Source organism: Salvelinus namaycush, chromosome 29, assembly GCF_016432855.1.
Source record: "Salvelinus namaycush isolate Seneca chromosome 29, SaNama_1.0, whole genome shotgun sequence".
Lineage (NCBI taxonomy): Eukaryota > Metazoa > Chordata > Actinopteri > Salmoniformes > Salmonidae > Salvelinus > Salvelinus namaycush.
The window spans coordinates 31,432,345-31,504,433 of NC_052335.1; the positions used below are offsets into that span (position 1 = coordinate 31,432,345).

The window sequence follows — 72,089 nt, forward strand, 5'->3', positions numbered from 1 at the left end:
ACAGGTAATCCTCATAGTGGCCTGATGGATTGTCATTGAAGACAGTTTGATATGGCAATCATAACCCCACATAAGCATCAGGTTGAAGTTAGGGGAGCAGGCAATGTATTCCTATGGGGAGAGATATCAATGTAAACTTTTAGAAGAAAACACCATGTTTTCACTGTTAAGGGTTAATTCCCTTGCACAGATCGGGAGGACCCTTGGAACGTTCTTGTGGTTGAATTGTGTTTCTAGCTTCAACGGTTCTGCCGCTGTCACCCAAAAACCCATAAAATGTAGGTCAGGCTTCATTTTGGGCCTACTTTTTTGCACGGTCGCTTCGGTCAGACCGAGCGAGCTACGGTTAAGTGTGGCGTCTCGTTGAACTCGGCACGGCCTAGAGACTATGGTGATGCTATCTTTTTCCCTTTCTGTGATGATTTCAGCCTGCCCATTTGTAGATTTCAGCCCTATTTGATGGTAATGTTCATACTTCCCCTTTAGGATATGAAGGAGACCATTCAATCTTTTTCATGTTGATATCTGTAGAGGTACAGGTGACCCTGAACACGTGGCAAAAATAATTTTGAAAATTGCCTGCACAGAAGCAGAGTTAGAGCATAACCTGTAAACCCATGTTATCCTTAGGGAGAAACTCGGATGTGTCAAACTACATGAACCGGCGAGCGCAGCTAGAATAACTCTGCGGCTTATCCACCCCAACCTCCCCCTGATGAGCCCATTGAAAACGGAGTGTCTCTGTGTGACCCAGGGTCCGTAATATGTCAAATGGACGTGGCTGTTTCTCGGCCTGAGAACCTTCTAGAGCCACATAACTCACGGTGCACTACCGGCTTAAGCTCTAGAACAGGTTTATAAAGTTTCAGAGCTCTAGGTCTAACGGTTCTTTGATGGTTCGAACGCCAGAAACTATTGCAGGCTCTGTGTGTCTGTAAGCCCCACACTGTGTCACTCAATGTTGGCTGTGTATGTGTTTGAGTACTATTCTTGGGTAGCGCAATGACTTTTGCTTCCCTCCAGGTCTGAGGGCACACACTTTCTTGTAGGCTTGAAGATATGGCAAATAGGAGTGGCAATATCGTCCACTATTATCCTCAGTATTTTTCCATCCAAGTTATTACACCCAGGTGGCTTTTCATTCTTGATAGACAACAATAGTTTTTTCACCTCTTTCACACTCACTTTTCAGAAATCAAAATTACAACGCTTGTCTTTCATAATTTGGTCAGTTATACTGTACTTGGATGTGTAGTGTCAGCATTTGTTGCTGGCATGTCATGCCTAAGTTTGCTAATCTTGCCAATAAAAAAAGAATTAAAGTAGTTAGCAATATCCATTGGTTTTGTGATGAATGAGCCATCTGATTCAATGAAAAATGGAGCTGAGTTTGCCTTTTTGCCCAAAATGTAATTTAATGTGCTCCAAAGCTTTTTACTATCATTATTTTATATAATTTATCTTTGTTTCATAGTATAGTTTCTTATTTTTATTCAGTTTAGTCACATGATTTCTCAATTTCCAGTGCGTTTGCCAATTGGTCATGCAGCAAGACTTATTTGCCATTCCATTTCTATTTGTATTTGTATTTATTATGGATCCCCATTAGCTGCAGCTATTCTTCCTGGGGTCCAGCAAAATTAAGTCAGTTTATACTTTTGCCTCTCAACCATAACATTTTTAAATTCCTCATCAATCCACGGCATTTAACAGTTTTTACAGTAATTTTCTTAATAGTGGCATGCTTATTAGTAACTGGAATAAACAATTTTATAAATGTGTCAAGTGCAGCATCTGGTTGTTCCTCATTACACATCGCAGACCAGCAAATATTCTTTAGCTCGTCGACATAAGAATCGCTACAAAACTTATTGTATGACCTCTTATACACTATATTAGGCCCAGCCTTTGGAACCTTGGTTTTCCTAGATACATATGGCTATTATATTGTGATCACTACATCTGATGGATTTGGATACTGCTTTAAAGCAGATTTCTGCAGCATTAGTAAAGATGTGATCAATACATGTTGATGATTTAATTCCTGTGCTGTTTGTAAATACCCTGGTAGGTTGACTGATAACCTGAACCAGGTTGCAGGCACTGGTTAGAGTTTGAAGCTTTTTCTTGAGTGGGCAGCTTGTGGAAAACCAGTCAATATTAAGGTCATCCAGAAAATATACGTCTCTGTTGATATCACATACATGATCAAGCATTTCACACGTTATCCAGATACGGACTGTTAGCACTTGGTGGTCTATAGCATCTTCCCACCAGAATGGGCTTTAGGTGAGGCAGGTGCACCCTTAGCCATATTACTTCAACAGTATTTAGCATGAGATCCTCTCTAAGCTTTACAGGAATGTTTCTCTGTATATAGGCCGCAACACCGCCACCATTGGCATTTCTGTATTTTCTGTTGATGTTATAGCCATGTATTGCTACCACTGTGTCATCAAGGGTATTATCTAAGTGAGTTTCAGAGACAGTCAGAATATGAATGTCATCTGTTACTTGCAGTTACTATTGATTTCATGAACCTTGTTTCTAAGGCTACATATGTTAATGTGGGCTATTTTTAGCACTTTTCTGGGATGCTTGATTGTTTTTATTGCTTTACTGGGAAGCTTATCAGAAGTAGACATGACAATGTTATTTATGTTTGAGCTGATAGTGCAGGATGAGCTGCACACAGTGGACTTCCTACTAGGGCACACCGTTGTAACAGTATAACTCTGGTTAATAGTGTCATGTCCTGACCATAGTTCTTATGTGTTTTGCTTGTTTAGTGTTGGTCAGGACGTGAGCTGGGTGGGAATTCTATGTTGTGTGTCTAGTTTGTCTGTTTCTGTGTCCAGCCTAATATGGTTCTCAATCAGAGACAGCTGTCAATCGTTGTCCCTGATTGAGAATCATATATAGGTGGCGTGTTTTGTGTTGGGGATTGTGGGTGGTTGTTTCCTGTCTCTGTGTTTGTGTTCTGCACCAGATAGGTCTGTATCGGTTTGCCACTTTTGTTATTTGGTATTTGTTTAGTGTTCACAGTAGTTTTGTTAATTAAACATGTTGAGCACTGGCTACGCTGCGTGTTGGTCCGATCCCTGTTTCACCCCCTCTTCTAGTGAAGAGAGGGAAGGCCGCCGTTACAAATAGACACATGATTACTGTATACAATAGCTGTAGGATCGATAGAGGTATTCCGGGAAGTTAGTCGGACATAAGTTAGGTTACTTACATTGTGACTGCCAACGCCCCTGGGATAATGGAAATTTGCTGCAGCATTTTTACAATTCAGCGATGAAATGGTAGGGATTATCTGAGCTGGGCTTGGGTCATTGATAAGTCATTGTCTCAAGCCAGCCGTGAAAGAGTCCAGGAGCCAAGATGATTTGGATGGACTCCGTCATTCCTGTCGAGCATCTTCTGTTTCCAGAAGGTGTCAAAGTTATCTATAAAAGTTATTCCAACAGAGCTACAGTAGTCTTTTAGCTAGGTGTGTAATGCCAGTAGCCTGCTGAATCTTTCACACCCACGGACCAATGATGGTACCAGATCTGAAATAATTGGCTACTTTTTTGGAATCTTTCAGAGCCATTGACAAAAACTCAATTTAGTCCATTTTAAATTCAGGCAGTAACACAACACATTTTTGAAATAGTCAAGGGGTGTGAATAATTTCTGAAGGCACTGTATAGATATGAGGCTATAATAAACGATGGAACAATATTGGGACTGTTAAAGGGATTGTTTCAAGAGATTTTAACAATGTCGTCAGCCTAAATTCAATTAGATCAAGCGTTAACCGGGGAGTGGATGTTTTGGCGGTGTCGGAGTTGGAACTGCGTTGGAGTCTTCAAATCAGTGAGCAACTGCTCTTGTGATCATTGTCACTAAGCCATACCCACCCACTCGCATTAGGAGTTTAGACAAGAAAGTGTAGGCTATCAAGAAATAATCACACTCAAAAATCTTTCAACAAAATAATAAGGATTTCTATCAGCCTAATGGAGATGCATATTACATCTCACATTCCAGTGTTCCAACTTGTAAACAAGGCTGCATGGGATTTATGTTAATGCGACTCCATGTTTTATATCACTATCATGCACACGCACCCTCACACACAAGGATGGCTCTGTTGCGGAGACTGATACATGTTTGATAGTGTCTTGATGCTGTATTTTTTGTCCTTCATGTTATAATACTTTAATGTTACCCCTTCCTTGTGTTTTTTGTAATAAAAAAGAAAAGAAAAAAACCATGAATCTGTGTTTCAGCCCACCAGCACCCTCCACTTTTTTTAGTATAAAGCTGAGAGATGGGTCTGGCAAAATGTGACCACTCTCAAATGTATAGACGGAGCTTTCGATGGAAGGACTGATAGTCCAAGAGATTGTAAACATTTTATTTTCAAATTATGTTCAAAACAAAGACTCACCTTACAAAAACACTGAACAATGGAGTTTTACAAACTTGGTATGGCTCAGTTGGTAGAGCATGGCACCTGCAACGCCAGCGTTGTGGGTTTGCATTCCCATGGGGGGGACTAGTATGAAAAAGTAAGGACATTTTTGGACTCACTACTGTTAAGTTGTTCTGGATAAGAGTGTCTACTAAAATGTAACTTATTTTTGGATTATGATAGGGTAAGACTGGTGTAGTAAGCTAATAAGGCTTTATTTTTTAGTAAGGTCAATGGGTATAATACTGTATATTTATTTGAAATTACCATTGTGTAAGGTCAGATGCTGGGAGACGAGAAGCAAGTACAGGGAGTGAAGTTTAATAAACAACAGACATTAAACAGAACAGGAACAGTGTCTGGGCAGGGGAAAAATAATGACATCAATGCTGACACAGGGAAAAAACTGAGGAGCAGACAGATATATAGGGGCAATCAACAAACTAATGGAGTCCAGATGAGTCCAATATTGTGCAGATGCACGTAATGATGGTGACTGGTGTGCGTAATGATGGGCCGCCTGGCACACTCGAGCACCAGAGAGGGGGAGCGAGAGCAGGCGTTACACATTGAACAGATTGTGCTTGAAATGTAGTTACTGCAACAACACATATTGGAAGGAGGGGTTGATTTCTGCTGCTATGGAGTTGGTAGTCAAAAATATATTACATACAGCTTTGCGTTAAAGGGATACAACACCTCAATATCTACTTTGTCAGACAATTTGATACCTTGGACGTGTCCTTAAGTCCATGTTTATCATTCCATGTTTTCGTAAAGAGCTCTGCTGTAGTGATTCCCAGAAGGAATGTAAATTTTTTATCTGGGATTTGTACATCCATTTTGGGACTTTTAAAATAATTGATTATCTCCTCTATATAAACCCTTCTAGGGTATTGGTATTTTATGTATAAATGACAGTGACAGTGTTGTTTAACACAGTAAACTCAATTTCTATGTTTCTTGATCCAACAAACATGTTTTTGCAACGTACTGTACTTTTAAGGTGTGTTTCAAAAGTTATTCATGTAATGTAATGTGCTGGATGGACAATGTCATGATTTTCTACTATTATCTAATTTTATGAGCAGTGCAATTATGTTGGCTTTCACATTGCCATGCTCTATGCAGAAATACATCTGTTATAAAATGTACAGTTGAAGTCGGAAGTTTACATACACCTTAGCCAAATACATTTAAACTCAGTGTTTCACAATTCCTGACATTTAATCCAAGTAAAGAATCCCTGTATTAGGTCAGTTAGGATCACCAGTTTATTTTACAAATGTGAAATGTCAGAATAAAAGTAGAGAGAATGATTTATTTCAGCTTTTATTTTTATCATCACATTACCAGTGGGTCAGAAGTTTACATACACTCAATTAGTATTTGGTAGCATTTCCTTTAAATTGATCAACTTGGGTCAAACGTTTTGGGTAGCCTTCCACAAGCTTCCCACAATACGTTGGGTAAATTTTGGCCCCTTCCCCCTGACAGAGCTGGTGTAACTGAGTCAGGTTTGTAGGCCTCCTTGCTCGCACACGCTTTTTCAGTTCTGCCCACAAATTTTCTATAGGATTGAGGTCAGGGCTTTGTGATGGCCACTCCAATACGTTGACTTTGTTGACTTTGTTAAGCCATTTTGCCACAACTTTGGAAGTATGCTTGGGGTTATTGTCCATTTGGAAGACCCATTTGCGACCAAGCTTTAACTTCCTGACTGATGTCTTGAGATGTGGCTTCAATATATGCACATAATTTTCCTACCTCATGATCCCATCTATTTTGTGAAGTGCACCAGTCCCTCCTGCAGCAAAGCACCCCCACAACATGATGCTGCCACCCCGTGCTTCACGGTTGGGATGGTGTTCTTCGGCTTGCAAGCCTCCCCCTTTTTCCTCCAAACATAACGATGGTCATTATGGCCAAACAGTTCTATTTTTGTTTCATCAGACCAGAGGACATTTCTCCAAAAAGTACGATCTTTGTCCCCATGTGCAGTTGCAAACCGTACTCTGGCTTTTTTATGGCGGTTTTGGAGCAGTGGCTTCTTCCTTGCTGAGCGGCCTTTCAGGTTATGTCGATATAGGACTCGTTTTACTGTGGATATAGATACGTTTGTACCTGTTTCCTCCAGCATCTTCACAAGGTCCTTTGCTGTTGTTCTGGGATTGATTTGCAGTTTTCGCACCAAAGTACCTTCATCTCTAGGAGACAGAACACGTCTTTCCTGAGCGGAATGACGGCTGCGTGGTCCCATGGTGTTTATACTTGCGTACTATTGTTTGTTACTATTGTTTGTACAGATGAACATGGTACCTTCAGGCGTTTGGAAATTGCTCCCAAGGATGAACCAGACTTGTGGAGGTCTACAATTATTTTTCTGAGGTGTTGGCTGATTTCTTTTGATTTTCCCATGATGTCAAGCAAAGAGGCACTGAGTTTGAATGTGGGCCTTGAAATAGATTCACAGGTACACCTCCAATTGACTCAAATGATGTCAATTAGCCTATCAGAAGCTTCTAAAGCCATGACATCATTTTCGGGAATTTTCCAAGCTGTTTAAAGGCACAGTCAACTTAGTGTATGTAAACTTCTGACCCACTGGAATTGTGATACAGTGAATTATAAGTGAAATAATCTGTCTGTAAACCAATTGTTGGGAAAATTACTTGTCATGCACAAAGTGCAAACCGACTTACCAAAACTATAGTTTGTTTAATTTGTAGTTGTTGAAAAAATAGTTTTAATGACTCCAACCTAAGTGTATGTAAACTTCTGACTTCAACTGTAGATATTCCATAAAAAATCTTCCGTTTCCAGCTACAATAGTCATTTACAACATTAACAATGTGTACCCTGTATTTCTGATCAATTTGATGTTATATTAATGGACAAAAAAGTAGCTTTTCTTTCAAAAACAAGGACATTTCTAAGTGACCCCAAACTTTTGAACTGTAGTGTACATAAGCTTAACTTTGATTTGAATATTTCTTAAACTAGACCATTAACAAATTGTTTGTTTTAAAGCAATGTTTCTCTGTTGAAAGTTTGAGACTTTAAGAGTATAGAACGTGTTATTGTTTTGACAGTTGAGAAGTTCAGTGAATGAATTTGCAACAAAGTTGCATCTCACTTAAGTCCCATGCTCATAGAATGGCACCCTCTAAGTTTCAGAAAAGATTGCCTATTTTTTGCTATTGAAGTAACTTAGGAGGATCTGTCACACACCCGACTGTACTTAAGGTGCAGGAGATGAAGAGCAATACCGTAATGGAATAAAGTCTCCGCACACTCAGAATCAATGCACAAATTTAATTTAATTAGCTTTCGGTCTCAAGACCTTCAACAGAGCATACACAAACACACAGTGACCACATATAGCTAATGTGTGTCAATGCAATCAAACATGATGAGCAACATCTGCGTTTAAACACATACTTGAAAGCCTAAAATATACAAAATACCACAAAGTGAGGTTTATAATGTTTTACCCAATGCTTAAAAATAATTAATGCTGTATGGTATAATTAAGGAATAAGGCCAGAGGGGGTGTGGTATATGGCCAATATACCACGGCTAAGGGCTGTTCTTAAACACGACGCAACGCAGAGTGCCTGGATATATTGGCCATATACCACAAACCCCAGAGGTGCCTTATTGCTATTATAAACTGGTTACCAACGTAATTAGAGCAGTTCAAATAAATGTTTTGTCATACTCGTCAGCCAATCAGCATTCAGGGCTCGAACCACCCAGTTTATAATAGACTTTATTGATACACTTCACTCTTTACATCTTGAATAGGATAGACAAGGGAAGTAGAACACAACAAAGTATTGCATTTCCATGTTGGTACATCAGTAGTCATTTACACAAAATAATAATACAACATATTTTTATCAAGTTGTACATGTTAACTTGACTGCTATAAATACATGCTGAAACACTTATTGGGCTAAGTGTCAATTTTTTCCCTCCCAAGCGAGCATATGTGTTTAACAGATGGCAGTGTTTAATATACTCAGGGTTTAGTCTGTGGGTATCTCACTGGTGGAAGGTCGTTCTCAAGCCTTCCACTAACTTTCACGAAAGCCTCATCAGAAGCCTGCTGCAGAAGACCAGTGATGGCGAGATTGAGCTGGTTCACCACAGACATGCTTATCTCCATGACTCCACGTTGTCAATGATCATCTGGATGGCCTGCTCAAGAATGGAGGCAATGGCGCTGGTCAGCTGTTTGAGGAGCAGCACAGGCAGGGTGGTTATCTCCTCATAGCCAGGCAGCTTCAACTGAGTCTCCTTCAGGAACTCAATGGCAGCATCCAGGAAGACCTGGATGGTTTTATTATACTGGGCAACAGTGTCCCTGAAGAAGATTGACAGCTGGAGAACATGGTGGCAGACAGCATTGAAGGCTTCGTCAATGTGTTCGCCTGAAGTTAGGATGAGCGTGTAGATCTCGAACCTGTCTACGAAGTTCTCCAGGGTGGATGTGATGGCAGGGAGTCTCTCCTTCAGGCCCAGGAGCATGTCGTGGAGGGCCTCCTTGTTGTTGGCAACCTGTAGTTTTAGATTATCGGCATCATTGGTAGTAACTCTGATGACCAAGATGTCAACATCATCCTCTGGGGCAGACTGTTGGATATAGGAAAAACATAAGAGTAAATAACAATTTCAAAATACTTTAACAATAGGGTGACATGTATCTGACGTGTAAATAGGCGCACAATAAATATTTTAAAATATGAAAGACACTCACAGCATAACGGCTGTAGAGTCTAGCGCTCAGCTCAGATGGTTTCCTGCCCTGGAATTCAAGACCCAATAACCCAGTGGATGGAGTAGAGATGGAAGCACTGACGCCATCTCTGCGGGCAGCGTAGCGGAAGTTCGCATCAGTGAAGGTTGGGCTGATGATGTCCACATTCAGGGTGTGGCGGGAGACACTAAGTAGTTGAAGAAAAACATGACAAGCATAATCAGTTGCCATCTTCATTTATACTTGTGTGGTTAAGGTAGTTCTAAAAGTAACGCTCAGCCTTTGTTTTATCTCAGACATAGAGATAAGGAAGTTAAGATACTTTTTACAATATTTACCTTCCCTCATCTTGGCGTTTCTTCCTGGTATTCACAAATCAAATTAAACCAACTGTGTTAACTGATATTGAAATATCTTCAAATCTACATAATGTCTGTTATTTTGATTAACACTGTGAGACTAAATAATGTCCCAATGGGTATTATACATTGAGAAGGGGTCTGTTAAAAAGAAACTATTACCTCATAGAGTGTGTAATCACATTCAGAATGTCCATGGTCAGGTCAGCATGGGTCAGGATCATCTTGCCAGTCAAGCCCAGGGCTTCATTCTCAACATTTGCTTTGATGGAAGCTGTTGAAAGTAGTTAGAGTTACAAATCATTTGAATAACAATTTACAGTAAAAGATCGGTGACAATATGATTAGTTTTTCATCTATTACTTAAAAATAATGCAAATTTCAAATAAATTTACCATCCACGTCATAATCCATGAGAACAATGGCAGAGGTAGCAGATGACTTGAGTGTGGCTTTGAAGACAGGGGAATCACCCTCCAACTCAGCTGCCATATCTGTGGTGTACACAGGAGTGGCAATCTTGGCGGTGGTAGAGATTTTCTGCTTGGTACCTGTCAGCTCGACAGCAGTCTTCTCAAAGAAGGAAATGTCACCCATGTTGCTTGGCTGAGACATGTCAATCTCAACATCAGCAGTCAGTGATGTCAATGGTGCAAAGTCAATGGTAGCCTGGGCTACATGCTTTCCCTTGGTGTTGAAGGTAATCACATTGGCCTTGTTGTTGGTCACAAATTTCAGCACTGCATACACACGGCTCACGGATGCCTCAACAGCCAGGTTCTCGTCCACATCCATCTCCAGGACAATTGTGTCACCGTTGCTGAGTTTAGCATTGGCAGTGACCTTTGAGGTGGAGCGTAGGCCATCATCATTCAGGTAGATGTTAGCTTCATTGTCCAGAGCTCCCAAAACAGCATTGTATTCCAGGATTTTGGCATCAATGTTGCCCTTGATGGATGACTCCACGGAGATGTACTCAAGGGTTCCCTCTAGCTTCAGGCTGTGGTCAGCCTCTACCTTGCCAATTGTTTTGATAAGGGGAAGGTTGAAATCACCTTTCAGCTTCAATGTAGAGGCAGCATTTGGCTTGGTCTTGGTGTCTGCAACAAGTTGCTGGTTGGCTTCAAGGTTCAAGATGGGCAGAGCAATCTTTGCAATGGTAGCCACAGACACCGCAGCTTCCAGGTTGTCAGTGTTCAGGCTGATTGTGCTGTCATGGTTTCCCTCAATGTGGGGGTTCTCCAGAGACAGGGATGTGGCCAGCTTAAGTCCTCTTTTAGTGGTCAGGCTGCTGGTGCCATCAAGCTTGACCTTAAGAGCTTCAAATACGGAGGCTGTGGTAGCTCCGAGACGGAACACAACGTCGTCCTCAGCGTAAAGTCCGGCATTGGCATTCAGATTGAAGATGGGTGACTTCAGGGAGAGTTCGGTGATCAGGTTGCCCAGAGAGTAAAACTGACTCTTCTGGTACAGGATCTTGGAATCAACATCAAGAGACTGCTCTGTGGTGGTCAAGATGTTCTTCAAGCCAGTATGCTCATACAGGTTTAGATCGCTGATGGCTGGAATGTGCATGTTAATGAAGGGCAGATCAATCTCTGGGATGCTGATGGGGTTTGTCAGGAATTCAAGATTTGCCTCACCATTCATGGTAGCAAAGATGCCAGCCTCCTTTTCGTTGTTGTCAATAGTGAAGTTGTAGGAGGATTTGTACTGGTTGAAACGGGCAAGAGCCACAGTGTTGATCTGTTGAGTTTCAGGCTTGATGATGGCAGAGTAGTCATTCTGGAGATCAATCTTGGCCACCAGTGCCTCGTTGAAGCGAAGCTTGGTGTTTCCCTTGTTCTGGAAGTCAAAGACAACCTCACTTGGATTAATCACAATGTTGAGTGAGTTGGACACGATTCCACTGAGATCTCCAACAAGCTCTGTGTCATGGTTTGCCTTCAGTTCGATTTTCAAATATCCATAGTCAGCATTTCCAGATACCACCAGAAGGCTGTTCTTGACCTCTGGGCCTTCTGCTTCAAACCGGGCATCAAATGTGATGTGACGGTACATGACTGCATCAGCGTTCACGGTCTGCTTCATCTTCAGAAGGACAGTGTCGGTGTCAGCGGAGATTGTCAGCTTAGCAGTGCTGGGACTGATGGCGAAGTGAAGGTCACACTTGTGTGTGCCCTCGTGAAAGTTGAACTTCATAGCACCATCATTTCCAACGGTCAGAGTGATTGTTGTGTCCTCCAGGCGGGCAACAACCTTTTGGGTCACAGAGGCTCCATTGGTGAAGCCAAGGATTGGGATATTTATCTGGTGGTTGTAGGTGGTGTCCACAGAGGCAGATATTCCACCCTCCATAGCAAAGAATGCATTATTGATAATGTCAGCCGTGTAGTGTGCAGTGGTTGCCTTGACTGTGGTCTTAGCTGAGGCCTGGGATGAGAATCCGTAGATGATCACTGATGCCTGATGTTCAACTGCAAGTGCATTGTGAATGAACGTAAGGGTCTCTGCAACAATCATGCGTCTCATTTTGGGGATGGCAACACGAACACTGGAGTTCAGGTTGAAATTGAGGATCTCAATACTGGGTGATGTGGCCTGGGTGGCCAGGAGAGCAGTGAACTGAGGAGTCATCTCATTTTCAGTGTTGTTCCAGAGCTCAGCAGAGCTCCTGATGCTGTAGACTGGGGTGATGACACTGATCTTACCATAGAGCTTGCCAAAGCAAGGGACACTGATCTCACTGGGAATGGCAGGGAGCTTGATCTCAGGGATCTGGAGAGTTGGAATCTCTAGGAGCTTCTCTGCGGCCATCTTAGGGAGGGCAGGGAAGGAGAACTCTGGGAATGTGATCTCTGGGAGAGTAATGTCAGGTAGGGTTGGCAGGTAGCTCATGGTCAGGTCTCCGAAGAAAGCATCCAAATCAAGCATCTGGATCTCAAAGTTGACAATGAAGTCGATGAGCTCTGTGACCTTCTGCTTGATATCGTCAAAGGAAACGGTGGTGGCTGGCACTGTGTGGAAACCCAGGATAGTGAACTCAGGGATATCCAGCTGTGTTGGAATTTCAATCTCCTGAAGCTTCTCCAGGCTGACCTTCATGGAGGGCATGACCAGGTCAGTGAGAGGGATGGTGAATGAAGGAAAGTCCAGCTCAGCTGTCTTCAGTCCAGTAACAACACCCTCAATTATCTGCTTGACCTCGCTGACAATTTGTTGTTCACCAGCAAACTTCTGGATCACCTCAATCACATTGCCAAACACCTCATTTATGACAGTGATGACCTTGGTGTAGTGTTCGCTCACCTGCTGCAGGTATGAGATGATATAATTTCTAAGGTCCATATCGGTGATTCTCTGCTTTAGCCTCTCAGAAATTGCCTTAAGGTCATTAAGGATGGCATGGTCAGCTATGTCCTTCACTGTTTTGATCATGTCTGCAACCTTGATTTTCCTCAGATGTTCAATGTAGTTAAGTGCAGATGACACAACAAAGTTGACAAACTCTCTTGAAGCCTGAAGTTTCTGTGGGATCTCAAGTGCTTTGATCAGCTCGTTTACATGAGCGGTGTATTCAGCAATCATCTGGTTGACTTCATCCACATAGGCATTGTAATCAAATGACCTCAGCTTCTGGACAACACAGTCGAGATACTCGTTCAGCTGGTCAATCACCTGTTTGATCTCAGTAGCTTTCAAGTAGTTGATGGCTTCTTCCAGCATCTGCATTACCTTCCCTGGGATATCGATGGCCGTCAGCTTGTTAACAAGGACCTGAATTGTTTCACCAATTTTAAACTGCTTAATGAGGTCCACAACCTTCTCCAGGACTGCTTCAACCTTCTTGTCAACATCATATTTGACAATCAGTTCTGTCAACTTGGCATGGAAAGCATTCAACTTACCAAAGATGTCGAAATCCTGAATCACTGCCTTGACAGGCTCAATAGCCTTGCTGAATCTTTGCCAATCTTGCTGAAACTGATCTATCAGCTGCTCAACATAAGCTTCCAAGTTGAGGGAGGTAATGTAGTTCCTCAGATCCTCAACAAATTGGGTTCTGTCAAAGTTCTCAATGAACTGCTTCAATTCACTCACTGCGTTTTCAATTTTAGCCTTGATTTCAAACTGGGCATCAATGTCGTGCAGGAGTGCAATGCTGCTGTCCTTCAGTTTCTGCATGTCAATCTGCTTGATCAGCTCTTCAATGGCATCAATGACAGCTATGATCATTGTAGTTAATTGATACTCCTTGTTGATGGCATTCAGCTCCTGGTTGAGCCTCTGGATGACAGTTTCAGACAGGATGCCATTCACAATCATATCCTTGGTAACATCAACAATTCCCTGAATGCGGGATGACAGATCAATCAGCAGGTTTTCAAAAGCTGTCTTGAGGTTCACCAGAAAGGCCTCTAGGTCTTCCAGAGAGATGGCATACACCTGGGTGAGGGTAATCAGGTCCTGTTTGAGCTGGACAGCCTTGCCTTCAAGATTCAGTTTGGTAACAAAGTCACTCACATGCTGGGGCAGAGCCTCAAGCTTAGCCTTGATCTCTTCACTGTTAATGTAATTCTGCAGTTTCTCTGCCATGCTCACAATAGTGATCTTGATGTTTTCCAGGATTGCAGGCAAACTTTCAAGGAAGGGCAGGTTAATCAAGTGACTGTCAGTGTTCTTATCATACTTCAGGAAACCAGAGATTGTGAATTCCTGGTCTTCACTGGCAGCTGTGTTCAGGAGGCCGGTGAGGAGGGTTGCAGACAGCTCCAGTCCAAGCCTTTCATCATTGTTGTAGGCACTCACTTCCTGATTGAGGGCATGGTTGTTCACCTTGGACTTCACCCTGAGTGTGGCTTTCTGCTCCTGGGGAGTCAAAAGTGTGTCCATCTTGTTGTCCAGTGTGGTCTCCAGGTAGAAGCCATTGTCCAGCTGCTGGGTGACAGAAGCTCTGCATTCATGAGAGCTGGCAAAAGCCAGGGGCTGTGCTTTAAGGAGGAACTTTCCATAGAGCTGAGCGCTCTGCTTGCCATACAAGGTCAGGTCACCATCAGCATTGAAGATGGCGTCAAGATTGAAGTCGAAGGGAATAATGCTGGCACGGATGGTGTTGTCGAATCGGAACGGCTGGGAGTTGAAGCGAGCATCATTTTGGATCCTTGCAGCAAGGCCAATAATTTCAAGCTCAGTGTTGTGGCTCATGTGAGCACCGAGGAGATTTCCAGTAGTGCTGCACTTAGCATTAGTGGTCAAGTCTGCATAGTTGATCTCATAGGTGTGTTTGAGCTCTTCCTCACCATAGGCCGCCTTCATGCTTCCAGTAAAGTCAATTTTGTAGATCACTGCCTTCAGCTGAGCCTCGTTGAATAGGTTGGCTCCCAGCAGTTTCAGGTCATTGTTCACATTTACAGAGGCAGTGTAGTCCTGCAGGTCAATGGTGATGTCATGTGTATAGGAAGTGCTCTCGCTGACAATGGCCTCAGCCTTTGAGGTGAAGGCAAGGCTGGAGAGAGTGATGGTCAGTGAGTTGGCATTCTCAACCTTCATGTCATTCAATGCACTCTTGGTCTCAATGGACAGAGTAGCCTTGGAGGCATCAATTCCACCGTTGAAGGTGTTCTCCATGGTGAACGGGCCCTGCAGGGTGGTTGTTCCGCTTGTGGCCAGGCCATCCTTGTTCATTGTCAGGGTAGCTTTGTGTACAGCTTTGTTCTCAAGCAGCTTTACAGTGACATCACTGTTTACAGCCAGGCCACTGACATCCAGGGAGCCAGTGTGAAGAGAGTATATGCGATTCGTTGAGTATTCAGTGTTGGACTCCATCTTGATTGTGACTGCTCCAGAGCCAACAGAACCCTCAACCTGGTTGTGGATCTTCATGCCAAGGGCAAGGGCATTGGTGTCACATTTCAGAGACAGCTGGTTATCCTTGAAGGCAAGTTCAGCAGCATGGGTCAGGATGTCTTCGAATGCATTCGTGTTAGACACAACAGACAGCTCGCCATTGGCAAAGGATGCAACAATGGTGTTCTGGGCCTTAAGAATTGTTGAATCAATTTTCAGGGAAGAATCAATCTTTGCCTCTGGTCTGAATGGGAAGATGGTAAAAGACTGGGTGGTGATTGTGGTGCCATAGACATGTCCTGCTTTGACTGTTCCCTCCAAGTTGCTATCACCAGAGATCTTCAGTGTTGGAGTGAATATTGACACTTCAGTATTGAAGCCAACTTGGCCGGTGTGCTCTAGATTTACACTCAGACCCATGGGGCTTGTTGCTTCGATTTTGCTGCTGGATTTCACATTGATCTTGTTGTCTGTAACAGTGCCAACTTCCCTTATGCTAATGCTGGCATCAATGAGCTTGTGGCTCACGGAGGTCTTCACATGGGCCTTGATGGAATCAGCAGGAGTGGTGGCAAGCAATCCAGATCCTATTTACAACACAGAAGGAACAATTATTGATTATTGCACAACTAAACATGTTCCAGATGGTGTAATTCTCTATTATTTACAAAGACATTAGAAAATGTCTGGAGGTGGAGCACTACCTTCAATCTTGATGCACAGGAGTTCCATTGAGCAGCTGCCTGTCACATCAAACTTGGCAGAATAGCTTGGTGTCTCAACGGCATCTTTGCCAGCAGACACTGAGCCCTCCAAGTTGTAGAAGTTGCTCTTCACTTTTGTGGACAGCTGAGCTTTTCCGAAGAGGGGCACAAACACATCAAGGGTCTCTGGGATGAAAAGCTCAGGGATGGGGATCTCCATGGATGCAATGTCCAAGCCAAGCAGGGGCAGAGCCAGGTGTGGTGTGGTCAGTGCAGCTGGGAAGTTCAGCTCCTCAGATGATTTTCCACCAAGAGGCAGGGGAATGGCGATGAAGATACGCTCATTGTTGAAGTGGTAAGCAGCTGTGGCCTCGCTGTTTAAGAAAATTATATTTAATCATTAATTAATCATGGAATCCCAAAAAATCAGTTATTGTATTGATAGAAAATTATTCTTATGGTAGTTGATTGATGTAACTTACGCATTCAGGAACAGTTTCTCAGGCAGAGTCATCTCCGGCATCCCAGGGACTCTCAGGTTCTGCATGTACGGGATATCAGCAGCATATTTCTCCAGGTAGTTGTTGGTTGCCTGTAATATAAATATATAGTCATATATTAAGTTCAGAGTAGACAAAATAGTGATCAGACGATAAAAGTATTTTTTTTAAAAGTATTACCTCCACAGACTTGGTGAGGATGTGACGGACCTTCATGTCGGTCTGGCCCACCTGCTGATCAAGAACATCACTGACCATCTTCTGGATTGCCTCGTGAGGGAGGATGTTCTGGATCTCAGAGTTCATGTCAGACTTGACCTCAGCCACAATCTTCTCGTCATCTACAAAGTAGGAGAAATTCATTGTAAATTAAATTACATTTTAATGACTTTCCCATGGATACTTGACATTTAAAGCCTGGCAAAGCTCTCAGAAACGTACAGTTAAAATTGATCAATAAGCAAAACAATTTATCGTACAAAGGTTGGTCGATATTGAAAGCCTGCATACCATATTTTAGGGTGATCTTTTGCACTGAGGTGGTCTCTGGGAGCTTGATGTCACTCTCAAGCTCAAGTTCCAGTTCCTCACCACGCTTCACGTTGGCTGTAACTGTGGCGTCAGCCTTGATTGAAGGGACAAGCAGCTGCACCTGCAGCATAGCATCCTTCATGGCCTCAATTCTGCATAGAAAACCATGAGTCAGTTGGAATTTGGAAGAAAGGGAAAACAGAAGAAACCAAAACAGGGAAGTACTTTGTGGGGCAGCATTGTCAGCTTACTTAGCGCGGCCAACCAGGGACAGCTGAGGGATGTTCTTGTTGATGAGGTCAATGGAGATGGAGTGTATTCCTTTGCCCTTGGTGTTGCCATCCACAACGCCCAGTCTGATTCCAGCCTCCAAGTCAAAGTCAGGGATCTGGATGTCGGTGGTGAGGACATTCTTCTTCCTGTTGTACTTCACAGTGGCTGTGGCCTCAGTGGGGTCAGCACCTGTGTCCAGGATAAACTGAATTAGTTAGTCACCAAGGAAAAGGTTGTACGGTAGAAATGGAAGGACTGTGTTACTCTAAAAGAGGGCTTTTGTAACTTAGCATACCTTCTGCCTTCAGGACCATCTTTACAGTGTCAACTTTCTGACGACCTTCTTCTCCCTCCCTGAGGAGTTCGTAGCCGATGGTGGCCGTGTATTCAGTGACCTCACCAGTGGGGTGGAGCTCCACAGCAAGCCTAAATAAATGTTTCATTTCCAAAAGTTATGTCTAAGATCAATTTCTACCTGAAAATAGGAAAACATAAATGGAGCATGTTAAAATGTATTTGCATAGAACTAGTACTTACTTGCTATCTCCGGTAAAGGGGAAGTAGGGTGCAGTGTCATGGGAGCTAGCATCAGAGTACTGAAGGGTGGTGCAGTACTTCATACCAGCTAAGAATGGAGTGCACTCAGACACATCAATTCTGTCCTCTACCAGAGACGGGATGGGTTTCACTCCAGCAGAGGTCACTTCGAACAGCTTGTTGCTATAATAGGGGTCGCGGAAAGGAAATGTTTAGGCTCTGATAAATATTGGTCATCAAGTGTTATCTGAATGATACTCTGACACTTACGTGATGCTGATGAGCTTGGCAGGACCCTGAGGAGCAGGGATGGTCAGCTTGACCTGGTTGTCGGCCATGACGATCTTAGCGCTGAGCCCACTCTCATGGTATAGGCTGGTGTGCATCTCCAAGCCAGAGAGAAGGTACTCAGGAATGTGGGAACCAACCCGGGCCACAAACTCAATTCCAGCGGAGGGCATGAAGGAGACCTCGCTCTGTGGGAAAGGGATCAGTCCAAGTATATTATATAGATATGCAAAAAGACTGACGGACTTCACATGTATTAGGGTTACTACAAATAGAAAACAGATCAGTGAAAATAAATATAAAAGTTTACCATGTCGGGTGTAATGTGCAGTCCTCCCTTGATGCCAGGGGTGAAGGTACCAGACAGGGCAATCTTCAGTGGTACACCAGTGGCAGTTGGCAGGAAGAATTCGTTATCCATGAAGATGTAATGGGCGAAGACTTCATTGTCAGCGTTGGTCATCAGTCCCTTCATCAGCTGTGGAACATGTACAGTTGAAGTCGGAAGTTGACATACACCTTAGCCAAATACATTTAAACTCAGTTCTTCACAATTCCTGACATTTAATCCTAGTAAAAATTCCCTGTATTAGGTCAGTTAGGATCACCAGTTTATTTTAAGAATTTGAAATGTCAGAATAATAGTAGAGAGAATTATTTATTTCAGCTTTTATTTATTTATTCACATTACCAGTGGGTTAGAAGTTTACATACACTCAATTAGTATTTGGTAGCATTTCCTTTAAATTGATCAACTTGGGTCAAACGTTTTGGGTAGCCTTCCACAAGCTTCCCACAATACGTTGGGTGAATTTTGGCCCATTCCTCCTGACAGAGCTGGTGTAACTGAGTCAGGTTAGTAGGCCTCCTTGCTCGCACACACTTTTTCCGTTCTATAGGATTGAGGTCAGGGCTTTGTGATGGCCACTCCAATACGTTGACTTTGTTGTCCTTAAGCTATTTTGCCACAACTTTGGAAGTATGCTTGGGGTTATTGTCCATTTGGAAGACCCATTTGCGACCAAGCTTTAACTTCCTGACTGATGTCTTGAGATGCTGCTTCAATATATGCACATAATTTTCCTACCTCATGATCCCATCTATTTTCTGAAGTGCACCAGTTCCTCCTGCAGCAAAGCAACCCCACAACATGATGCTGCCACCCCCGTGCTCCGGTTGGGATGGTGTTCTTCAGCTTGCAAGCCTCACCCTTTTTCCTCCAAACATAACGATGGTCATTATGGCCAAACAGTTCTATTTTTGTTTCATCAGACCAGAGAACATTTCTCCAAAAAGTACGATCTTTGTCCCCATGTGCAGTTGCAAACCGTAGTCTGGCTTTTTTAATGGCGGTTTTGGAGCAGTGGCTTCTTCCTTGCTGAGCTGCCTTTCAGGTTATGTCGATATAGGACTCGTTTTACTGTGGATATAGATACGTTTGTACCTGTTTCCTCCAGCATCTTCACAGGGTCCTTTGCTGTTGTTCTGGGATTGATTTGCACTTTTCGCACCAAAGTACCTTCATCTCTAGGAGACAGAACGCGTCTTTCCTGAGCGGAATGACGGCTGCGTGGTCCCATGGTGTTTATACTTGCGTACTATTGTGTGTTACTATTGTTTGTACAGATGAACGTGGTACCTTCAGGCATTTGGAAATTGCTCCCAAGGATGAACCAGACTTGTTGAGGTCTACAAAAAAAAAATCTTAGGCGTTGGCTGATTTCTTTTGATTTTCCCATGATGTCAAGCAAAGAGGCACTGAGTTTGAAGGTAGGCTTTGAAATACATCCACATGTACACCTCCAATTGACTCAAATGATGTCAATTAGCCTATCAGAAGCTTCTAAAGCCATAATATCATTTTTGGGGAATTTTCCAAGCTGTTTAAAGGCACAGTCAACTTAGTGTATGTAAACTTCTGACCCACTGGAATTGTGATACAGTGAATTATAAGTGAAATAATCTGTCTGTAAACAATTGTTGGAAAAATTACTTGTGTCATGCACAAAGTAGATGTCCTAACCGACTTGCCAAAACTATAGTTTGTTAACAAGAAATTTGTGGAGTTGTTGAAAAACGAGTTTTAATGACTCCAACCTAAGTGTATGTAAACTTCCGACTTCAACTGTAGATTTCAGAGTTAGGGTAGTTTACATTTTTGATAATTAAATATCATTCTTGTGAGATTAATTCTCAACCCTCCTCACCCCTCACATTTTCACCCCTCCTTATGACCAGCACTGTTCTATTCTGACTGCACTAGACTCCAGACTTAAAGTAGAGACACTCCCTCCCTGGTTGAGAGTCAAACTTGATGAAGCTGTCTTCTCTTACCTTGTGTTGTTATTGATAACGTCACTGGTTAGTCTGACAGATTAGGAAATTATTAAACACTCTTGGCATGAAAGCAAGGGATTTTTCTGGTTTTCAACTCCCACAGTGTTTGAGGACTGTACACAATGTTAAAGACTAGTTTGTTTTGCTACTTTGATTCCACTATGTTCCCCTTATATACGGTGAGCTCCAGAAGTATTTTGACAGTGATATTTGCATCTGCATGGCTTGCTGTTTGGGGTTTTAGGCTGGGTTTCTGTACAGCACTTTGTGACATTGGCTGATGTAAAAAGGGCTTTATAAATACATTTGATTGATTGATTGATTGATTAACCTATAGATTCAAAAACTATCATTAATGTCTATGTGAATTGATAGTGTTGCACTTTAATGTATTTTGTACATACATCTGTGGGGAACATCTTGAGTACGTTGTCAATCATCAGACCAGCAGAGTAGGCCATCTTCTCCATCTCATTGGTCTTCAGGTATCCAAGTTCATTTCCCAGCAGTCTCAGGTAAATCATAGCCTCAGGGGACTCCTGAGCCTTCAGATTCCTGACCAGTTTGTTGAGGTTACGGCCAATTTCTCTCACGATGTTCTGGGAAGCCTACAGAATATTTTTTTCAAGGAAAGAGGCAGTTAGCTCATGCTACAATTAAATAACTAGGATTAAAATCACACAAATTAAAATGTTTGGTAAGGAAAGAGGAAGAACATAGTATGGTTTTGAATACCTGTCTCTTCATTCTGTCTTTCTTCAGAGCGGGCATCATCCTCTTCATGAGCTCACTAACCTGCAGAGGCATCTTGTCAGAAACGAAGTAGACGGTCTTTAGAACTGTGTCAGGGAAGAATCCGTTCTCTCCGAACAAAGCCTCAACAGTTGGCTCAAGTCCTTTGCCTTCCATGCCAACCTTACAAGTGAAGAGAATGTTTACCATGAGACTGATAGAAAAATAAGTGTATATTCTGCAAAAAAACATCATCCCTATAATAATTTTAGGGAAACAACTTAAATAGTATTTTTTACCTCCACCATGTCAACATTGTAGCCGAAGGCCTTCAGGGTCATCTCCAGCATGACTTCCTTGGGCAGATAGCTGGTGCCCTCGAAGAGCATATTTCCTTGCACAGATCCGATCATGTAGTTGCGGGAAAACTTGGTGGGATCCATGACAGTTCCAACCTCATTGTCCTGCAGGGCATCAAGAATCTTCTGTCTCAGCCTTTAATGGAAGGAATAATTTATTATATGTTCAAACCTATGATGAGGAGGGAACAACCGAACAGAATATTTCTGTTAGCTTCGGCAGTAAATACTGCAGATATCTCTCACGTACTCCTGGGTCTCAGCTGCTGTGGATGCCAGTATATTAGTCAGGTGGGAGATGACAAAGTTCTTGGCCTGCTGGTCTTCTTCGATGGGCAGAGCGGCGGCCAGCTGAGCCAGTTCAGCAGGCTGAGGGTCCTTCATCAGCACCAGGTAGGCAGCAACGCGCTTCTGCAGGGGGCTAGCACCACTCAAAAGAACTTGCATGAGCACCTCTCTGCCCTGTAAACAGGAGAATGTGTATAACAGTTCTGCAGTGAACGAAGAGTTGATGGTTTCCATATAAATATTTTTGAAGCTAATAGGAAAAGAGTGAGTTACCTCCTCAGGGACAGGGGTCTGTCTGAATGCCTGAATGGCAGCCTGTTGGACTTCCAGGGAAGCGGCGGGCTCGTTTACACACTGGATCACAGCAGACTTCAGGGCAGGACTGGCGGCTCCCATGGCTGCAGCCATGTTACCAATAACCTGGGGAGCAGAAAGAAGCAGACATGAATTATTCTGATTCAAATTGTTGCTTGCTGTGTGAGTAAATCTGAGAAAGCTAAGGAGAGCGATGGAACATTCACCCTCAGGGCCAGGAAATTCTGCTCCTTGTCACCGGTGCAGTCACCCAGCTGGGCAACAGCAAACTCAGCCACAGCCTTAATCTCAGGGGTCACTTTGCCCTCGGCCTTGTAGAACCTGATGAGGAACACAATGTCAGAATTTCATTGTCTGCATCTGCTCAGTTCCATTTAGAAAATATGTTGCTTTAAAATGTCTGTTTACCTCTTGACAACATTGCTCAGGGCATACAGGATAGGCTTGCTCTGCTTGTACCGTGCCATAGCCAGCATGTCGTTGACCAGGAGGGCAGAGGGGTTGGGGACCAGTCCCAAGGCAAACACAACGGCATCAACCTCAAAGGCAGAGTTGTCAAAGGTCCTGAGGATCTGCATGATGGCACTGCTGCACTCTGGGGTACCGCACTGGGCCAGAACCTGGTAGGTCAGGGATCCGGACACCTTCAGGGCCTCGGGGATAGCAGGGCTCAGGGTCTCAGCCTTCATTCCACGGACCATGCTCACAAGCTGCTGGAAGAGGTGGGCTCTCCTCTCACCGTTGGACAGAGTGGCCAGTTCCCTCAGGACGGCCAGAGCAGCATCGTTGTCCTGAACAACACTCTTGTCCTCAGCAGCTTCCATTGGCAGACCCTTGAGGTTGGCCACATCTGCAGGAAGATAAAGTCAGTTTTGACACTGAGCGGGTGAAAACCTTTTTCAATCATCTTCATAATTAGAATGCAATGTAAGGGATACTTACTGTGGTCAAAAACTCTCTCATTGTATGTGGAAACCTCCAGCAGAGTCAGGAACTGCTTGCCAACGTTGGTAACTCCATACTCTCCCCTGTGGAAAGCCAAAGAGATGATAAAGACGTATGCAACATCTCTTACCATTGCAGGTACGTATTTCATAAAACATTATAGGCATAATGTTTTACACACTTGTGAGAGAAAGGCACCAGAATGTGGTTCTCAGTGCAGGCACCAGAGATCATGTGCTTCTTGTCATTGTCAAACTTGTAGTTGCAGGTCTGGGAGCTTCTGATCAGCTGAGCAAGAGGATAGTGCTGTAGGAGGAGAAATTATTATTGTTTCGTTTTTTTTTGTAAAGGAGTTAAAAAGTGAATAAGGAGTAATATTAGTTGTCATTTCAGCTACTGGAGCGGAGAAAGATAATTACTTTGAATGGTTTTTGGAAAGGAGTTAAAAAGTGAATTAGTATTAATAAATTATTTAGGGTGTATTTCAGAATCTAACCAGCGACTTTTACTGTTTTCCAGTCTTACCATGCCAGAGATGAGGGCCAGGGGGCTGGTGTGGTCCCTCTGGGGGATGAAGTGGTCACATTTGGACAAGTCCCTGTTGAGAGTGATGTCAGTAGCGATGTCCTCCATGGCGTTGACTATGTAGTGGGTCTTGCACATGCCGTGGATGGTGGGCTGAGGGGAAAGTCAATGACCCTTGTCATATTTGAATAAATATAAATACTGATTTATGTTTTCTGAAAAACTGAATGTGACAAATTGCTCTCTGCAGAGCCATGAACATAATTTTCTTGGCTAGTCTTGTACCTTGTAGTGCATCATGTCGGCGTGCCAACAGTACTGCATTCCCTTTCATTTATTATTGCTTTATTACACAATAATTACATTTTTTGTTTCTTGGATTCACTAAAACAAGCACCAATATGTACCATTGTTTACCAGGTAGTTTCCAATTGTATTGAATAATATGGAGTAATAAGGTACACACTATTAGTAATAAAGTACTCAATAAGAAATGACTTGCTCATATCGCTGAAACTACACTGTAATACAAAGTGTGTAGTTATGATTAGGGTGTTTTCTGAGAAGATCAACATACCATTTTCTTGTTGTTCTCCTCTTCCAGCAGGGGCACGGCAAGGGCAGAGACGATACCTCTCTTGATGTTCAGGATGGTCACGGACTCATCCTCCTCAGGGTACAGTTTCACATCGTACACTCCCTCAACCACAACCTTCAGAGGATGTCTGAGCAGGGACAGAGAGGTTAAAGGTTGGATACCAGTTGTTAACTCCAAATTACAATGTGCTTAATAGAAGAGAGGACAAGGAATTTTAAACAAATATTGGGGACAAGGGTTGGGTTAGGGCATGTGTGACAGCCTTGGGGTCTTACTTCTCCATGGCAGCAGCGAAGGCATCAGATCCGGGGGCAGGTCCGAACACAGGGTTGCCCTCTGAGTCCATATCGACAACCTCACTCAAGCTACAGCCTGTGGTGCGCAGGATGTAGCTGCAAGACTGAGGAACTTCAATCTCGACCTGTAGGGGGAGACAAAGAGGTCACAATGTTTACTTATTCTGCAAACATAGGAGACGGGACAGCATGACAGCATGAGAACTTGTGGGCTACCCTATGTGATTAGAACATGCTAGCTTGCGTTCAAATTTGCTAGAAATTTCTGTCGTTGTCTCATTGCAAACAATGACATTCAGTTTTTTCATGAGTCACCAGTATGTACACAGCATAACTTTTATGTTACTGTAATATTGATATATTGATGGGCTTACCTTGCAAGAGCCCTTTGGTCCATTCCTGAGGTTGAAAGCTCCGTTCACGGCATTCAGGGACTCTGCTTCATATTGGTATTCATATTTGTGAAGGCTCTTATACCTTTTTGCCACTAGGGTGGAGGACAGAAATATATTGCAAAGTTAAGACAGATAGTTAATTATATTCCAAACAAGCTCATCTACTACTGCTTAACACATAGAATTGGACTCTTTATTGATCTCGGTAGTAATTGTTGGGTGTGCGTCCGATGGCAATAAATCGCCTGCTTTCTGTTAGAGCTAAAACAAAGCCTTTGTGATTTTTCACTTACGTAAGCATGTTGGATTTTCTTCTTCAGCATTGTCTTGGGCATCTGTAAGGGAAAGATGCATAAGTACGTTTCTTTTGAAATACAGTGTATTTGAAAATGAGACTAGCGACTGTCTTGCTTATTAGTCTATGAAAAATGTTAAACGAGATATTGGCCTGATAATTTTAAAGGCAGATGATTCCAAGGTGCTACCACACCTTTAACCTTTAAAATGTACAATATTTGATGCACATTTCTGTAAAAGAATGTAATACATCTTTCTTAAATGTGTGGTGTAAAATGTTGGGATTGGGAAGAGGGGCGGAAGATGAGGAAAGTTGGAAAGGGTTATATAGGGCAGGGGGCGGCAACAGTGAGGGATTACTTTTGGCCCCCCAAATTGTTGTTTTGTTTTGTTTTGTCATAAAAGCCTGTAAAATCAACAGGAATTCAGAGAAAAATGTGTTAAATTTAGGAAATCTGTTCCCAAGTATTCCCCCCCCCCCCCCAAAAAAGAGATGTGATCGTGACTCAATGTAATCAAGATATAAAATGTATTCTTATTTTGCAAATACAATATCTTTTTGGCCTTAGTTGTGGTCAATTTGCAGTGTACAAATTATTATAACTGTGTTCCTGACCATCCGCTCTGACAAAAAATCGGCCTGCGGCTGAATATAGGTGCCTACCCCTGATAAGGGTAATGTAAGATGCTTCCACTTTGTGATGTGATATATTAACATTTCAATACATACAACATTTCATACAAAATAGGCTTATTTGACATCAATTTGGCATCTGTTGAAAACTATAAACCTCTCCAAATTAAAACATATGATAAGTGTTACAAAAACCTTTTTCCATAGACAGTTAATCAACCACGTTTTCCAGAAGCAGGGAAAGGTCAGAAAGATACTTACAGGCCAAGGCAAGGGTGCTCAGAAGTAGCAAAAGGCAGAGCTTTGCGTCCCCCATGATGGGTTCGTTGAAGCGCTTTCCTTAAGGTTTGAGAGTACTCAGTCGAGACTGATTCCTTAACCCCAGTACAATGTTTTTATACCCCGAGAGACCGGAGGGGTTGGTGGGAGTCACAGACAGTACTGATGTCCCTGCTCCAAAGTCCATCCCACCCATCCCTTTGGAGGGACACAGGCGAGTGGCTGTTCATGGATTCCAAGCATCTGTAAACGTTATCTATTAGTCATATATATTTTGTTAATCATATAGATTTAAGCAGATATAATGATACACTGACAAGACATTTATTTTGTTCGTTCCCCCCCAACACACATACACACGAACACAACTTCTTTCCACAACATAATACCTATGTTTTTAAGTACATACTGGTATATAGCTACATTGAACTTGTTTTTATTCAATCTTTTTGTATTCTGTGCTTTTTTATATACACCACTGTTCAAAAGTTTGGGGTCACTTAGAGATGTCCTTGTTTTTGAAAGAAAAGCACCTTTTTTGTCCATTAAAATAACATCTAATTGATCAGAAATATGGTGTAGACATTGTTAATTTTGATAATGACTATTGTAGCTGGAAACAGCTGATGTTTTTTATGGAATATCTGTCACGCCCTGGCCTTAGTTATCTTTGTTTTCTGTATTATTTTAGTTAGGTCACGGTGTGACATGGGGGATGTTTGTGTGTATTTGTCTCGTATTGGGTGGTTGTATTGTATTAGGGGGTTTGGTAGAGTTTATGGGGTTGTGTTCAGTGTAGGTGTCTAGGTATGTCTATGGTTGCCTGAGTGGTTCTCAATCAGAGACAGCTGTCTTTCATTGTCTCTGATTGGGAGCCATATTTAAGGCAGCCATAGGCATTAGGCTGTTGTGGGTAATTGTATATGTCTAAACGTTAGTAGCTGGTGTGTGCACTTTCGTTTTGTAGCTTCACGGTCGTTTGTTGTTTTGTTAGTTTGTAAAGTGTTTCGTTTCGTGTTCATCTTCTTCTCTCATTAAAAAGAGGATGTATTTATATCACGCTGCGCCTTGGTCCACTCATTCACCCGAAGACGATCGTGACAGAATTACCCACCATACAAGGACCAAGCAGCGTGATACAAAGCAGCAGCAGCGATCACAGGAATTATGGAATTGGGAGGAAATTCTGGACAGCGGAGGACCCTGGGCACAACCGGGAGAATATCGCCGCCCCAAAGCTGAGCTGGAGGCAGCGAAAGCAGAGAGGCGCCGGTATGAGGAGCTCGCACGGCAGAGCGGCTGGCAACCCCAAAAATTTCTTGGGGGGGGGCTCTCGGGGAGTGTAGCTGGGTCAAGTAGGAGACTTGATCCAGCTCACCGTGCTTACTGTGAGGAGCCGAAGATGGAACCAGAGCCAGTCGAGGTGGAATTGGAGGTGAGTAAGGGGAGTGAAGCTGAGACTGTGGATGAATTAATGGGGAAATTGGAGGAGAGAGAAATGAGGGATTTGCTGGTGTGGAGCATAAAGCACCGCATCCGCTTGAAGGAGCGTGTGCGGGATTTGATGCCACCTGAGTCAGCTCTCCATACTCGTCCTGAGGTGCGTGCTAGCAGTCTGGTGAAGACTGTGCCTACACCACGCACCAAGTCTCCTGTACGTCTCCAGAGCCCTGTACGCACTGTTCCTTCTCCCCGCACTCGCCCTGAGGTGCATGCCCTCAGCCCAGTACCACCAGTGCTAACACCACGCACCAGGCTTCCAGTGTGTCTCCAGAGCCCTGTTCCTCCTCCACGCACTCTCCCTGTGGTGCGTGTCTCCAGCCCAGTACCTCCAGTTCCGGCACCACGCACCAAGCCTCCTGTGCGTCTCCAGAGCCCTGTACGTCCTGTTGCTGCTCCCTGCACTAGCCTTGAGGTGCGTGTCTTTAGCCCGGTACCACCAGTTCCGGCACCACGCACCAGGCCTACTGTGCGCCTCAGCCGGCCAGAGTCTGCCGTCTGCCCAGTGCCGCCTGCACTGCCCGTCTGTCCCGAGCCGCCAGAGCCGCCCGTCTGTCCCGAGCCGTCAGAGCCGCCCGTCTGTCCCGAGCCGTCAGAGCCGCCCGTCTGTCCCGAGCCGTCAGAGCCGCCCGTCTGTCCCGAGCCGTCAGAGCCGCCCGTCTGTCCCGAGCCGTCAGAGCTGCCAGACAGGAGCGGCCAGAGCCGCCCGCCAGACAGGAGCGGCCAGAGCCGCCCGCCAGACAGGAGCGGCCAGAGCCGCCCGCCAGACAGGAGCGGCCAGAGCCGCCCGCCAGCCATGACCGGCCAGAGCCGCCAGCCAGCCATGACCGGCCAGAGCCGCCAGCCAGCCATGACCGGCCAGAGCCGCCAGCCAGCCATGACCTGCCAGAGCCGCCAGCCAGCCATGACCTGCCAGGGCCGCCAGCCAGCCAGGACCTGCCAGGGACGCCAGTCAGCCAGGATCTGCCAGGGCCGCCAGGATCTGCCAGGATCTGCCAGGGCCGCCAGGGCCGCCAGGATCTGCCAGGATCTGCCAGGATCTGCCAGGATCTGCCAGGGCCGCCAGTCAGCCAGGATCTGCCAGGGCCGCCAGGATCTGCCAGGGCCGCCAGTCAGCCAGGATCTGCCAGGGCCGTCAGTCAGCCAGGATCTGCCAGGGCCGCCAGTCAGCCAGGATCTGCCAGAGCCGCCAGTCAGCCAGGATCTGCCAGAGCCGCCAGTCAGCCAGTATCTGCCAGAGCCGCCAGTCAGCCAGGATCTGCCAGAGCCGCCAGTCAGCCAGGATCTGCCAGAGCCGCCAGTCAGCCAGGATCTGCCCCTCCGTCCAGTGGCGCCCTCTGGGATGGTCTTCAGTCCGGGACTCGCTGCAAGGGTCGCCGTTCCAGAGGCGTCACCAAAGCGGGTATTGACTATGGTGGAGTGGGGGCCACGTCCCGCACCCGAGCCGCCGCCGTAGGAAGGCCCACCCGGACCCTCCCCTTCTGTGTCAGGTTTTGCGGCCGGAGTCCGCACCTTTCGGGGGGGGGGGGTACTGTCACGCCCTGGCCTTAGTTATCTTTGTTTTCTGTATTATTTTAGTTAGGTCAGGGTGTGACATGGGGGATGTTTGTGTGTAATTGTCTCGTATTGGGTGGTTGTATTGTATTAGGGGGTTTGGTAGAGTTTATGGGGTTGTGTTCAGTGTAGGTGTCTAGGTATGTCTATGGTTGCCTGAGTGGTTCTCAATCAGAGACAGCTGTCTTTCATTGTCTCTGATTGTGAGCCATATTTAAGGCAGCCATAGGCATTAGGCTGTTGTGGGTAATTGTCTACGTCTAAACGTTAGTAGCTGGTGTGTGCACTTTCGTTTTGTAGCTTCACGGTCGTTTGTTGTTTTGTTAGTTTGTAAAGTGTTTCGTTTCGTGTTCATCTTCTTCTCTCATTAAAAAGAGGATGTATTTATATCACGCTGCGCCTTGGTCCACTCATTCACCCGAAGACGATCGTGACAATATCTACATAGGCGTACAGAGGCCCATTGTCAGCAACCATCACTCCTGTGTTCCAATGGCACGTTGTGTTAGCTAATCCAAGTTTATCATTCTAAAAGGCTAATTGATCATTAGAAAACCCTTTTGCAATTATGTTAGCACAGCTGAAAACTGTTGTTGTCACACCCTGATCTGTTTCACCTGTCTTGTGATTGTCTCCACCCCCCTCCAGGTGTTGCTTATTTCCCTGGTGTATTTATCCCTGTGTTTCCTGTCTCTCTGTGCCAGTTCGTCTTGTATGCCTCTCAAGTCAACCAGTGGTTTTTCCCGTACTCCTGCTTCTATTCTCTTTTGCTAGTCCTCCCGGTTTTTGACCCTTTCCCGTTTTCTGGACTCTGTACCCTCCTGCCTGACCATTCTGCCTGCCCTGACCTCGAGCCTGCTTGCCACTCTGTACCTCCTGGACTCTGAACTGGTTTTGACCTTTTGCCTGTCCACGACCATTCTCTTGCCTACCCCTTTTGGATTGTTTAATAAATATCAAGACTCAAACCATCTGCCTCCCGTGTCTGCATCTGGGTCTCGCCTTGTGCCCTTATAGTTGTACTGATTAAAGAAGTAATAAAACTGGCCTTCTTTAGACTAGTTGAGTATCTGGAGCATCAGCATTTGTGGGTTCGATTACAGGCTTAAAATGGCTTTCTTCAAAAGTACTTTCTTCTGAAACACATCTGTCTATTCTTGTTCTGAGAAATGAAGGCTATTCCATGCGAGAAATTGCCAAGAAACTGAAGATCTTGTACAACGCTGTGTACTACTCCCGTCACAGAACAGCGCAAACTGTCTCTAACCAGAATAGAAAGAGGAGTGGGAGGCCCCGGTGCACAACTGAGCAAGAGGACAAGTACATTAGAATGTCTAGTTTGAGAAACAGATGCCTCACAAGTCCTCAACTGGCAGCTTCATTAAATAGTACCTGCAAAACACCAGTCTCAACGTTAACCTCACTAGGGTAGGGGGCACTATTTACACCTCCGGATGAAAAGCGTTCCCAAAGTAAACTGCCTGTTACTCAGGCCCAGAAGCTAGGATATGCATATAATTGGATAATTAGATTTGGATAGAAAACACTCTAAAGTTTCCAAAACTGTTAAAATAATGTCTGTGAGTATAACAGAACTGATATGGCAGGTCGAAAACCTGAGAAAAATCTATCCAGGAAGTGGGATTTTTTTATGTTTGTAGTTTTCCATTGACTGCCTATACAGATTCCATTGACTTAGGACTCAAATTGCACTTCCTATGGCTTCCACTATATGTAAACAGTCTTTAGAAATTGTTTCAGGCTTGTATTCTGAAAAATGAGGGAGTAAGACCACTCTGAATGAGTGGACACTGCAGTGTCCCAGAGGTTTTTCATGCGCACGACCGAGAGCGCGCCTTTCTTGTATTCCTTTTATATTGACAAAGCTTTTGTCCGGTTGAAATATTATTGATTATTATGACTAAAAACAACCCGAGGATTGATTATAAACATCGTTTGACATGTTTCTACGAACTTTACTGATCCTTTCCGGGTTTTTCGTCTGCCTTTGAGCCTGTGGATTACTGAACAAAACGCGTGAAGAAACAGAGGTTTTTGGATTTAAAGAGGGACTTTATCGAACAAAACAAACATTTACTGAGTAAATGGGAGACTTTTGAGTGCAACCATATGAAGATCATCAAAGGTAAGTGATTAATTTTATCGCTATTTCTGACTTGTGTAACTCCTCTACTTGGCTGGTAACTGTTTGTAATGATTTGCCTGCTGGGCGCTGTTCTCAGATAATCGCATGGTATGCTTTCGCCGTAAAGCCTTTTTGAAATCTGAGAGGTTAACAGTGAAGAGGCGACTCCGGGATGCTGGCCTTATAGGCAGAGTTCCTCTGTCCAGAGTCTGTGTTCTTTTGCCCATCTTAATCTTTTCTTTTTATTGGCCAGTCTGAGATATGGCTCTTTCTTTGCAACTCTGCCTAGAAGTTCAGCAGAGGTAACTCTGTATCTTCCTTTCCACTGGATATCATAAGGTGAATGCACCAATTTGTAAGTCGCTCTGGATAAGAGCGTCTGCTAAATGACTTAAATGTAAATGTAAATGTGGTCGTCATGAGAGCCAGTTTCATGATAGCGCTTGATGGTTTTTGCGACTATACTTGAAGAAACGTTCAAAGTTTTCAGAATATACTGACCTTAATTTCTTAAAACAATGATGGACTGTCGTTTCTCTTTGCTTATTTGAGCTTTTTTGCCAAAACATGGACTTGCTCTTTTACCAAATAGGGCCATCTTCAAATGTTATTGGTCACATACAGTACACATTGTAGCAGGCTCAAGGGTGTGGCGTTTCCACGTCACCTAGTTCAATAACCAGAATGCAAATGGGGAATTTATTAGGGATATTTGCACACGGTGGGAAAGGGGGGGATCCAGCAACCAGTTCACAACGGGTAATGGTACAGATAATTCTCCTGCTTCTCACACTCTCCATAACATGCATTTCCCTCTCGGTCCTCTCCCTCTTTGTGCAGCCTGCTTCTTCTTTTATCCCCAAGCACTCAATGGCTTAATGATCCACCAGCTTGCCTCGTTGGGGCAGGAAGTCCATATAAGGCTCGGGGGTGGAGCCAGCGGGCTGCAAGATATCTTCCTTCAGTCACCTATCCCCTCACCTCTCCCTGCCATCTGCCCCCCCCCCCCCCCCCCCCCCGGTCCAGCTCCCTAGAGTATCCCTCCTGGAGAGGGCATTGGCATTTCCATGGGCTGCAACTGATCTGTGGACGACAGAGAAAGCAAAGGGCTGTAAGGATAGGAACCAGCAGGTGACCCGGGCGTTACTGTCCTTATTCCGTGACATCTAAACCAGTGGTGCATGGTCCGTCACGAGGGTAAAGTGCCGTCCCAATAAGTAATATTTCAGCGTCTCCAGCACCCACTTGATCACTAGGCATTCTTTCTCCACAGTGGAATATCGTTGTTCCCGCAGCAACAGCTTCCTGCTAATGTATACGACTGGGTATTCCTCACCTTCTTGTAGCTGTGATAGGATGGCACCCACCCCTGTTTCAGATGCATCGGTCTGTACCACCAGTGGTTTGGAGAAGTCCGGGGTCACCAGCATGGGTCCAGAACACAGGGCTCCCTTTAGTTCCTGGAAGGCTTTCTCCGTCTCCTCAGTCCACGTCACCTGGGCGGGCAGACGGCTCCTGGTCAGATCTGTCAGGGGGCTGGCTAGGGAGGCAAAGTGGGGGATAAATCTCCGGTAGTAACTAGTCAACCCCACAAACGTGCGTATCTGCTTCTTGGTGAGGGGGCGGGGCCAATCCCAAATCGCCTCAACTTTCTTCACCTGGGGTTTTACACATTCCCTCCCAATCATGTAGCCCAGGTACTCAGCCTCCCGCAAGCCGAGCCGACATTTCCTCAGGTTAGCTGTTAGCCCCGCCCCCTGTAAGGTCTGCAATACCGAGCTCACCTGGTTTAGATGGGTCTCCCACTCGCTCCCATGGATTACAATATCATTGAGTTAGGCCGCCGCATACTCATGATGGGGACGGAGAACCCGGTCCATCAACCTCGAAAGTGGGCGGGCCCCGTGCAACCCAAAGGGCAGCTTCCTGTAGTAGAACAGCCCGTCCGGGGTGGCGAAAGCAGTTTTCTCCCTAGCCTCGGTAGCTAAGGGCACCTGCCAATAACCATTCGTCAGGTTGAGTGTGCTGATAAATTGGGTGGTCCCTAGCCATTCTATTAGTTCATCAATTCATGGCATGGGGTAGGCATTGAACTTTGAGATTTCATTTAACTTTCTAAAATCAATACAGAAGTGAATGGTGCCATCTGGTTTCGGCATCAACACTATTGGGCTAAACCACTCACTATTCGACTCTTCGATGATTCCAGCTTCCATCATAGCTTTACCTCGGTCCTAACGGCCTTTCTCCTTGCTTTTGGTATGCGGTAGTGTTTCAACTTCACCCTTTTCCCAGGTTCGGTGAGGAAGCTGTGCTGTACCAGATCGGTGTGTACCGGTTCACTGGAGAACACATCCTGGTTTCGGCCGACCAACTCCGTCAGCTCCTGCTTCTGTGCTTGGCTCAGCTGCTCCCCCAGTGGCACCTCCGCTGGCTTGGTCTCTGTGGTAGCCTTCTTTGGGGGAATAGAGGAGAGTCCATCACGTGCATTACATTTCTATAACACATTCACATGGTAAATCTGGGTCAGATCCCTACGTACTGGCTGTCTGACCCAATAATTAACTTCACCCACTTTCTCAAGGACTTCATGTGGCCCGTTCCATCGGGCCAAAAACATACATTCTGAGGTGGGGACCAACACCAACACTTTGTCTCCTGGCTGAAAGTCTCTTCGTTGTGTCCCTCTGTTGTACACCCGCGCTTGGGCATCCTGGGCCTCCAGCATGCATTTCCGTACCAGGGGCTACAGGGTTGCCATCCGGTCTCATGTCTTCCACGTGTTCCACCATGATATGATGGGGCGACGGCTGCTGTTCCCAGGCTTCTTTAACCACATCCAGCAGTCCTCGGGGTCGTCTCCCGTACAGGAGTTCAAAGGGAGAGAACCCTGTTGAAGCTTGGGGCACTTCTCGGATCGAGAACATCAGGTAGGGTACTAGCTGATCCCAATTCCTTCCGTCCGCCTCCATCACCTTCTTTAGCATCTGCTTTAGGGTTCTATTGAATCTTTCCACCAATCCACTGGGTTATTTTCATTAGTTTGCAGAGATCCTTCATGATTTGGGACATGAACGGGGTTCCCTGGTCGGTTAATATCTCGTCGGGGATGCCGACTTGGGAGAATAACTCACATGCAATTCTCTTGGTAGCCATGGTGCGCAGGGGAATGGCTTCTGGGTACCTGGTGGCATAATCCAGAATCACCAGGATGTATTGGTGCCCTCGGTTGCTCTTGGGTAGAGGTCCCACTAGGTCCATTGCGATCCTGCTGAAAGGGACTAAAATTATGGGCAGGGGTATTAAGGGCCTGCAAAAGTGCGGTTTTGGCGCCACCTGCTGACACTCCGGGCAACTGCGGCAGTAATCCTCCACTGCAAAATATCTTCCTTCAATCACCACTCCCCTCAACTCTCCCTGCCATCTGCCACAACATATTTAGCAGATGTTATTGAGGGTGTAGCTAAATGCTTGTGTTCCTAGCGCCAACAGTGCAGTAGTATCTAACAATTCACAACAATACACACAAATCTAAAAGTAAAAGAATGGAAATAAGAAATATATAAATATTAGATTGAGCAATGTCAGTTGGCATTAACTGTAATAAATTAGAATAGAAAACAGTATATACATATGAGATGAGTAACGCAGTATGTAAACATTATTAAAGTGACTAGTTTTCCATTATTAAAGTGGCCAGTGATTCCAAGTCTATGTATATAGGGCAGCAGCCTCTAAGGTGCAGCGTTGCATAACTGGGTGAAAGCCGGCTAGTGATGGCTATTTAATAGTCTGATGGCCTTGAGACAGAAGCTGTTTATCAGTCTCTCGGTCCCAGCTTTGATGTACCTGTACTGACCTCGCCTTCTTGACGATAGCGGGCGAACAGGCCGTGGCCAGGGTGGTTGATGTCCTTAATGATCTTTTTGGCCTTCCTGTGACACTGGGTGCTGTAGGTGTCCTGGAGGGCAGGTAGTTTTCCTCCGGTGATGCGTTGGGCAGACCGCACCACCCTCTGGAGAGCATTGTGGTTGCGGGGGGTGCAGTTGACGTACCAGGCGGTGATAGAGCCCGATAGGATGCTCTCAATTCTGCATCTGTAAAAATTTGTGAGGGTTTTAGGGGCCAAGCCAAACTTCTTCAACATCCTGAGGTTGAAGAGGTGCTGTTGCGCCTTCTTCACCACGCTGTCTGTATGGGAGGATCATTTCAGATCGTCAGTGATGTGTACACAGAGGAACTTGAAGCTTTACACCTTCTCCATTGTGGTCCCGTCGATGTGGATAGGTGGCGTGCTCCCTTTGCTGTTTCCTGAAGTCCACGATCAGCTCCTTTGTTTTGTTTACGTTGAGTGAGAGGTTATTTTCCTGGCACCACTCTCCCAGGGGCCTCACCTCCTCCATGTAGGCTGTCTCGTCATTGTTGGTAATTATGCCTACTACTGTTGTGTCGTATGCAAACTTGATGATTGAGTTGGAGGCATGCATGGCCACGCAGTCATGGGTGAACAGGGAGTACAGGAGGGTGCTGAGCATGCACCCTTGTGGGGCCACTGTGTTGAGGGGGGGAGGGGGGGGTTCAGACCCAGGGCCCCGAGGTGTTGTTCATTGACTATAGCTCAGCATTCATCATTCTTACATAGGTATTCCTCTTGTCCAGATGGGATAGGGCAGTGTGACTGCATCGTCTGTGGATCTATTCTGGCGGTAAGCAAATTGAATGGGTCTAGGGTGACAGGTAAGGTAGAGGTGATATGATCCTTAACCAGCCTCTCAAAGCACTTCATGATGACAGAAGTGAGTGCTACGGGGCAATAGTCATTTAGTTATGTTAACTTTGCTTTCTTGGGTACAGGAACAATGGCGTACATCTTGAAGCAAGTGGGGACAGCAGACTGGGATAGGGAGAGATTGAATATGTCCGTAAACATTCCAGCCAGCTAGTCTGCACATGCTCTGAGGACACGGCTAGGGATGCTATCTGGGCCGGCAGCCTTCCGAGGATTAACACGCTTAAATGTCTTACTCATGTCGGCCACAGAAGAGCCCACTGTCCTTGGTAGTTGGCCGCGCCGGTGGCACTGTATTATCCTCAAAGTGGGTGAAAAAGGTGTTTAGCTTGTCAGGAAGCAAGACGTCGGTATCCGCGACGTGGCTGGTTTTCCCTTTGTAGTCCGTGATTGTCTGTAGACCCTGTCACATGCGTTTTGTGTCTGAGCTGTTGAATTGCGACTCCACTTTGTCTCTGTACTGACATTTTGCCTGTTTGATTGCCTTACGGAGGGAATAACCACACTGTTTGTATTCGGCCATATTCCCAGTCACCTTGCCATGGTTAAATGCAATGGTTTGCGCTTTCAGTTTTGCGCGAATGCTGCCATCTATCCACAGTTTTTGGTTTGGGTAGGTTTAAATAGTCACAATGGGTACAACATCTCCTATACACTTCCTGATGAACTCAGTCACCATATCCGTGTATTCATCGATGTTATTCTCAGAGGCTACCCGGAACATATCCCAGTCCGCGTGATCAAAACAAACTTGAAGCATTGATTCCGATTGGTCAGACCAGCGTTGAATGGACCTTAGCACGGGTACTTCCTGTTAGAGATTCTGTCTATAGGAAGGGAGGAGAAAAATGGAGTCGTGATCAGATTTGCCGAAGGGAGGGCGAGGGAGGGCCTTGTAGGTATTTCGAAAAGTTGAGTAGCAGTGGTCCAATGTTTTTCCAGAGTGAGTACTAAAGTCAATGTGTTTGTAGAACTTCTGTAGCGTTTTCCTCAAATTTGCTTTGTTAAAATCCCCAGCTACAATAAATGCGGCCTCAGGATACGTGGTTTCCAGTTTGCATAAAGTCCAGTGTAGTTATTTGAGGGCCGTCGTGGTATCGGCTTGAGGGGGAATATACACAGCTGTGACTATAACCAAAGATAATTATCTTGGGAGGTAATAGGTTCTGCATTTGATTGTGAGGTATTCTAGGTCGGGTTAACAAATGAGTAGTTAATCATGAATCATACACCCCCACCTTTCTTCCTCCCTGAGAGTTCTTTATTCCTGTCTGCGCGAAGCACTGAGAACCCAGCTCGTTGTATGGACGGGGACAGTATATCCCGAGAGAGCCATGTTTCCGTGAAACAGAGTATGTTGTAATCCCTGATGTCTCTCTGGAAGGAGATCCTCGCCCTGAGCTCGTCTACTTTATTATCCAGAGACTGAACATTAGCGAGTAATATATTTGGAAGCGGTGGATGGTGTGCACGCATTCTGAGTCGGACAAGATAGTCCACTCCGAATACCTCTTCTCTGCCGGTGGTGTTATGGAGCAGCCTCTGGAATAAATTCAATTGTCCTGGGGGTTACGAACAAAGGATCCAATTCGGGTAAGTCGTATTCCTGGTCGTGATGCTTGTGAGTTACCGTCGCTCTGATATCCAAAAGTTCTTTTCGGCTGTATGTAATAAAACAAAAAAAGTCTGGGCTAATAATATAAGAAATAACACACACAAAAAAAATATTGCAAAGCTGCTTAGGAGCTAGAAGCAGAGCTGCCATATCTGTTGGTGCCATCTGTCCAAAGTCCAGGTTGAATCTTCTGTAAACACCCATACCTTGTCACAACACAACTGATTGGCTGACTGGTTCATTTGTGGAAAGAAATTCCACAAATGAACTTTTAACAAGGCACACCTGTTAATTGAAATGTATATATGTAAATGCATTCCAGGTAACTACCTCATGAATCTGGTTAAGAGAATGCCAAGAGTGTGCAAAGCTGTCATCAAGGCAAAGGGTGGCTATTTGAAGAATCTCAAATATAAAATATATTTTGATTTGTTTAACACTTTTTTGGTTACAACATGATTCCATATGTGTTATTTCATAGTTTTGATGTCTTCAATATTATTCTACAATGTAGAAAATACAAAAAAATAAAGAAAAACCCTGGAATGAGTAGGTGTGTCCTAACTTTTGACTGGTACTGTATATATATATATAAAAAATATACATTTATATTTAATAGAAACAAGCTGTGCAATCATAATTCTTTCTAAATATACATTATTTATGAATATTTATGCATTATAAATTCTTAATTTGATTCATGCAATAAATCTGTACACATTTCTAACACAAAATGTAAAAAAGTAGGAGCAGATCATTTTGTTGCCTTGGTTACACAGCTATCAATGCATTTTACTTACATACATACTGTACAATGGTAGATTCCTTGCTGCAAAAAAGTTATTGTATCCCGTATCAAAGACAGGCTGACATCTCCTGTATGCTCCCATTCTTTAATGAACAAAAGTTCTCAACAACAAGCCATGTGTATCATTATGAAGTTCATGTGAAGTTGTAAATCATCAAAATGAATTGATGTCTTTGATTGGCTTCAGTGCCAGGACACTTGCCAATATTTGGTATCTTTGCCAAACTCTGAACTAGGTGAGACAATGAACCCCAGGCGATACAGTTCATGCAACATTTGATTCCCCTGCAGGTATACAGGACTGGCTGGAGAGACAACACATACAGTAGCAGAAACAATAAATAACTATGCTTTTATTTTCTCCTGTTTGGTATGTTTGTAATTTATATTTTGATAAAATGTATAACTCTACATTTCATCAATTAAAATTGATTAAAGGACATGGTTTGATAAAGACCTAATGGAAAGTTTACCAGTCAATACAAACACACTTCACATGGATGTTGAGAATGGGTAAAGGTGTATAACTAATTGACTCAAGGAGAGGACCAAAAGATGGAACATATTAGGACAATATCTCAGAGGTTTTTGTTTCAGAGGTTTTTGTACCTCTCTGATTCAGAGGGGTTGGGGTTAAATGCGGGAGACACATTTTGGTTGAATGTATTCAGTTGTACAACTGACTAGGTATCCCCCTTTCCCATTCCCTATCAAATTCAGCCCTTCAAAACACTAGAATATCTTATGAGGCATGGTTTTTAATCTCATTTCTGTACGTTACAAGTCCAGATGGGATCAATATTCTAATTGAACATGTCTACCCAACCAATATCTGCATCATGCTTTAAACATACAAAATGATAGAAATGACCTGCTGTGCTACGCTAGCCCTGCATAGAAAAATAATGTCACAACGTTCTTGAAAAGTAAAATTACATTACCATCAATTATATTGCTAAATTACTGCATCAGCAAATCTCAGAAACCTGTCTGCCAGGTAGAAAAGTCTCCTCACAGTTTATATTTTTGCTGAGGATTGCCTCCCCAGCACATTGTTACCACAGGAGGTTGGTGCACCTTAATTGTGGAGAACGGGCTCGTGGTAATGGCTGGAGTGGAATTAGTGGAATGGTATCAAATACATCAACACATGGTTTCCATGTGTCTGATGCCATGCCATACACTCCATTTCAGCCATTATTATGAGCCGTCCTCCCCTAAGCAACCTCCACTGATTGCTACATTGCTACATTGCTGACTGATAGTCAACCTCCGACTCATTTAACTAGAGCCCAGTTGTTCTCGACCAAGGTACAGGAAGGGATCAGTGCATGCTCACTGAGTACGGTCATTGATCTTTGAGTGCCTGATGGAGAGATGGAGAGATAACTTTATAAGCAAGGGTCAAAAGTGGAGATCGTTATGCTGATGCATGTATTTGCAAAGAGTCTCCAAATGGATCCTTGACTACAAAGGGTCAATGGAACACCAGTATGATGACATTAAGTACCGTTTGTACGTACTTTGAATCGTCAAATTCAAAGAGGATTGATAACACACAATGTACACCCATCCAATCATGCCATAGAGTTTCTATTTGTTAATGAATTGCAACATGTGTCCAGTCTCTGCCGATGGGTTTATTTGCAGGTTATATTTAGATGGAGGGATGAACAAACTCAATATCAGATCACTATCTTTTCAACTCTATCGTGCATACAGTCAGTTTCCCAACACATGCCAAGAGGGAACACATACACTGAACAAAAATATAAACGCAACATGCAACATATAAGGAAATCAGTCAATTGAAATGAATTCATTAGGCCCTAATCTATGGATGTTACATGATTGGGAATACAGATATGCATCTGTTGGTCACAGGTACCTTGAAAAGAAAAGGTAGGAGCGTGAATCAGAAAATCAGTCAGTATCTGGTGTGACCACCATTTGCCACATGCAGCGCGACACACCTCCTTCGCATAGAGTTCATCAGGCTGTTGATTGTGGCCTGTGAAATGTTTTTCCACTCCTTTTCAATGGCTGTGCAAAGTTGCTGGATATTGGCGGGAACTGGAACAAGCTGCCATACACATCAATCCAGAGCATCCCAAGCATGCTCAATGGGTGACATGTCTGGTGGGTATGCAGGCCATGGACGAACTGGGATATTTTCAGCTTCCGGGAATTGTGTGCAGATCCTTGCAACATGGGGCCAAGCATTATCATGCTGAAACATGAGGTGATGGCGGTGGATGAATGGCACGACAATGGGCCTCAGGATCTTATCACGGTATCTCTATGCATTCAAATTGCCATTGATAAAATGTAATTGTGTTCGTTATCCCTAGCTTATGCCTGCCCATAACATAACCCCACCACCACCATGGGGCACTCTGTTCAAAATGTTGACATCAGCAAATCGCTCGCCAACACAACACCATACACGCTGTCTGCCATCTGCCTGGTACAGTTGAAAACGGGATTAATCCATGAAGAGCACACTTCTCCAACGTGCCAGTCGCCATCATAGGTGAGCATTTTCCCATGAAGTCAGTTATGACACCGAACTGCAGTCAGGTCAAGACCCTGGTGAGGACGACGAGCACGCAGATGAGCTTCCCTGAGACGGTCTCTGACAGTTTGTGCAGACATTCTTCGGTTGTGCAAACTCACAGTTTCATCAGCTGTCCGGGTGGCTGTTCTCAGACAATCCCGCAGGTGGAAAGACGGATGTGTGGGTCCTGGGCCTGCGTGGTTGCACATAGTCTGCGGTTGTGAGGCCGGTTCGACGTACTGCCAAACTCTATAAAACAACGTTGGAGACGGCTTATGGTAGAGAAATAAACATTACATTCTCTGGCAACAGCTCTGGTGGACATTCGAGCAGTCAGCATGTCAATTGCACGTGCCCTCAAAACTTTAGACATCTGTGGCATTGTGCTGTGTGACAAAATTGCACATTTTAGAGTGGCCTTTTATGTTCCTCAGCACAAGATGCACCTGTGTAATGATCATGCGGTTTAAACAGCTTCTTGATATGCCACACCTGTCAGGTGGATGGATTATGTTGGCAAATAATAAATGCTCACTAACAGAGATGTAAACAAATTTGTGCCCAACATTTGAGAGAAATACATTTTTTGTGCATATGGAACATTTCTGGGATCTTTTATTACAGCTCATGAAACATGGGACCAACACTTTACATGTTTCGTTGATATTTTTGTTCAGTATATATAGGATTCAAGGCATTACTGCAAAATGAGCAAAGTAGCAGCAGAATCCCAATGTTTCATGTCCACGTGCATTGCTTGATTGTTGCTTGTTGTGATACAGGCATGTAATTTATTCACTAGTTGGTCAATTGGTCATTACGTTTATCTTGAGAGCTTTGGCGAACTGCCAGCTCAGGAAGACTCTTACCAGTACCATTACTGAACGTAGCTAGAGAGACAGCTACCACTCAACTGATGCAACCCACCGATATCACTGAACTGATACAAACCACTGATATCACTGAGCTCATACCCACCGATACCAACGTTGATTCAACCAGTTTTTGCCCAGTCAGATTATTCATATTAGGGATATCAGTGGTTAACTGGTTTGGCTGGTTAGCTGGTTAGCCAACCATAATACATTTGCCAGTTAAGATTATAGATTTAATGGTTATCATTTTTATACGCTTGCTACCATAACTATATGAAAATGTGTTCAAATACAGGGCAGCACAAGCAACCACTTAAAACAAGCATGTCATCATCACAGATCATAAAACAAACAACACTCACATCCATGCCATTATTTTGAGGGTTAATATTAAATACAAATTAAAATAATAATAAGTCATGTAGATTTTGTTTCCCCTATATACAGTACATCTCACAGGCCTTTGTCAGCAGTAGTTTTACTTCCTTATTCTGGTGAAAATATGTGTGAGATGCATATGTAGGATTTAGTTCCAGTCTGAGAAACCTAGAGTACGTAGAGCCATTTCAAAAAACAACATCACAACGCATTGCTTTTTGCTTTTGGGGGGACAGTCTGACATATTTGACTTGAAGCCGAAAGAAAACATATTTCTAATTAAAATGATGATTTTACAGGACTAAGATCGCTGTAAAACATAAGGGGTGACCTCAGGGCATTGTTTTACAGCTTGGCAAGTTGACAGATAGAGTCAAACTTTATCTTCAACAAAAGACAACGAAAAACCTCAGATTTTGCATGTGCATTTAGAGAGGATGTCTGCAGATGCTACAAAATTCACCCGATGTTGACAGCACATAGATATACAGGAAATAGGTACAGGATGCTTCAAAGGGATTTTACTGTAGACTGGTGCATTAAAACTCTATGACATTAGGCTCCCTAGGCAGACCTGTTGCCTTCCACATTAACAATGTTCTGACATACACATCTGCACAGACACGAACATCCGATTGATATAGTCGAAAATGGATGCGCAGTAAATCCGTCCAGAGCCTTATCCGCTTGTGCCCTGGTGTAAACATCTTCACCGGACCCAAAACTGGTAGCTAACTATATGGAGATCGTGGAGGATATTTTCAATTAATGTACAGTGCATTTTGAAAGTAAAATTGATTCAAAAAAAAAATTCTTCTCATCAATCTACACACAATACCGCATATTGATAAAGTGAAAACAGGTTTTTAGAAATTTTTGCAAATGTATTAAAAGTAAAAATACCTAATTTACATAAGTATTCAGACCCTTTGCTATGAGGCTCGCAATTAAGCTCAAGTGCATCCTGTTTCATTGATCATCCTTGAGATGTTTCTACAACTTGATTGAAGTCCAGCTGTGGTAAATTCAATTGATTGGACATGATTTGGAAAGGCACACACCTGTCTATATAAGGTCCCACAGTTGACAGTGCATGTCAGAGCAAAAACCAAGCCATGAGGTTGAAGGAATTGTCCTTGGCATTATGCTGTGGCAATGTTTTTCAGCGACAGGGACTAGGAGACTAGTGACGATCAAGCGGGAAGATGAATGGAGCAAAGTACAGAGAGATCCTTGATGAAAACCTGCTCCAGAACGCTCAGGACTTCTGACTGGGGCGAAGGTTCACCTTCCAACAGGACAAGGCAACACAGAAGTGGCTCCGGGACAAGTCTCTGAATGTCCTTGAGTGGCTCAGCCGATTGAACATCTCTAGAGAGACCTGAAAATAGCTGTGTAGCTACGCTCCCCATCCAACCTGACAGAGCTTGAGAGGATCTGCAGAGAAGAATGGGAGAAACTCCCCAAATACTGGTGTGCCAAGCTTGTAGCATCATACCCAAGAAGAATCAAGGCTTTAATCGCTGCCAAAGGTGCTTCAAGAAAGTACTGAGTAAAGGGTCTGAAAACTTATGTAAATGTGATATTTCAGTGTTTTATTTTTAATAACTGTGATGTTTCCAAGGGGATTATTTTTCAATAGCACAATTCACGCCCGCATTCTAAGCTCTGCATATCTAAACTTGTGATTTGTTGGGAGAGTTGTCTGTCTGAAGAGCACCCTGCATGGAATATGTTTTTTCTCCCCTTTTGAAGTTTGCTTAGAAAACCCAGACCTAGTGTTTTAGCCTTAGGCCTGGGATTTCTGACACTCCTATGACATACTTTAAACCATTATGCTTATAGAGTGTATGAGCTCACTGATGAATGCATTCTGCTGTGATGTCATATTTATTTACTTTTTATTTAACCTTTATTTAACCAGGTAGGCTAGTTGAGAACAAGTTCTCATTTACAACTGCGGCCTGGCCAAGGTAAAGCAAAGCAGTGTGACACAGACAACAACACAGAGTTACACATGGAATAAACAATAAACAAGCCAATAACACAATAAGCAAGTCAATGACACAGTAGAAAAAGAAGAAAGTCTATATACAGTGTGTGCAAAAGGCATGAGGAGGTAGGCAAAAAATAGGCCATAGTAGCGAAGAATTACAATTTAGCAGATTAACACTGGAGTGATAAATGAGCAGATGATGATGTGCAAGTAGAGATACTGGTGTGCAAAAGAGCAGAAAAGTAAATAAAAACAGTGTGGGGATGAGGTAGGTAGATTGGGTGGGCTGTTTACAGATGGACTATGTACAGCTGCAGCGATCGGTTAGCTGCTCAGATAGCTGATGTTTAAAGTTGGTGAGGGAAATAAAAGTCTCCAGCTTCAGCGATTTTTGCAATTCGTTCCAGTCACTGGCAGCAGAGAACTGGAAGGAAAGGCGGCCAAATGAGGTGTTGGTTTTGAGGATGATCAGTGAGATATACCTGCTGGAACGTGTGCTACGGGTGGGTGTTGTTATCGTGACCAGTGAACTGAGATAAGGCGGAGCTTTACCTAGTAAAGACTTATAGATGACCTGGAGCCAGTGGGTCTGGCGACGAATATGTAGCGAGGGCCAGCCGACTAGAGCATACATGTCGCAGTGGTGGGTGGTATAAGGTGATTTGGTAACAAAACTGATGGCACTGTGATAGACTGCATCCAGTTTGCTGAGTAGAGTATTGGAAGCTATTTTGTAGATGACATTGCCGAAGTCGAGGATCGGCAGGATAGTCAGTTTTACTAGGGTAAGTTTGGCGGCGTGAGTGAAGGAGGCTTTGTTGCGAAATAGGACGCCGTTTCTAGATTTGATTTTGTATTGGAGATGTTTAATATGAGTCTGGAAGGAGAGTTTACAGTCTAGCCAGACACCTAGGTATTTATAGTTGTCCACATATTCTAGGTCAGAACCGTCCAAGGTGGTGATGCTAGTCGGGCGGGCGGGTGCGGGCAGCGAACGGTTGAAAAGCATGCATTTGGTTTTACTAGCGTTAAAGAGCAGTTGGAGGCCACGGAAGGAGTGTTGTATGGCATTGAAGCTCATTTCATTGAAGCTCAACTCATTTAAGCCAGCATCCCACTGCTGGCTTGCTTCTGAAGCTAAGCAGGGTTGGTCCTGGTCAGTCCCTGGATGGGAGACCAGGTGCTGCTGGAAGTGGTGTTGGAGGGCCAGTAGGAGGCACTCTTTCCTCTGGTCTAAAAAATATCCCAATGCCCCAGGGCAGTGATTGGGGACACTGCCCTGTGTAGGGTGCCGTCTTTCGGATGGGACGTTAAAACGGGTGTCCTGACTCTCTGAGGTCATTTAAGATCCCATGGCACTTATCATAAGAGTAGTGGTGTTAACCCTGGTGTCCTGGCTAAATTCCCAATCTGACCCTCAAAATCATCATGGTCACCTAATAATCCCCAGTTTACAATTGGCTCATTCATCCCCTTCCTCTCCCCTGTAACTATTCCCCAGGTCGTGTTCTCAGTCAACTTACCTGGTAAAATAACGGATAAATAATAAATAATAATTTGGAGGTTAGTTAGCACAGTGTCCAAGGAAGGGCCAGATGTATACAGAATGGTGTCATCTGCGTAGAGGTGGATCAGGGAATTGCCTGCAGCAAGAGCCACATCATTGATATATACAGATAAAAGAGTCGGCCCAAGAATTGAACACTGTGGCACCCCCACAGAGACTGCCAGAGGTCCGGACAACATGCCCTCTGATTTGACACACTGAACTCTGTCTGCAAAGTAGCTGGTGAACCAGGCGAGGCAGTCATTTGAGAAACCAAGGCTATTGAGTCTGCCGATAAGAATACGGTGATTGACAGAGTCGAAAGCCTTGGCCAGGTCGATGAAGACGGCTGCACAGTACTGTCTTTTATCGATGGCGGTTATGATATCGTTTAGTACCTTGAGCGTGGCTGAGGTGCACCCGTGACCGGCTCAGAAAGCGGATTGCCCAGCGGAGAAGGTACGGTGGGATTCGAAATGGTCAGTGAACTGTTTATTAACTTGGCTTTCGAAGACTTTAGAGAGGCAGGGCAGGATAGATATAGGTCTATAGCAGTTTGGGTCTAGAGTGTCACCCCCTTTGAAGAGGGGGATGACCGCGGCAGCTTTCCAATCTTTAGGGATCTCAGACGATACGAAAGAGAGGTTGAACAGGCTGGTAATAGGGGTTGCAACAATGGCGGCGGATAGTTTTAGAAAGAGAGGGTCCAGATTGTCCAGTAGCCAGGAGGAAGGTATGGCCAGCCGTAGAGAAATGCTTATTGAAATTTTCGATTATCATGGATTTATCGGTGGTGACCGTGTTACCTAGCCTCAGTGCAGTGGGCAGCTTGGAGGAGGTGCTCTTGTTCTCCATGGACTTTACAGTGTCCCAAAACTTTTTGGCGTTAGAGCTACAGGATGCAAATTTCTGCCTGAAAAAGCTATCCTTTGCTTTCCTGACTGACTGCGTGTATTGGTTCCTGACTTCCCTGAACAGTTGCATATCGCGGGGACTATTCGATGCTATTGCAGTCCGCCACAGGATGTTTTTGTGCTGGTCAACGGCATTCAGGTCTGGAGTGAACCAAGGGCTATATCTGTTCTTAGTTCTGCATTTTTTGAAAGGGGCATGCTTATCTAAGATGGTGAGGAAGGCACTTTTGAAGAACAACCAGGCATCGTCTACTGACGGGATGAGGTCAATATCCTTCCAGGATCCCCGGGCCAGGTCGATTAGAAAGGCCTGCTCGCAGAAGTGTAGTGATGTAACATCATGTAGTATTACAAATGGTCTTGAACAGCATTAGATAAGGATTTGGTCTCAATATTGTATGAAATGTCACTTATGATGTTGTAATATACTAGCTTTTGTCCACTGTCCTAGATACAGTGCCATACAATAATACAACAGTTCAGTGTGTCTTACATAATCTTTATTACGAAAGATTTGTTTGAGATTGTACACCATGTTCTTTGCTGGAGTGCTTCCAGAATCCTCTTCAGCCAACGAGAGAGATCAATGCTGTATTCAGTCTCTTTCCTTAACCATTATTAGCCCAGAAAAAGTTACTAACATTTGTGCAAGTCACCTATTATCCTTCTAATTGTTCTATTTTCATGATATGGTTAGAAATATTTTGTTGTGATATTTTTTTTAAACTATTTACATTTTACTATTTTTTATTTTATGCACTTAGAGATTATTCTTGTATAATGAAAAGCATTTTACAAATGTAATACATAATATTATTATTATTGTTCTAACCAATGATTAGATTGCTTTCTTCTCCTCTCAAAGATATATTCAGGCCTCTACTGTAACTGATGAAGAAAAACCTTTGTGACCAACTCTGTCAGTGACATATGATCAAGTATCTTTATCACAGCAAGCTAGAGGATTAGCCATTACATTTACATAGGGCTTAACGTTATCACATCAGTGCCACTGCCCCAGAGAAAGCAAAGCATGAAGTTCAAAAGGTCTGTCTGAGACTGCCTTACACGTGACCAAAACTGTCCTTGTGTGTAAAGGGGATAGATTCATACATTGAAATGGTTAGTTTAGAAACTGTACTTTGTTGAACTGTAAAAAATAAGTCTCATAAATATAGAATAGTTTTCTGGGTTTTTCCCCCCCAATTTTAGTAGTTTTCTTACTTCAAGAGAAGTACTTTGACGACTTGTCACAGCAATCCACCAATTTAATTTCCTAGTTTGTCATATTAGCTATTTCTAATGTTCGCTTCCAACTTCGCTACATTTCTATACATTTAAAAAAAAAATAGCTCACACATACTTCAACCAAATTTACATCACATCATCCATCCAGAAGATTTGTAATCGTCATAGAATTAATGTTTTTCAAACAGAACTTCTTCCAATGTTTTTAATTAAAGTTTTCATACTTGTATTCATTTTTTTATCTGTAGAGCATGTACGGAAAGTAACACAGAAATCTTATCTAACTTTTTATAATGGTTGAAAACAGTTCTGAGACAAATAAACAAATATTTTGGAGTGATGTCATCAAGATATAAGTTACATGAAAGTATGTGTAAGCTATTTTGCATTGTTTTTTTAGAGTAGCATAGCAAACCAATGAAAACAAATTGGATGCTAACATACCAACATGCTAACATGACAACCTAGGTCTAAGATATCAAAATGGTGAATTGCTGTCAAAAGTGTTCATATAACTTCTCTTGAGGTAAAATAACTATTAAAGGGCCAATCTGTGGTTGAAACAATAACAAAGTATTGCCCTGCCTCTGTTTTGGTAAAAAAGCTGCAGCATGGGCCTGGAGAAATGTAACCACTCTCAAATTCATAGACAGAGCTATGGATGCAAGAACTGACCATCCATGATATCAAAATGATAGTTTTAACCATGTTATGAGGCTATACAGTGGGTGTTTACATTTACAATGTTTACCAACAGAGTAAAACAAGCTTATATTTTGGGGTTCTGAACGGGTATGACAGTTGAGCTAAGCTCATGCGACATTTATAAGTTATATTCTTCAAGAATCAATGGGTATACAGTGAGGTCCAAAAGTATTTGTTGTTATGGCTCTGTACTCCAGCACTTTGGGTTTGAAATGATGCAATGACTGTGAGGTTAAAGTGCAGACTGTCAGCTTTCATTTGAGAGTATTTTCATCCATATCGGGTGGACCATTTAGAACATAGTGGACACAGTCCCCCCATTTTAGGGAACCAAAAGTATTGGGACAAATTCACTTATATGACTATTAAAGTAGTCAAAAGTTTAGTATTTGGTCCCATATTCCTAGCATTTAATGAATGTACCACTCATTTATATTGTGCCCAAAATAAATGAATGGTAAATAATGCATTTTGGAGTCACTTTTATTGTAAATAAGAATAGAATATGTTTCTAAACACTTCTATATTCATGTGGATGCTACCATGAATACAGATAATCCTAAATGAATCATGAATAATGAGTGAGAACGTTAAAGAGGCACAACGATCAAACCCCCAAGACATGCTAACCTCTCACCATTACCTATAACAGGGAGATTAGCATTTTTGGGGGGGTATGATATTTATGCCTTTGTATCTTTCTCACTCAACATTATTCATTCATGATTATCAGTGTTCATGGTAGCATCCACATGAATGTAGAAGTGTTTAGAAACATATTCATATTCTACACTGTATGAATCCATACACTAACACACACAAGCAGACTAACCTTGTACGTGCATGCCCTGACCGACCACACACACACACACACACACACACACACACACACACACACACACACACACACACACACACACACACACACACACACACACACACACACACACACACACACACACACACACACACACACACACACACACACACACACACACACACACACACACACAATGTTACTGGACTTTATTCAGCACATTTTTGTTGGATCCCACCTTTGCTCTCTCGCTGATGTGCTCAGTCAGTGTATCTCCTGTGCACACAGCCATGACACATGCAGGGAAGAAAGCCCCAGGAAATCACTCCTTGATAACAGTGTTCCAGGAGTTGTCTCATGGTCAAGAGTCGTGACACTAGACTAGAATCATGTCTAGGGCGGCAAATTGGTGTTGAGTCACAGTAGTAGCAAAGTACTGTTGGCCTAGTTATCCCCAGTTTTAGGGAATGGGAAATAACATATTTTGTAGAATTTAGTGATATGAGCAAAATTGCCTCAAGATTAGAGATGCAGGCCGGTAACCGGAGGGTTGCCAGTTTGAATCACTGAGATGATTGGGGGAAATCTGCAGGGACTAAGAAGGCAGCCAGAGGTTTTATCGGCTTCAAAATCCCATATACTACCTACTGCCATTGTGCCCTTGAGCAAGGCACGTTACCCCTAATTGATACAGTGGTGCTTCTCTACAGTAGTCCCTGTACTGCTCCCAGTCTGTGATGTGTGTTGTGTGCTGCTCTACAGTAGTCCCTGTACTGCTCCCAGTCTGTGATGGGTGGTGTGTGCTGCTCTACAGTAGTCCCTGTACTGCTCTCAATCTGTGATGGGTGTTGTGTGCTGCTCTACAGTAGTCCCTGTACTGCTCCTAGTCTGTGATGTGTGTCAGGTTGGGTACTGGGACTGCAAAACATTAAGAATATCCCTGCAAATGGACCAATAAATCAAGTATTGAATAGTATTTGTATAGATCATGATATTCTTACTAGACCAGTTATCACAATGACAATATAACAAGAAAAATACACATATCAGAGTAGGTATGATATTGATATTCTAGGTAAGTTGACTGTGAAGGTTGTTGGTTGCAAGGGGAAGGGGTTTGGGGTCTACTTAGGTAAGAGGGAAAAGTGCCCCCTATTGCCCATCCAGGTATCAAGCCAAAACTTAGCTACTTATCTTCAGATGAAAGCCATCAGAGGGAACCTAGCTACTTATCTTCAGATGAAAGACATCAGAGGGAACCTAGCTACTTATCTTCAGATGAAAGCCATCAGAGGGAACCTAGCTACTTATCTTCAGATGAAAGCCATCAGAGGGAACCTAGCTACTTATCTTCAGATGAAAGCCATCAGAGGGAACCTAGCTACTTATCTTCAGATGAAAGCCATCAGAGGGAACCTTGCTACTTATCTTCAGATGAAAGCCATCAGAGGGAACCAAGCTACTTATCTTCAGATGAAAGCCATCAGAAGGAAGCTAGCTACGTATCTTCAGATGAAAGCCATCAGAGGAAACCAAGCTACGTATCTTCAGACTAAACACCTCCGTCTGCAACTGCATCCTGCACTTCCTGACGGGCCGCCCCCAGGTGGTAAGGGTAGGTAACAACACATCCGCAACGCTGATCCTCAACACGGGGGCCCCTCAGGGGTGCGTGCTCAGTCCCCTCCTTTACTTCCTGTTCACTCATGACTGCACGGCCAGGCACAACTCCAACACCATCATTACGTTTGCTGATGACACAACAGTGGTAGGCCTGATCACCGACAACGATGAGACAGCCTATAGGGAGGAGGTCAGAGACCTGACTGTGTGGTGCAAGGACAACAACCTCTCCCTTAACGTGATCAAGACAAAGGAGATGATTGTGGACTACAGGAAAAGGAGGACTGAGCACACCCCCATTTTCATTGTCGGGCTATAGTGGAGCATGTTGAGAGCTTCAAGTTCCTTGGCGTCCACATCACCAACAAACTAACATGGTCCAAGCACACCAAGACAGTTGTAAAGAGGGCACGACTAAACCTATTCCCCCTCAGGAGACAGAAAATATTTGCCATGGGTCCTCAAATCCTCAAAAGGTTTTATAGCTGCAACATCGAGAGCATCCTGACGGATTTCATCACTGCCTGGTATCGCAACTGCTTGGCCTCCGACCGCAAGGCACTACAGAGGGTAGTGCGTACGGCCCAGTACATCACCGGGGCCAAGCTTCCTGCCATCCAGGACCTCTATACCAGGCGGTGTCAGAGGAAGGTCCTAAACATTTATAAAGACTCCAGCCACCCTAGTCATAGATTGTTCTCTCTGCTACTGCACGGCAATCGGTACCGGAGCGCCAAGTCTAGGTCCAAGAGGCTTCTAAACAGCTTCTACCCCCAAGCCATAAGACTCCTGAACAGCTAATCAAATGGCTACCCAGACTATTTGCATTGCCCCCCCCCCCCCCCCCCACCACGCTGCTGCTACTCTCTGTTATTATCTATGCATAGCCACTTTAATAATTCTACCTACATGTACATAATTACCTCAATTACCTCAACACCGCACATTGACTCTGTACCGGTACCCATTGTACATAGCCTCGCTATTGTTATTTACTGCTGCTCTTTAATTATTTGTTATTCTTATCTCTTACTTTTTTGAGGGGATTTTCTTAAAACTGCATTGTTGGTTAAGGGCTTATAAGTAAGCATTTCCCTGTAAGGTCTACACCTGTTGTATTCGGCGCATGTGACAAATTACATTTGATTTGATTTGATTTGAGATGAAAGCCATCAGAGGGAACCTAGCTACTTATCTTCAGATGGAAGCCATCAGAGGGAACCTAGCTACTTATCTTCAGATGAAAGCCATCAGAGGGAACCTAGCTACTTATCTTCAGATGAAAGCCATCAGAGGGAACCTAGCTACTTATCTTCAGATGAAAGCCATCAGAGGGAACCTAGCTACTTATCTTCAGATGAAAGCCATCAGAGGGAACCTAGCTACTTATCTTCAGATGAAAGCCATCAGAGGGAACCTTACTACTTATCTTCAGATGAAAGCCATCAGAGGGAACCTTACTACTTATCTTCAGATGAAAGCCATCAGAGGGAACCTAGCTACTTATCTTCAGATGAAAGCCATCAGAGGGAACCAAGCTACTTATCTTCAGATGAAAGCCATCAGAAGGAAGCTAGCTACGTATCTTCAGATGAAAGCCATCAGAGGAAACCAAGCTACGTATCTTCAGACTAAACACCTCCGTCTGCAACTGCATCCTGCACTTCCTGACGGGCCGCCCCCAGGTGGTAAGGGTAGGTAACAACACATCCGCAACGCTGATCCTCAACACGGGGGCCCCTCAGGGGTGCGTGCTCAGTCCCCTCCTTTACTTCCTGTTCACTCATGACTGCACGGCCAGGCACAACTCCAACACCATCATTATGTTTGCTGATGACACAACAGTGGTAGGCCTGATCACCGACAACGATGAGACAGCCTATAGGGAGGAGGTCAGAGACCTGACTGTGTGGTGCAAGGACAACAACCTCTCCCTTAACGTGATCAAGACAAAGGAGATGATTGTGGACTACAGGAAAAGGAGGACTGAGCACACCCCCATTTTCATTGTCGGGCTATAGTGGAGCATGTTGAGAGCTTCAAGTTCCTTGGCGTCCACATCACCAACAAACTAACATGGTCCAAGCACACCAAGACAGTTGTAAAGAGGGCACGACTAAACCTATTCCCCCTCAGGAGACAGAAAATATTTGCCATGGGTCCTCAAATCCTCAAAAGGTTTTATAGCTGCAACATCGAGAGCATCCTGACGGATTTCATCACTGCCTGGTATCGCAACTGCTTGGCCTCCGACCGCAAGGCACTACAGAGGGTAGTGCGTACGGCCCAGTACATCACCGGGGCCAAGCTTCCTGCCATCCAGGACCTCTATACCAGGCGGTGTCAGAGGAAGGTCCTAAACATTTATAAAGACTCCAGCCACCCTAGTCATAGATTGTTCTCTCTGCTACTGCACGGCAATCGGTACCGGAGCGCCAAGTCTAGGTCCAAGAGGCTTCTAAACAGCTTCTACCCCCAAGCCATAAGACTCCTGAACAGCTAATCAAATGGCTACCCAGACTATTTGCATTGCCCCCCCCCCCCCCCCACCACGCTGCTGCTACTCTCTGTTATTATCTATGCATAGCCACTTTAATAATTCTACCTACATGTACATAATTACCTCAATTACCTCAACACCGCACATTGACTCTGTACCGGTACCCATTGTACATAGCCTCGCTATTGTTATTTACTGCTGCTCTTTAATTATTTGTTATTCTTATCTCTTACTTTTTTGAGGGGATTTTCTTAAAACTGCATTGTTGGTTAAGGGCTTGTAAGTAAGCATTTCCCTGTAAGGTCTACACCTGTTGTATTCGGCGCATGTGACAAATTACATTTGATTTGATTTGATTTGAGATGAAAGCCATCAGAGGGAACCTAGCTACTTATCTTCAGATGGAAGCCATCAGAGGGAACCTAGCTACTTATCTTCAGATGAAAGCCATCAGAGGGAACCTAGCTACTTATCTTCAGATGAAAGCCATCAGAGGGAACCTAGCTACTTATCTTCAGATGAAAGCCATCAGAAGGAAGCTAGCTACTTATCTTCAGATGAAAGCCATCAGAAGGAAGCTAGCTACTTATCTTCAGATGAAAGCCATCAGAGGAATGGGGGAAGGTATAGCTGCAAACAAAAAGCCACTTGGATTGGAAAACTATCCATTTGAAAATGTTTATCTTTATTTGGAGCATATATTGAACATTGGAGCATATTGACATGGCTCAATCAGGCTACTGTACTGTACTAAAAATTCTGATCTGCACCATTACGCAGTTGTACTTGGGTAGTTATCACCCATTTCCATGCCCCCCCAATGATGTTTGTTTCACTGACAATGGCTAAGTCTTGATATAGAAGACAAATGTCTCCACATTTCTTTTGCATATTCAAGAAGGTCAATCAAAAGACTTCAGCAATTAGAAAACAAGTTGAATGTCCACTACTGTTTTTTTCTGTTTCATAACAATTGTAAAACAAAATTAGACAAATTTTAATTGCAAAACAATAAAATAACAGTGAATCTGAGAGACTAATGCATAAAAATAAATAAGATAAATAAAATGGGATAAAATCAATAAAATAGATAGTATGACTAAAAGCACAAAAAAAGGTGTCTTAAGATCTTTCTTCAAAATGTCTACAGTGTCTGAGGCCCTCAGATCCTCCGGCAGGTTTTTCCAAAGGCCAGGACCATAGTGGCTGAAGGAAGCCTCACCAGGACCATAGTGGCTGAAGGAAGCCTCACCAAACTTTTGGTTCTGATTTTTGGAACAACTAAAGGGCGGAACTAACGGACTAAAAGGAACTGACGGATCGACTGGTACTTTATCTTAAAAGCATGTCAGACATAGTTTTGTGTGCAGGGCCACATAGTGCTTTGAAAATCCATTCTAAAACTGATAGACAACCAATGCAGGGACTTTAAAATAGGTGTTATATGTGCTTATTGGTTAATCACGCACTTTGAAAACACGTGAGAGTACTTACATGTGCACACTGCAAACCATACAAGTAGGGTACAGTTGTCAGTCTGTGTCTCTTTAAGATATGACTACGACTGCATTGATCAAACTTCCAATCTTATCACCTATCTTTAACCCAGACAAGTTTATCAGAGGCAGACATAGGGTTCAATCTTATCACCTATCTTTAACCCAGACAAGCTTATCAGAGGCAGACACAGGGTTCAATCTTATCACCTATCTTTAACCCAGACAAGTTTATCAGAGGCAGACATAGGGTTCAATCTTATCACCTATCTTTAAACCCAGACAAGTTTATCAGAGGCAGACATAGGGTTCAATCTTATCACCTATCTTTAACCCAGGCAAGTTTATCAGAGGCAGACATAGGGTTCAATCTTATCACCTATCTTTAACCCAGACAAGTTTATCAGAGGCAGACATAGGGTTCAATCTTATCACCTATCTTTAACCCAGACAAGTTTATCAGAGGCAGACATAGGGTTCAATCTTATCACCTATCTTTAACCCAGACAAGTTTATCAGAGGCAGACATAGGGTTCAATCTTATCACCTATCTTTAACCCAGACAAGTTTATCAGAGGCAGACATAGGGTTCAATCTTATCACCTATCTTTAACCCAGACAAGTTTATCAGAGGCAGACATAGGGTTCAATCTTATCACCTATCTTTAACCCAGACAAGTTTATCAGAGGCAGACATAGGGTTCAATCCGTAGCACTGAAGATCCGGGCTGTAGCACGATTGAAATTGAAAGGTCATTTCCGATTGAGACGACATATGCAGCGTTAACTGTGAATACAGTCTCCACGAACATGTGTACATTGCCTTTAAATTTCAATCACGCTAGAGCGCAGATCTTCACCGCAACGGATTGAGTCTAGCTCCTAACGTTGGTCATCAATTTATAAAGAAATACCTTGAAGACATGGTACTAGCTGGATAATGCTGCCCTACTATCAGTATTGTGACAGTTCAGGAACAGCTCATACCTGATCGCTACTGTCCACTACGAATCAAATATATGAATCAACAACAATAGTTGTGTTGCAGGAGAGCGTGAGGACTCAACCTGTAGGTACAAAGGCGAATGTTTGAGCTAGGACCTATGGGAAGAGACAGTACAACGCTGACATATATCGGTTACACAGTATTCCGCCTCTCTTTAGAGAAGTGTCCTCATATACCCATGAGGTGCATGAGGAGGATGAATCTCACAGCTGCCACCAATATAGCAAGAGAGAGTAATAACTGTGTCTGGGATTTGAAACATAGCTTTTACAATGCAGAGGCGAGCGCCTAACCCCTGGGCATTACAGCGCTCAAATACACAGATTACAGTATTATGAGGGTAACTTCAGCGTACTGTGTACCGGACTCTCTCAACTACTCGACTTCGAACATCAGTTAATATGTTTGAATATGCAATCAAGTTTTTATCTAATTTTAACCTATAGATCTCAACCACACATCAGGGTTGCAATGTTTGGTTTTATTTCAAGTTGAATTCACAGTTGTAGACAACTCAATCACATATCAACCACAATTAGATGCTTATTTTATGTTGTAATCTTTGCCCGGTGGGTTTGCTAACCTGTCTCATGCCTTACAGACATGCAATAGTAATGCATGATCTCCGTGTTTGATCAATACTGTTTATGCATTTCGCAATTTATCCTGTCTATTTGTTAAGTTCCTACTCTGACCCAGTGATCATACCAAACAATAATGTTAAATTCTTCTTACTCTGAGCCCTATCTTTCTATAACAAAAACAAGTCCTGATAACCCTGAACATAACGCAACTCTTGATTGAAAGAATGTAACCTCAAATAGACACATTGACTGTTTGCTCTAATATTCATTCAGTCTGTGACAACAGCAATTGAACTCTATTAACCTGATTATATGGAACAATTACACTCTATGTATTAAGAAAACATTTGCTTACTATGACTGTGATGTGCAGTTGTCTCTCTTACTGTAGCTAGCTACTTTAAAGGCCCAGTGCAGTCAAACATCTGTTTTCCCTGTGTTTTGTATCATATTGTACAACAGCTGATGAAATTAACACTGTAAAAGTGAGAAAAAAAATGTGATCCGTGTTATTTCCTGATAGTTGCTGGTTGAAACTACAATCTACACAGGACCTTCTATTCAGCCTGTTTGCATGGGTGGGTGTTTTGGCTTGCCTGGCGACATCACCAGGTGGTATATTGGTTAATAGTTTTCCCCTCCCCATTCAGACCACTCCCAGACAGTCCTAGCAAAATTCTTGCTTGACAAAAATGTTTTGGGGTAAAAAAAATCTTTTTTTAAATTTTAATGGAAAACTATTACAGTAAGGTGCTTAATTGTTACCCAGAAATGATTTGATATTGATATGAAAACGTCTGCATTGGGTCTTTAAGATAAATGGGTAAGTCGCTCTGGATAAGAGTCTCTGCTGAATAAAATGTAAACATACTATTAGCTTAGTTTACTGTTGTCTACTGATTTCAAAGTTAACGGAAACTTCAGATGTTGATGAAATGAATGATTTTCATAGAAGAGAACTATACACGCTTTAGGATGCGCTTTATGACACATATTGATGCGTCATGAACAACACTTCAAGTAAAGTGTTAGACACATCATGGTTGCCAATAACATGTTTACATCTGTACTAGTCTCCTTCCCAGCTGTGTGTCTCTTGAAGCTTGACAAGCAAGATATATGCAATGATGTAACAGGTGATATATTTGGCTTTTAGCGACCTCTTGTGGATTATAGAGTAAAGTTCCTGGGTAGTGATCCTGCTTACTTTTCCATGTAGGCCATCCTTCAGCGTGTTGCCTTATTTATGATCACAATTCAGTCTGGATCTCAGTAACATAACTCCAAAGCGTTTTGTGAGGATGGCAACTCACTCAGACATTTCCTCACCAGTCTTTCATCGCCTTGAAATCCTCAATATTAATGTAATCAACAAACTTCAGGTCTGTGTGTTCTTATACCAATTCAAAATGAATCTTATCTGTGTTTCTTTAATATCGCTATTCTAATTCAATACTCAGGTTCATCACTACTCTACAAGAACTGCTACCGAGCTCCACAGCCCTTTTTATGCACAAGATTATGTACATTTTCCATCTCTTACAGAGGTCAGTCTTTTTTGGAACTGTCTCCTGGACCACCTCAAGCACTGTAACAGCTTCAACTCTTTCAAACACAAAATTAACAAATATCTAGGGGGGAGGTGCCTTCCAAGTGTGTGTGTTCCTACCATCGTCAGCTTCCTCCTGTCCCAGCTTGGGCAAAGTAAAAAAGTTATCGAATGTGATGTTGTGGCCACAGAGTCCCTTTATCATGTCCAGGACAACCCGCCTCCCTTGGTTCTTCTCAAGGGCTCCTCCATCTGCCTTCCCCGTAGACACTTGCAAGATCCACGCATTTAATGAAGCAGCATCACAGGCAGCCCAGATCTTGATTACATATTTTGCGGGTTTAAACGTTATGTACTGCCTGTAGGGGCAGCAGCCCCTAAATGGCATAAACTGCTCATCAACAGTAACATTGGGCCCAGGGTTGTAAAACAGGGGAAGGCGGTCCACCCACTTGTCCCACACTGATCTGATTGCAGCTAGCTTGTCTCTCTGCCGCTGAGCTGGTCTGGTGTCTCGGTTAGAGAAGCGGATAATCATGGAAATAATGTGGAAGTTTTCCAGAGATATTGTTGCACTGGAAAGTTTTCTGACAGTTTCTGCATCCCACAGGGATTCTGTAGATTTCCCATTGGATCTGAAAACACCAGCAAGGATAAGAACTCCAAAGTATGCATGTAAATGAGTTTGGTCCATCTCCTTCCATCTCTCTCCAAACACGCCAATGACTCTGAGGTATTATTTGAGTAAACATTGAAAATGGGTCCCACAGACCCGAACACCAAACAAGGGTTAAATAAAGGTTCAGTAAAGACACTGGGTAGTAGGCTAACGCAGAGAAATTAATCAGGGGGCACCCATTAAAGTGTCAGCAAAAATGTTAATTGTCATGAGTCTAGCCCATTCTTTGACAATCATAAACAGCCAATTTGCTTATTAACAGGTGTTGGCCTAGAGCGACAGTGACGCACTCACTACGGTATTAATTATTTATTTAAAGTGCTGACATGTACACCACCCTCTTTACAACGTCAGGTCTCCAGCACACTGAGGTCTTGGGTACAGCATTGTGACATGGATATTCTGACTAGCAACTGACCAACACTGAAGTCTTTTACTCTGTGCTGTAAAGGTGAGGATCCAAGCAATGTACATTTACTGGGTAGAGCTCAAGTTTAAGTCTGTTTTTTCTTTTTTTCTGTGCTTTGTACAAGAGATAAGCTATTGAATTTGGTTGGCATGCAAAAACGTGAGAGTGGTGAGTGTACATTAAAGCTCTACAAACATTAGAGCGATGTACAGTCTTCCTGTAAAGCTGTAATATATTAAAACAGGAGCTATGATTTCATGTGCTTGCCAAATTCATTCACTGCCTCTGGTCTGATTTTCTCGATGGTTGATTTTGACTATGATATGTGATGGACTAAGTTTGAACCTGTGTTGTTTGCGTGCCACAACATTGTGTTAGCCCTATGAGCTAAAGACAAGCCTCTTACTTTACCAGGTAAGTTGACTGAGAACACATTCTCATTTACAGCAACAACCTGGGGAATAGTTACAGGGGAGATGAATGAGCCAATTGGAAGCTGGGGATGATATGAGGGCCAGATTGGGAATGTATCTAGGACACTAGGGTTAACACCCCTACTCTTACAGTAAGTTCCATGAGATCTTTAGTGACTACACAGAGTCAGGACACCTGTTTAACATCCCATCTGAAAGACGGCACCCTACACAGGGCAATGTCCCCAATCACTGCTCTGGGGCATCGGGATCTTTTTTTCAGACCAGAGCAAAGGGTGCCTTCTACTGGCCCTTCAACATTACTTCCAGCAGCATCTGGTCTCCCATCCAGGACCAACATTGCTTAGCTTCAGAGGCAAGCCAGCAGTGGGATGCAGTGTGGTGTGCTGCTAGCTATTATGCCAGGGAGCTAACACTAGTCTCCAGGTCTTAGGCTAGGTCAGCCTATTCACGGTCACCATGGGAGCATGGTTCTCTGAACAATCTCTGTCTGTTACACTTCAGCTCCTTATTGACCTCCTGCTATTCTCCACAACAACCCCTACATCTGATAATCATCAATGGGCGGAATTTCTTCACAACAACTCCTGCATCTGATAGACATCAATGTTCCGAATCCAGGTCAATTGGGTTTGTAACCAGGTTATCTGTGTGCAACAAGTTGTTTTAGTCTACTGAGCTAAAACCTAGGCATTAGTTCGGGATTTGATTTATTAGGATTCCCATCAGCCGACATCTAGTCTTACTGGGGTCTGACACATAATGAAAAAGACATTACATACAAAACACTTTACAACAATACACTGCCGGTCAAAAGTTTTAGACCACCTACTCCTTCAAGGGTTTTTCTTTATTTTTACTATTTTTGAAATTGATCACATCAGTTGACAGTGCATGTCAGAGCAAAAACCAAGCCTTGAGGTCGAATTAATTATCCGTAGAGCTCCGAGACAGGATTTTGTCAAGTTACAGATCTGGGGAAGGGTACCAAAAAAGTAAAGGAGTCTAAATACTTTTCAAATGCACTGTACATCAGATGAATTGCAAAGTCCCTCTTTGCCATGCAAATGAACTGAATCCCCAAAAAACATTTCCACTGCATTTCAGCCCTGCCACAAAAGGACCAACTGACATCATGTCAGTGATTCTCTCGTTAACACAGGTGTGAGTGTTGACGAGGACAAGGCTGGAGATCACTCTGTCATGCTGATTGAGTTCGAATAACAGACTGGAAGCTTCAAAAGGAGGGTGGTGCTTGGAATCATTGTTCTTTCTCTGTCAACCATGGTTACCTGCAAGGAAACACGTGCCGTCATCATTGCTTTGCACAAAAAGGGCTTCACAGGCAAGGATATTGCTGCCAGTAAGATTGCACCTAAATCAACCATTTATTGGATCATCAAGAACTTCAAGGAGAGCGGTTCAATTGTTGTGAAAAAGGCTTCAGGGTGCCCAAGAAAGTCCAGCAAGCGCCAGGACCGTCTCCTCAGCTGCGGGATCGGGGCACCACCAGTACAGAGCTTGCTCAGGAATGGCAGCAGGCAGGTGTGAGTGCATCTGCATGCACAGTGAGGCGAAGACTTTTGGAGGATGGCCTGGTGTCAAGAAGGGCAGCAAAGAAGCCACTTCTCTCCAGGAAAAACATCAGGGACAGACTGATATTCTGCAAAAGGTACAGGGATTGGACTGCTGAGGACTGGGGTAAAGTAATTTTCTCTGATGAATCCCCCTTCCGATTGTTTGGGGCATCCGGAAAAAAGCTTGTCCGGAGAAGACAAGGTGAGCGCTACCATCAGTCCTGTGTCATGCCAACAGTAAAGCATCCTGAGACCATTCATGTGTGGGGTTGCTTCAAAGCCAAGGGAGTGGGCTCACTCACAATTTTGCCTAAGAACACAGCCATGAATAAAGAATGGTACCAACACAACCTCCGAGAGCAACTTCTCCCAACCATCCAGGAACAGTTTGGTGACAAACAATGCTTTTTCCAGCATGATGGAGCACCTTGCCATAAGGCAAAAGTGATAACTAAGTGGCTCGGGGAACAAAACATTGATATTTTGGGTCCATGGCCAGGAAACTCCACAGACCTTAATCCCATTGAGAACTTGTGGTCTATCCTCAAGATTGTGACAAACTCCAAGCATTGATTATGCAAGAATGGGCTGCCATCAGTCAGGATGTGGCCCAGAAGTTAATTGACAGCCTGCCAGGGCGGATTGCAGAGGTCTTGAAAAAGAAGGGTCAACACTACAAATATACTCTTTGCATCAACTTCATGTAATTGTCAATAAAAGCCTTTGACACTTATGAAATGCTTGCAATTATACTTCAGAATTCCATCTGACAAAAATATCTAAAGACACTGAAGCAGCAAACTTTGTGGAAATGAATATTTGTGTCATTCTCAAAATTTTGGCCACGACTGTATACCTTATTGAGCATTCTTAAAGTAAATTCTATAGGCCTAGGCCTTTTATATTCAACAAGGGTCCGTTAACTGACTTGATAACAATGGAATTGACACATAGAATACAATGTTCCTATGAATTTATATTAGTACAGTATTTACTATAGTAATGTAGTCCAAACTTCTTATGAAATAAATAATGAGTGTAACATGATACGGTTGCAAGACTAACACCAAACGTTTAAACAAATCCAGAATGTGCAATTAAATACCCACACCGATCAGATATCCTTCCATTGGACCTGCAGATTGTATTTGAGCCAACAGTTACAGTTACTGTTACGTTCCCGCTACTGTATCAGCAGAGCAAATCTTGTGGTAGCGAGTGTGGATTGTTCTATATCCAAGTAGGAGGGGCCTATTGGCAGTAATATTACTTGAGAATTTATTACCGAAGCCTACATACAAAAATACATACACTCCATTGAGGGGAAGGGTTATTTTTTTATTAAAGTAGCCTATCAAATGCCACTATGAGGCAGTATAAAAGTAAAACGACTGCTATTAGTTAGAAAAGACATCCCCCGCGAGAGAATTGGGCGAGTCCGGGTAAAGCAGAGCAGCCGTGTGTGTGTGTCGTATATCATGCAAAATGAGGAACCGTTGCATGAAGAAGTTGTTTATCCTGATCACTGAATATATTTTAAAACAGAACTTCCTTCAAAAATACTTTTTAGTTGTGTAGTCCTTTCAATAGTTTAATGTTCAGACTGAATACGGTTGCTTATACAATCTCAAGGTAATTGTAACCTTAATTTACTTGAGTTTAGTTTTTCTATTGAAGCGTTAGAAATAAAAGTTAACGGTATTGAGCCGCAACTTGGACACAACCGGACTGGATAGGCCTACCCATCTTCAGCCGACAGCACAACATCGTAAGCCAGGACTAAGTATGAAACGTTGAGTTTGTTGACAGTTCGATATTTATTTTAATAATTGTATATGCTCGATGTTGGCTCAATATGGCGATGCATTTATGTGCATAATCTTGCGTCCTTCAGACTGTAGTTTAAAATCGGCAACTTTCTTGCCATGGTTAGATATCTGATCATGCGTATGTCCATCTTGTCACAGTGGTGTTTTCTGCAGCCGATAGAAGCTCATATGGGGGTTATTGTGGGCTAGGAAAATAGAATGGCATATTATCTGCTTTATGTAAGGTGTGGCAATAGTCAAAGTCGATGTCATAGATTTTTTTAGGAAATATAAAAGGATTTATAAAAACATTGAGAGGATTATGGTTGAAGACATTGAATCATTTTTTCCAGCAGATATTATCACATTGTGTCATATTCTACACAATAATATTTTTTCTCTCTCAAGTCATTTATTTGGAGATAACAGAACAGGATGTTCAGAATGTATCAGGTACAACTAGTACTAGAATGAACCCTATTTTCTAACAAGTAGAATACAGACATGTGTCTGCGGTTCTATGTGCTCCATTTATATCTGCAATGCTTTGAATGCTGTGCCCAGTTGGAGATGTGCCCCAGTCGTTAGTTACTGCCTCCTCCCTTGCATAAGTCAGCCTTAGCACCATGGTGTTGCCGTGGAGACAGGTGTGTCAAGGGACTATATATGTCTGCTACAGTTCATGCTTTTCTGACACTGCCTCAGTAAACCTCACACACAGATGGACGTGAGAATGGTTTGGAAATGTATTTTGCCCTCCTCGATCAAATACTGGGTCATCTCCTGACCTAGCTTTTCTCAAAAGTCTCATCACAGCCAACTTTGACAGAGAGGTGTGAATGAGTGACTTTAACGGTAATCTTCCATAAAGACGTTCAGTTCACTAGTACATATTTAATTGAAGCCCAGTCAGCTTCACAGCATGCTACGGTAATGAGATGTTCAATGCCAGTACGCTGTCTAGCTAGGTTCTCTCTCCACAAGCACATCACGTGATGGATTGGCCATTTGCATTCCCAGCAAAACGCTATGATAAATACAGACGGACCAAATCATATTTTCTCTGTCCAATCCATCTCTGGAGCAGTAGTCAGCAATGGGAAATGTGCATGTTGACGCCCCCTGACAGACATCATTAAACGGAGCGCCATTGCCAACAATGCTATTCTGGGGCGATACTGGGAATTCTCCAAATGGTTGACAGCCTGCTGTTTGTTTTGAGTGTGATCATCTGGTTCACTGCAGCCGGAGAGAGTTGGTGCTTTGTGTTGGGGGGAATCTTTTGACACCAGTCAGGGTCTCCCCCGGCATGTGATGTCACTACGCCTGCCTGTAGGGGATGGGGTCTCCCCCGGCATGTGATGATGTCACTAAGCCTGCCTGTAGGCCATGTGTAAGGTAACGAGCTCCACGGCAACGGTCACCGACACTGGGGTTAGGGGTTACTGGAGTCATGTGTGATTTACTGGACCTGATGATTTGCTACATACCGTTAGACATGGAAGAGAGTGGAACTTTCGGGGATCAGAGGTGGGACAGGACTCCCCAGTCGGGAAAATGCATGCCGTGTGAGTGTGTGGAATCTGGAAGCTGTGCAAAATATTTTCATTAGCCAGTGGAAAAAGTGGAACAACGACAGCCATGGTTATTGGGTAAAAGGTTGATAGGGGGGGGGGGGGGGGGGGGGGGGGGGGGGGGGGCTTCTACAGACTACAGTAAGTGGTAGAGCCAGAGCAACAAGAGAAAGACTGTTGCCGTGTTACTGAGAGGAAAGGCAGACATTGGTTGTGTCCAAAATGGCACCCTATTCCAATGTAGTGCGTTACTTTTGACCAGGTTCCATAGGGCTGTGGTCAAAGGAGTGCACTAGGCCTAAATAAGGAATAGGGTGCCTTTTGGGACGCAAGCATTGAATGTGAAATAATAATCTCACGGGGCTGCTCATGGTGTGAACGTGCTGTGGAAGGAATCTAGGTTTAATAGGGGACAACCAGTTTCTCAATCGCAGAATATAGGCCTAATGGATGTCACTGGAGTTCATATGTGAATTTAGTGAGGCCTGTTCTTTTCCCACAAACAAATCAAAAGTGTGGTTCTATCAGCATATGAAAACACGCAAACTAAACAATTTTTTCTGGTTGGTAAAAAAAGCATGATCTTACAACAGATAGCACAATGAACCGTCTGCACTTCGCATAGGAGTGACGCCACCTGCTTGAATACCTGTTGGAACGCAATGGGGAAAATAACAAAGGGATAGTTCACCCAAATGACATATTGGTTTGCTTACCCTGTAAACAGTCTATGGACAAGGTATGACAGCAATCCAAATAGCACCAGTCAGTAACATTTTCCACCATCTCCACCATGATACAGTCTACAAGGAGGAAGGGAAACGTCATTATACTGCCACCTTCATGCCATAAAAACAGACAAAGACAAACTGCAACGTGCTGACGTGGTACCACACTTGATACCATTTTTTGTGGTAAAAGCTGCGGATGTTGGCTCAAACATTAATAATCTGTTAAGTGAACGTTGCAGTTTGTTTGAATCACAGCCAAATACTTTCTATACACAAGAAAACAGGGCTAGATTGCCATCCCAACTTCTGTTCATGGCACTGAATACATCATTTGAATTGGCAGTATTAGGCTAAGGTTCTAGCTGTGAAAAAACCTGTCAAATGTAATGCTGTGTAACCTGCCAAGCACCAGACTGGGTAGATATCAGCCACTGACACGGTATGTGCATGACTGCCATTTTGTAGAACTTATTGTTCTAGGTCTGACCGGAGATCCACATAGCTTACAGTTCTTCCGTATGTAGCTCCTTTTCAGTAAGACATCCGCAAAGGAAGACATTGCTTTTAACAAACATCCTTCACTGTGTGTAAACCTGCATTGCTATCCAGCAAAATCTTCATCTTAAAAAATGACTACATGACATTGTTGCTATAGTGTTAATGCATTACCATACAACTGTATGATCAAGTGGTTACTTCATGGGCATCTATTGGAGTGTAGGCTACTAAGTGTTTTTAAAAACTTTAAAATTAGAAGTTAAAAAATTACAGCCATTTCTATCTGGAATGGAATCTTTTTGGATGTCTTGTGGGTTTGTGTGCAAGGAGGGAATAAATAGCAATATCTGTGTTTATGTCTGACCTAGCCCTGCCAAGCACAGTGAGTTGGCGTGGAAAACCGTCCATGTGACCATGTGACCCAGTCCAGGGTAGGCGCTGCCTGTTGCATCCTGGGGGTGTTACACTCTGGGGCCAGGGGGTGCGGTCGGGCTCTGGATGGGTGTGTGTGTCTGTGATGTTTCATTCCCAGCTGTAAACCAAGCTAGGGCTAGTGGTGGTGTGACAGGGAGAGTTCAGGCTACTCCCAATCCACTCACCCCCTTAGAGCTCCGTTTACATTGCGACTCAGATTGAGAAAACTGCAGGAAATTACATTAAGGACTGTGGAGTGTGGACACATGATTCTTTCCGAGACGAGAGGCCTTTCGAGAAGCTTGTTAGAGCACAGTCACAAGCCCAATTAGTTTCTGTCCTCTGCTACTGTCTCTGGTATAATCTGTCCTGTGCCAATAATCTCAGAGGACAGAGAGAAAGAGAGGTAAACAGAGAAAGAGAGGTAAACAGAGAAAGAGAGGTAAACAGAGAAAGAGAGGACAGAGAGAAAGAGGTAAACAGAGAAAGAGAGGTAAACATAGAAAGAGAGGTAAACAGAGAACAGGATCATATGACCTTTTCTCTCTGGCCAATAAAAGCTTTGTTGGTAAAGTGGAGGGAGAGGAAGTGTTATATAATGTGTCATTAAATGTGTGCCATGTGTGTGCAGTCACCGTGGCTCCCATGGTATAGCCTACCTAGAAATTAGGGTTTTCCTTTGATACATGTTACTTTTTCTATTGCAAGTTCTCTTTCTCTCTCTCCCACACACGGACACATGCACACCACGCACGCGTGCGCACACACACTTTTACAATGATGCCCTCAAAAAGGCTCAAGAAAAAAATTTGCAGTGGCAAATTTCTTTCAATTTTCCCAGTAGGCTAATTAGATGCGTTCTCTTATGAATCTGTGTTAAAAAACGACCAATATGCTGTGATACCCTGTTATTCCCCTCTTTTTCACACATTCTTTCTTTCTCTCCCTCACTCTCTCTTGCACATACACACACACACACATACAACTCAAAACCCCTGCCTGTGTGTGTAACCGCCTCCCACGTAGCCTAACCTAGTTACCTGGATTATCTAATGGTTGGCTGGCTTCTGAGGTAACAACAGCTTCTTGTGCCGTGCTGACCTTTTTGAGAGACAAGACTGACGTATTGAATCCTAGAATGCTCCCAGCCACTCTCCTTCCATCGCATGGCAAACGGTCGATAAATTCTCACCGCGTGAGGGCATTCAAATGGTTGCCTTGGAGACCAGGTCTCGCCCTCCCGAGTGGCACTCGGAGCATCTCAGTTGTCATCTTATCAGTATCACTCTGCCACTGCTCATAGGCTGTTCAAAGCCTCTTCGGTCAAACGTTATAATTAAGCAATAAGGCACGAGTGGGTGTGGTGTATATATACCATGGCTAAGGGGTGTTCTTAAGCACGATGCAACGCGGAGTGCCTGGATACAGCCCTTAAAAGTGGTATATTGGCCATATATCACAACCCCCCGAGGTGCCTTATTGCTATTATAAACTGGATACCAACGTAATTAGAGTAGTAAAAATAAATGTTTTGTCATACCCGTGGTATACGGTCTGATATACCACGGCTGTCATCCAATCAGCATTCAGGGCTCGAACCACCCAGTTTATAATAACCATCATTCAGTATGAATCAACATTGGGCTGTTTAAGGTGGTTCTTCAACCTCACAAGTTATTATACAACATCCAGACAAATTGGTTTAATTAAAACCGCACTATCACTGGTGTTTCACTTGATGTTCCTAATGAGAGTGTTCCATCTCCCGTAGGAACAGAGGAAGAGGACATTGATCGAGCAGCCAGCCAACAGACAGACATCTTGAGGAGAGCAGAAAGGGACCTGCAGCCAGCCAGCAGACAGACATCTTGAGGAGAGTGGAAGGGGACCTGCAGCCAGCCAGCAGACAGACATCTTGAGGACAGCAGAAGGGGGACCTGCAACCTGCGTGGTGGAGATCAGGTCCCAAGACTAGCAGCCCAGTAGACTGTGAAAGAGGCTCCACATTACATTTCACCGTAATTTAACCAGGAAAGACCCTCGAGGTTCTAAACTTTGTTGCAGAGAGGCAGTCATGGGGAAACAGAACAGCAAACTGCGTCCCGAAGTGCTGAACGACCTGCGCGAGAACACAGAATTTTCTGACCACGAGCTTCAGGAATGGTACAGAGGCTTCCTCAAAGACTGCCCCACGGGCCACCTGACCGTCGAAGAGTTCAAGAAGATCTACGCCAACTTCTTCCCGTATGGCGACGCTTCCAAGTTCGCCGAGCACGTCTTCCGGACATTCGACACCAACGGCGACGCCACCATTGACTTCCGGGAGTTCATCATTGCGCTGAGCGTTACGTCGCGCGGCGGCCTGGAGCAGAAGCTGCGCTGGGCCTTCAGTATGTATGACCTGGACGGGAACGGTTACATCAGCCGGGCTGAGATGCTGGAGATTGTACAGGTGAGATGTAGTCTACCAATGAGGTGAGGTAGTTCTGATGGCTCAGTGAACCTTTTTCAATAAACCTCTGAGGGTTTTCCATTGAGTGTCCCAACAGAAATAGCCAAAGAACCATTTCTAGTTCTAGGAAGCACCTTTTATTCTAACAGTACATGGTGCTAGCAGTACCAGGGTTGTGGGTGTGTGTAACGGCGTTCCTCCTCCTCTTCATCCGAAAAGGAGGAGTAGTGATTCGACCAAACTGCAGCGTTGTAGTTCGACATATTATTTATTAAACAAAACAGAAAACACGACGAACACGAAACACTTGAGAATTTACAAAATAACAAACGCAGTCAACAGACCTGGACACGAACTTACATATAACGTGAAGAACGCAATAACAGGAAAACTGACTACATAAAACGAACAAACAAACAAAACCGAAAACAGTCCCGTGTGGCGTAACATACACTTACACAGACACAGGAGACAACCACCCACAACAAACAGTGTGAAAACACCTACCTTAATATGACTCTCAATCAGAGGAAATGAAAACCACCTGCCTCTAATTGAGAGCCATATCAGGTCACCCTTAAACCAACATAGAAACAGAAAACATAGACTGCCCACCCAAACTCACGTCCTGACCAACTAACACATACAAAAACTAACAGAAAACAGGTCAGGAAACGTGACAGTGTGATTCCTGCATGCACCACATTCTGAATATGTGTCATTGTCAATGTTGATAGTTCTGTCCGTTGCTTTGGATAAAAATGACTGATAGATGGCCATATTAATGGTAGACTCAGCGATATGACGTTGCATGCACGAAGTAAGGACAATATCCGGTCAATTTTCGCAACAACTAATCACGAGACTAAACTTCTTTGATGTTTTGATCCCATAGCTTGAAAAAGAAAAAGAGAGCCTCACTCTAGGACCTCAGATGCAATAATTTAATAACCAGGGTTTTGACAGACAAGCTGTCTGGATCTGAGCTTCTTTTCTTTCTCAAGTGTTCTACTCTGCTAGCCAGCACCTCGCCTAAACAGGTGTGCGTTTGTTTCGCCTCCAGATCGATCCCATAGCTACCACACTGTAGCGTGAAGCGCACCTGTGCACATGTGCAGATACTCTGTGTGACCATGTGAGAGCAAAGTCTTGCATCGCGCTCATCGCAATATCTGCGGTGCTGCTCGTTGCAACGTCATCTTGCTGAGTCTACCTTTAAATTGCCATACTTTTCACTGTGGATTCTAAAGACCTCCGACAGGATCTCTCTCTCTCCTATTTACGACTTTTCTTTTACTGTATATATCTGAGTGATATGTTCTTTATTACTCACATCCGTGATATCATAAACATATTTTCACCACAAGTCATGAACATTGGTTGCTACTTGTTCTCCTTTTATTATCCTTTATCAACATGGTGATATTTGCTCTCCCCACCATCGTGGCCTGAGCAGCCTGTCCCGTATCAGTGTTGGCTCAGGCGATTGTGTGTGGTGCTGATACAAACGAAACTGAATAAACAAATTGCCTTGTTAAAGTGTCCTCAGACTACATGCTCCTGTCTCATTGATGTTTTTATAAAGCCAGAGACCCCGTGATGATTTTTCCAGGTGGTAACCTGACTGCAGAATAGTTCCATTCTGACAGAGAACATTGAATAATTTTTTTAAGGCACTATTTGCGATTTACCCTGTTGTTTAATGGTCAAACTGTATACACATTGATTCTTGAAGAATGTAACTTTTTAATTCCTTACGAGCTTAATGAAACTGTTTTGCCCAAGATACATTCTTCTTCCTTCCGCAGGCGATCTACAAGATGGTGTCCTCAGTGATGAAGATGCCAGAAGATGAGTCGACGCCAGAGAAACGGACAGATAAAATCTTCAGACAGATGGACGTAGACAAAGACGGTGAGTTTTTCTTTGCTTTTAAACATCTCGTTCTTCGACTTGTTCTAGTGACATAATAATTTACAGTGCAAACTTGAGTCCACAAAACCCGAGCCTACAGTATGTCTTGAATGGGTATTTAACTTGAGCTCTTATGTGCTATGTCTGTGTATTGAAACAGTATGGATTTCTGGTGGCCTCGTTCAGAGGTTTCCCCCCCCCCCCCTGCTGCTGTGCAAATAATGTGCTTTTTGGTGTTTATAGTGTAGTGTGTGTTGCTAACCTGGGGTCTCTTCTGGACTATAGGCAAACTCTCTCTGGAGGAGTTCATCAAAGGTGCCAAGAGTGACCCTTCCATCGTCCGGCTCCTGCAATCTGACCAGGGGACCTCTCGCCAGTTCTGAAGACATACACAAACACACAGTTCTGAAGACAGGAAAGTGGAGAGAGCACTGTATCATCCCCCATCCAACACACACACACACATGAGAAAGAGGTGGAAGAGGCATAGTTGTCATTACAACACCCATATCAGGCAGCCATTTTGTATTCTCTCATTCCATGTCTTGTTTACATCATCAGTAGTTCCCTAGCCTGATCCCAGATCTGTTTGTTCTCTCTATTGCATGCAAGACAGCACAAACAGATCTGGGACCAGGATAGCAATTTCCAATATCCCAATGCAGCGGTTTCATGCATTCTACAGCGATATGTTTTGCATCATGAAACATCAAGTTCTACACCCACAGTACCACTGATAGACTCTTATGACATTTCCTTGCAAATGTTTTACTTAATGTTTTATTTTAGCTTGCCTTACTTTAGTCAACGTGAAGTGCCATATCTAAATATTTGTACTGAATGTATTATTACACTAGTAAGTATTATGACTTTTTCCCCTGACGTGTTACGGTAAGAAGAAATCAACCAAAACCAATATTTTGTACGTCAACCGGCACGTAGCCTAACAATGAAGAGCGTTGGGACAGTAACTGAAGGGTTGCTGGTTTGAATCACCGAGCTGACTAGGTGAAAATTCTGTCAATGTACCCTTGAGCAAGACACTTAACCCTAATTATCTGATAAATTACTAACACGTAAAAGCCATGGGTCGTCTCATTGCGACCTTCGCTCTAAATGTAATATTAGTT

The 72,089-nt window shown here is 43.6% G+C and overlaps 2 protein-coding genes across 5 annotated transcripts in view; one reads left to right on the forward strand and one right to left on the reverse strand.

The window, feature by feature from the left end:
• Positions 1 to 7,763: 7,763 nt before the first annotated feature.
• Positions 7,764 to 26,315, reverse strand: LOC120024421 (apolipoprotein B-100-like). 2 transcript variants are annotated; one of them, XM_038968661.1, is made up of 29 exons: positions 26,246 to 26,315; positions 25,347 to 25,388; positions 25,033 to 25,145; positions 24,638 to 24,783; positions 24,342 to 24,489; positions 23,765 to 23,917; positions 23,421 to 23,545; positions 23,237 to 23,322; positions 22,703 to 23,144; positions 22,501 to 22,615; positions 22,253 to 22,399; positions 21,942 to 22,153; positions 21,632 to 21,827; positions 21,336 to 21,515; positions 21,005 to 21,208; positions 18,574 to 18,741; positions 18,246 to 18,451; positions 17,976 to 18,158; positions 17,734 to 17,864; positions 17,417 to 17,627; positions 17,145 to 17,317; positions 16,815 to 16,975; positions 16,617 to 16,726; positions 16,135 to 16,508; positions 9,979 to 16,017; positions 9,746 to 9,857; positions 9,563 to 9,586; positions 9,225 to 9,411; positions 7,764 to 9,100 (listed from the first exon to the last, which is right to left on the reverse strand). In XM_038968661.1, the coding sequence occupies exons 1-29, from the start codon at positions 26,298 to 26,300 to the stop codon at positions 8,624 to 8,626; spliced, it is 10,920 nt and encodes a 3,639-aa protein (XP_038824589.1). In that variant the 5' UTR covers positions 26,301 to 26,315; the 3' UTR covers positions 7,764 to 8,623. The 2 variants fall into 2 exon arrangements, with proteins under 2 accessions (XP_038824589.1, XP_038824590.1); XM_038968662.1 differs by lacking the exon at positions 9,563 to 9,586.
• A 36,670-nt stretch (positions 26,316 to 62,985) lies between these two features.
• The window catches only part of LOC120024189 (hippocalcin-like protein 1), a 9,234-nt gene continuing 130 nt past the window's right edge, over positions 62,986 to 72,089 (forward strand). The window contains exons 1-4 of one of the 3 annotated variants that reach the window (XM_038968371.1): positions 62,986 to 63,351; positions 68,365 to 69,045; positions 70,854 to 70,959; positions 71,245 to 72,089. The exon at positions 71,245 to 72,089 is cut by the window's right edge and continues 130 nt beyond it. In XM_038968371.1, the coding sequence (XP_038824299.1) occupies positions 68,668 to 69,045; positions 70,854 to 70,959; positions 71,245 to 71,342 (582 nt within the window). In that variant the 5' untranslated portion in view covers positions 62,986 to 63,351; positions 68,365 to 68,667 and the 3' untranslated portion in view covers positions 71,343 to 72,089. The remainder of the gene's footprint in view (positions 63,352 to 68,364; positions 69,046 to 70,853; positions 70,960 to 71,244) is intronic. The other 2 variants (XM_038968372.1, XM_038968373.1) reach the window with 2 other exon arrangements.

Bases quoted from the DNA above. Each gene is read 5' to 3' on its own strand.
- LOC120024421 (XM_038968661.1), bottom strand. From the start codon at position 26,300: ATGGGGGACGCAAAGCTCTGCCTTTTGCTACTTCTGAGCACCCTTGCC. The intron at 23,323-23,420 runs GTGTGTAAAACA...GGCTTTCCACAG, and splicing joins CTGGTGCCTTTCTCTCACAA to GGGAGAGTATGGAGTTACCA. The intron at 23,145-23,236 runs GTAAGTATCCCT...ATCTTCCTGCAG, and splicing joins TGAGAGAGTTTTTGACCACA to ATGTGGCCAACCTCAAGGGT.